At 42.8% G+C, this 72,089-nt stretch overlaps 2 protein-coding genes across 2 annotated transcripts; one reads left to right on the top strand and one right to left on the bottom strand.

Annotated features, from left to right (window-relative positions):
* Nucleotides 1-18,461: 18,461 nt before the first annotated feature.
* Nucleotides 18,462-27,098, bottom strand: NR1D1 (nuclear receptor subfamily 1 group D member 1). Its single transcript, XM_063459081.1, has 8 exons — nucleotides 26,899-27,098; nucleotides 22,591-22,878; nucleotides 22,386-22,474; nucleotides 21,739-21,883; nucleotides 21,232-21,644; nucleotides 20,814-20,999; nucleotides 19,242-19,452; nucleotides 18,462-19,067 (listed from the first exon to the last, which is right to left on the bottom strand). The coding sequence occupies exons 1-8, from the start codon at nucleotides 26,951-26,953 to the stop codon at nucleotides 18,868-18,870; spliced, it is 1,587 nt and encodes a 528-aa protein (XP_063315151.1). The 5' UTR covers nucleotides 26,954-27,098; the 3' UTR covers nucleotides 18,462-18,867.
* A 22,271-nt stretch (nucleotides 27,099-49,369) lies between these two features.
* MSL1 (MSL complex subunit 1) lies at nucleotides 49,370-66,149 on the top strand. Its single transcript, XM_063459080.1, has 8 exons — nucleotides 49,370-50,105; nucleotides 53,887-54,116; nucleotides 55,604-55,986; nucleotides 60,500-60,564; nucleotides 61,677-61,744; nucleotides 61,853-61,977; nucleotides 64,279-64,351; nucleotides 64,991-66,149. Exons 1-8 carry the CDS (start codon nucleotides 49,644-49,646, stop codon nucleotides 65,079-65,081), a joined length of 1,497 nt encoding a protein of 498 aa, XP_063315150.1. The 5' UTR covers nucleotides 49,370-49,643; the 3' UTR covers nucleotides 65,082-66,149.
* The last annotated feature ends 5,940 nt before the right edge of the window (nucleotides 66,150-72,089 follow it).

The following is a 72,089-nucleotide window of genomic DNA, read 5'->3' as shown; positions in this document are numbered from 1 at the left end:
TTGGACAGCACTGCCTTATATTTTTAATAATGTTTGCCTTTTTGTTTGTTTGATTTTCTTTTTAAATTAGGGAATATCTCTGAGCCTAAGGCATCAGTAACCAAGGGTTGAGGGTAAACCTTGAGATAGGCATCTCTTAATTGTTCGTAACATGGGGTGGATGCGCTGTGGACGCCTTTTGCAAATGTATCTATGCTTTGATGTTATTAAAAAAAAAAAAGAAAAAAGTGGGGGTTAGCTGTTGTCTAGTATTGTCTGTGTCAACGTATATTTTCAGGGACTTCCCCCCAAATCCCCTCTCTTCCCCCTTTTTTCTCCGTTCTCCCCTATCCTCTAAAAAAAAACAAAAAATAATAATGCCTGTCTATTTTTTTACTGTAATCTTTATATGCAGAGAGCCTATAAATGCTGTATTAAGAATAAGAAAATGCCATGCTAACGTTTTAAGGTTTTTAATGTCTTCTTTCTGTCCCCTGCCCTCCTCTATAGTGTTGCGCTACGGAAAATCTCTTGAATTTAACTCTTTTCTGATATAAGAGAGAGTCAGCCCTTGCCCTTAGGATAAAGTAAGAGAATGTTAACTATTGCATTGCCAAAGATCTGGTTGGCCTGAACTTGTGGCACTAAAATGGTTAAATTGGGGTGCAGAGGGCGTGTAAGCTCAGGAATTTTGGTTTGCGTTAACCCCATCTGTATTGGCAGGGCTGACTTCTCCCACGCCTTTGTTTTCAGTTTTCCTTTTTTTCCTTCAGTAAAATAGGCTAAGTTATTAATATTGAACGTCATATACACACACAACTTACCTCAGAACAGTGACAGGAGGGGTAAATGTGAGTTGCGTGGGGGGGCATGTGGATCCCACCCTTCTCTACACCCTCCTGTTAGTTACCCTCCAAAACCCCCTCCCCCCGAAACCTTGAGTTGTACCCTATTTTCTAGATATTCCTCTCCTCACCTGTTTTTTATTTTATTTTTATTTTTTTGTTTTTTTTTATTATTATTGTTTTTTTATGGTCCTGTTTTTCGAGGGCCAAGTGTCCTTTCCACCAATAAATTGTAAGCTTTGTAATTACGTGTTGCAATGCATTCTGAGTCTTGTCATTCTTATTCTCTAATGTTGTTTTTTTTATTTCTACAGAGGACTGGGAGGTTTGATAATGGGGGACATATTAATGCTAAATCAGCCAAAGTGTCGGACCTCTTCTTGGTACTTTCTCTTTACTTTGTCCATTTCTGTCCTTTTCCTGTTACCATTTCTCACACACAAGCAATCAGTTCTCAATTTTAGTTTTCTAATTATCTTTATCTGTTTATTTTGCTTCCTTTAAAATTCTTACTTTGTTTTCTTTCAACCCCTTATTTAGGCTTTTTTATCTTGTTCTTTCCACTTCCAACTCTATTCATGCTGTCTCTCATTTGAACTCCACCTCAATTATATTTTCATATTTTTCCTGATTTAACCTTCATTATACCACTTCTATTACTCCATATTACCTCTCCCTATAACTCCTCCTATTACTCCATATAACATCTCTCTACAACTCCTCCTATTACTCCATATAACCTCTCTCTATAACTCCTCCTATTACTCCATATAACCTCTCTATAACTCCTCCTATTACTCCATATAACCTTTCCCTATAACTCCTCCTATTACTCCATATAACCTCTCACTATAACTCCTCCTATTACTTCATATAGCCTCTTTCTATTACTCCATATAACCTCTCCCTATAACTCCTCCTATTACTCCATATAACCTCTCTCTATAACTCCTCTTATTACTGCATATAACCTCTGCCTATAACTCCTCCTATTACTCCATATAACCTCTCTATAACTCCTCCTATTACTCCATATAACCTTTCCCTATAACTCCTCCTATTACTACATATAACCTCTCTCTATAACTCCTCTTATTACTCCATATAACCTCTCTCTATAACTCCTCTTATTACTCCATATAACCTCTCTCTATAACTCCTCTTATTACTCCATATAACCTCTCTCTATAACTCCCCCTATTACTCCATATAACCTCTCTCTATAACACCTCTTATTACTCCATATAACCTCTCTCTATAACTCCCCCTATTACTCCATATAACCTCTCTCTATAACTCCTCTTATTACTCCATATAACCTATCTCTATAACTCCTCTTATTACTCCATATAACCTCTCTCTATAACTCCTCCTATTACTCCATATAACCTCTCTCTATAACTCCTCCTATTACTCCATATATCCTATCTCTATAACTTTTCATTTGGCTCTATATAATCTCTATATATAATGTTCTATGGTGTGCAGTTTATTTGAGCACCAATGAAATGTCCCCAATAAGCATAAGTTGAGTGTATCATTAGATGCACTCCCACATTTCAGGAGAGCTCTACTCAAGGTCAGGTATCAGAAGGGTTGGCCAACCCAGCTGACTGTTAGGCTGGCATGGATGCACACCCAACTCCTTTTCCCACTTTTGAGTGAGTGTTTTAGAAAATGTTACTTTGTGTTTTTGCAAACAACAAAGAGAATGAATGATCTCCTGATGATTCCCATGTACTAGAGGAGACTCATGATTGCTCCTATATTACGGTAGGTCTTATTAGCTACTAGTCAAGCCTTAAAAGTCACTAGCCACTGCAAGTCCAGATGGTCCATGCCACATTCACCAAAGGGGAATTTCTACTCACCAAGTCTAAATTTTCACTTGCCAATGGCGAGTGGCTGGCAGTCCAATAGTGGTTATTTCAAATAAGTAAAACTAAATTGTAATTGAAAATTATAATGATTCAAATTTTAACATAATCCTGACCTTCCAGTCAATAATTGCCCCTTTAGAAAACTTAGACTCCTATAATTAGGAATTGCTTTATCATTCTTACTAACATTTATGAAAGATCCCCTCACTCCAATTTATTATGTGAGGTTGATAGACTGGTAAAGAATCAGGGTAGTATCATATCTATCCAGCATCTTGGGGATTGTTGGCCACGGTCTTGTAGATCACTTGCGACTACGGGCCATGGCACCTCTGGTCATAAATATTTAAACTCCAGGACATTGAGTAGGAAAGGGGATTTGCTGGATCTCTATTTGAGGAAATGGCAACTGGACATCCCCTAGTCCTTTTATATGGGTATCCCCTTGGCCCATTATATATGCATTGTGTTTCAGTACTCCAACAATGAGCTGTACAACTCTACAATGGTTAAATTAGTGATTATTAGATTGTTTGATTATTAGACTCTTGCCTAGCAAGAGTTTAAGACTTTCCAAACATTTTTTTTTTTTTTTTTTAACATTCGTTAATAAATCTTGCGACGGTGAGCACAGACTCATGGCTGATGACGATATCGCCATCTGTTTGGTAACCTTTTACCGTAAGCTTGACCTAACAGGACACACAGGTTTTTTCCCCTCACATTGGTTTATCCCGCATTATTGTCTTAGGCGGTATGATATATTACCAAAACCACCAACTCAATTTCTTCTTGGGAGTTTTTATTTTGTTCCAAGAGATCTAACTCTCACCAGAAATTACTCATGTTAAGTCAAAAAAGTAAACTAATTTTGTATCCACTTTCCATTGTACCCCAAAATTGATGAAAATTCTCATTGAATCCCGAAAGGCAACCATATTTTTCCTTATTTTGCCCAACATAAACTATTCCCTCAAAGCCTTATTTTATGTCTTAAAGACTTGTTTTTTTTTCTTTTCCATCCAGCATTTTATAATGCTTTATCTTGATAATCCTTAAAGCACTATTATATTTTGCTCATCTGTTTGTAATCTCACCTTGAAACACCTTTTGTTCCATCTCTTTCCTTATAACTCTTTTCATTACTCTCCCCTCACAAACTTAAATTCTTTGCTTTTTCTATCTCAAAAACCTTGCTATCTGGAAGTATTTCAATGATGTAAAGGGTATCGCAATCCATGGGTCATGTTCAATAACCTGATCATAGAAAACGCATTGGTTACCGAGAGTGGGAATTGGTCAAGAGCTTCGAGCCAAAGAGCCTAACTGCAAAAAAATTCATTATAGAACCTTTACATCATTTTTCATGATGGTGCGAAGATTTTCTCAAGGGAAGGTGGCGATATTGTCAGCGACTGCAACAGACATAGTAAGAAACCTTAGCAGTGGTACTAGGTATTTGTGAAATGAAAAACAATTTATATCTACAAAAAGAAAGAAAGGGTAAAAAATGATCATTTAGATGAGTAAAACATTGACCTTAAAATAGACGATAGTTTGATGCAGATAGTTTCAAATACTTTAAACTTTTTCAAGTGCAGCAGCTGCTGCCTCCCAAATGCAGCCTTTAAACGTGCCATTCAAACATTGCTGGTCTACATGCCCCGTTCACTTGGGATCTATAGCTATTGAAAGCCTACATACTCTGTCTTCTGAGGGATATAGCTATTGATGGCCTAACATTTCGGTCATCGGGGATCTATGACTATTGATGGTATATAATCTGGGGAATATAGTTTTTGAAACCCTATAATTAGAGGACTAGAGCAATTAATGGCCTACACTCCATTTAATTGAGGATCTATACCTATCAGCCAACATGAGACAATAGCTATTGTTGGTCCACAATCCCTAAAATCTAAGATTTATAGCAATTGATAGAAAACAGCTCTAGTCATCAGGGGAATATAATTGTTCATGGGGCATGACTCCTCTCATTAAGCTATGCTCGTTTTAGAAGTGCCTGTCCTTAACACTAGTATTACATATTAAAATCCTAAAAAAAAAAATCAGGATTGACAGAGGTTTACAGCCATACAGCAGCCACTACTTGAGATAGGCTGGAAGTGACATAGACCACACGAACTGTGACACCATAAGGTAAGAAAGATCAAACATAATTTGTGTCTGGTCAAGTCATGCAAGAGGCACTCAGTAGTATTGGACAACAGCCAAAATTACAGGGGCAGTGGAGAAGTTAAAAGATAAGACATGTTTGTGGATTTTGGATAAAGCTCTGGATCAAACTAACCAACAATGGTATGGGCTCTGAATTGCAGAGATTTAAAAAAAAAAAAAAAGCATGGTATATGATACATGATATATTGGTGTCATTATTTTACTATATGCATTCTCCATTACACCCGACACATCACGTGCATGAGTAAAGTGTCAAGTCCACAGAAAGCTCCCAAGTGTTAGCCTTCATAAAAGTAGATAGATGACTCTAGAGTCCACATCCGTATATCCGTGTGATGGGAGAGAGTAGGAATACAAAGAACATTATCCTGTAAGGAAAAACATCTGCCTCTATAGCCAGGTAAGAGAGATGACCACGTGTTTTACATTTTGTGTATCTTTTATAACATATACACGCTTTGAGGTCAATGTTAGGAGAATTTCTGGCATCGTAGCGGGCTCCTTTTTGTACAGTGATGATAAATCTTCCAAAAAAAAGAATGTGCAAATAACCATAAATATAACACAAGATCCATGATCCCTGAAATGCCCCATGGCTTATATTCGCAATCACTGGCTGTTTCTATGCTCCATGTTAACCAATGGTAAGCAGCTGATGAGAATTTTGATGTCGACCACGGAGATTAATAGGGGTCACTAAAATCTACAACACCTGGCTTCTATCCTAGACAGTAAAACTTGCCACCTGGCGCTATCTGACTAAAAATTGCACCAGTGTTATCGAGGTGTACAGAGGAAAAGACGCTAACAACTGCAAAATCTCAATATATTCTAAAACAAAAAATACATTTACTTTCTAATTAAGTACACTTAAAAAAACAACACTATAAAGTTAGGAACACAAATATGTTGTGACTGGGCCAGGGTTAAAAGGGTTATATTCTTAAAGTGAACATGTAATGAAAAAAATAATACTTACCTTAAATCACTCCCATGTACATTGAATACACCATATGTCATAAAGATACACGGCGTATTCAATGTAGAACATAACGATTGACTCGCTTTTCCTCTGTTGCAGTGCAGTTTCTTGGGTTTTACTGTTCGTGTAATACCCACCTCCTGGCCGTCCTGTGCGCCGCCTATGTTCTTCTTTGATTAGCCCAGCTTGGGACGTATCCAAATCTGGTTTTCGTCACATCACTCCATTTCCATACTCCAGTGGTTCCCAAACTTTTTAGGTTCAAGGCGCCCCTTCATACTTCAATATTTTTCCAAGGCGACCCAAGTCCAAAAAAATTCTAGGTTGTATACATGTACAGCGCTGCTGTGTATACTGGATCCCTGTTCAGCAGAAATGTTTCCCTGTCAGGGGCGGATCCAGAACCTAAGAGGGGCACTGGTATTTTATTTAAAAAAAACAATCCAGGCACAATAACCACTACAGCAAGATGTAGTGGTTATGGTGCCAGGAGTGCCATGCTGCCCTCCCAGGGTAAGTAGTCAAACTGTTTAAGAACAGTTTGACAACTTACCTGAGGTCTGCCTGGATAGGGGCAGAGGTGTGTGTAAATGTGTGGGGTTAAGTGTGTGTGTGAGGGGTGCAGTGTGTGTACACGGGTGCATTGTGTTTGTGAAGGATGGAGTGTGTGGGTGAGGGATACAGTGTGTGTGGAGGGCAGTGTGTGTATTGAGGGGTACAGAGTGTGTGGTTTAGGGGGTACCATATGTGTGTGGGGTACAGTGTGTTTGAGGGGTACAGTGCATGAATGGGGGGCAGTGTGTGTGTATGGGGGCAGTATGATCATAGCACCAGGGAAATATTTTGCATCACCCCTGTGTGCTGTCCTTTGTCAGTTATTGCCTCGCAACATTGACTGACTGCTGGGAGAAAAAACTATTTTTTTTCTCCTAATCTATACATTTGATAATTAACGAAAAAGAGAAAAAAACCCTGACGGGGATAAATTCAGTGTGTCCAGATCATATCTCAGTAGGGGATAACCCTTATACTGTATAGAAAAAAGAAAAAAAGAAGTGTAAACCTAGGACCGAACGTCCAGGAAACACTGGTGAGATATAGATCTCAGTTGTCTGTTAAAATTTAATAATCATTTAATCGGTATACAAAATCATGAACAAAAAGGAGATAATGAACGAAAATAATAATAACAAATAAATAACCCACTCTGGAAGGGAGATATAAGGAGCTCAGGGAGCTATAGGAGGAGTATGAACAGGAGTATATAGCTGTATAAATATTCACCCTGCCGAATGAAAATATAAAGGAGAGAGACACCAATACCTCTCAATCAAGGGCTGGCAGTAGTGATAGTACCCGCTGTTGTTTAAATAGACACTCAAATCCTAATAAGGGTTAATAATAGAGCATACTTGTAACTCACACTGGCTAGTATATGCAGATAAATCCTCAGTACACAATTGCCAATTGAAAATGCAGAGACAATCAAGCCTCAATGGTGGCTATACTTAAAGATACTACTTAGAACAGTGTTACATAGTAACTCATATTAACTAGTAGGTGCAATTAAACACACTCCCAATGCTTATAACTCACACTGGCTAGTATATGCAGATAAATCCTCAGTACAAAATTGCCAAAGATAATATAGAGACAAACAAGCCTCTATAGTGGCTACACTGGAGGATACTGCTTAGAACAGTGTTACATAGTAACTCATGTCAACTAGTAGGTGCAAATAAGCATACTCCCAATAATGGGCGGACAGGAATAGTAATCAAAGTTTGAGCTAAAGAGACACTCAGGCACTGACTAGTAATGCAGATAAATCCTCAGAGTCAGTATGCCAATTGAGAATTAAGAGACATACGAGCCCCAATAGTGGCTATGCTGGAGGATCCTGCTTTAATCAGTGTTGCCTAGTGACTCCTGCTGATTACTAATTGCAGATGAAAACACTCTCTTGCTACAAGAAGAAAATATGTAGCTAATGCTAGAGAAACCCTCAAACACCTGGATCTAGACCAGTATAGCTAGTAAATATATACTGGTAAGTTAGTCCAAAGGAATCCTAAATAGTGAGAGTGCAGCACGTAATAGAACCCCATCCAGCCCCAGTGCTGGCTATACTGAATGTCCAGATAAGACCAGAATGGCAGTTGGTCTCACTCTGTCTACATTAGCAGACAGTCATCAGTGAAATTTAGCCATAAATAACGGTTATACGTTCCCTATAAATCGCTCCATACAGGCTCCAACTCCTACTTCCCTAACTAAACACCCCAAACAGTGTGAACAAAAAAGTAAAGTGCTGTGGTTATAAAAACATTAACCGCCTTTCTCCAATTCTCAAAATCACACTGATTAAAGCAGGATCCTCCAGCATAGCCACTATTGGGGCTCGTATGTCTCTTAATTCTCAATTGGCATACTGACTCTGAGGATTTATCTGCATTACTAGTCAGTGCCTGAGTGTCTCTTTAGCTCAAACTTTGATTACTATTCCTGTCCGCCCATTATTGGGAGTATGCTTATTTGCACCTACTAGTTGACATGAGTTACTATGTAACACTGTTCTAAGCAGTATCCTCCAGTGTAGCCACTATAGAGGCTTGTTTGTTTCTATATTATCTTTGGCAATTTTGTACTGAGGATTTATCTGCATATACTAGCCAGTGTGAGTTATAAGCATTGGGAGTGTGTTTAATTGCACCTACTAGTTAATATGAGTTACTATGTAACACTGTTCTAAGCAGTATCTTTAAGTATAGCCACCATTGAGGCTTGATTGTCTCTGCATTTTCAATTGGCAATTGTGTACTGAGGATTTATCTGCATATACTAGCCAGTGTGAGTTACAAGTATGCTCTATTATTAACCCTTATTAGGATTTGAGTGTCTATTTAAACAACAGCAGGTACTATCACTACTGCCAGCCCTTGATTGAGAGGTATTGGTGTCTCTCTCCTTTATATTTTCATTCGGCAGGGTGAATATTTATACAGCTATATACTCCTGTTCATACTCCTCCTATAGCTCCCTGAGCTCCTTATATCTCCCTTCCAGAGTGGGTTATTTATTTGTTATTATTATTTTCGTTCATTATCTCCTTTTTGTTCATGATTTTGTATACCGATTAAATGATTATTAAATTTTAACAGACAACTGAGATCTATATCTCACCAGTGTTTCCTGGACGTTCGGTCCTAGGTTTACACTTCTTTTTTTCTTTAATCTATACATTTGCTAGCAAAACTGCCAGCACAATGTATAGATAGAATTGTATGCTCAATCTAATGAGTATAAATGTTTGGGGCATGACAGGTGCCCTTGAACTTTTTTCCCTCCAGTCTCCCCACTTAAGCTCCGCCTCTGTGGCTGAAATTATCAGTGTTGATGATCTCAGCCAATTAAATGCTTTTCCATAGGAAAGCATTTTGAGGCTGGTGCGTATGTGCGGCAAAACGCAACACTGCACCAATCAGATGGCGTCCTGAGACCATCTGACAAAAATAGCAGCTATTTCACAGAAGTGCCTCTACAGGTTGTCATATCGCCGCTGAATGGCTTTGTTTTCAACTGCAGGGTTAAAATGGGGAGCACATGGAACCCAGACAGACCAGCCAAACAGTCCGCACTCATAAGAATCTCAGAATAATCCCCAAGGTGGATCACGTAAAGTGCAAACTTCATTCGAGATAAAATGGTGGACAACATGTCATAAAAATATGTGCAGACCTCATAAGTGACAGGCAATCCAAAAATTTTCAAACACATGTCAATTAATCCAGACAATAAAACAAATATACAAAAAAGGAAATACCTGCACCTGTCAGAAGGGGGAGCACATGGCACCCAGACCACTTGATTGAGATGAAGTGGTGTGGGTGTAGATAGTGTTCCTTCAAGCACTGTAATCAATATATCAGAAGGGGGTATGTAGTTTTTCAATAAATTCATGTTGAATTTTGTAAGAGTGGTGTATGTTAACACAAATATAAACTGTATATTTATAAACTGTTTATAGTGCTCTGATGGAAATGTAAGGGCAATTAATTGGAAAACGCACCTTTGTGTTCAATTTACAAAATGGTAAACGCTAACTGGTGGTCGGTACCAGTGGAGGTGGACATTGCTTCCATGTAAATGTAGAGGCAGGAGTGGACCATGGAACTGACAGCAGTTTCCTATCAGCGAGGACTTAATGTCCTCGCTGATAGGAAAGCTCTAATGTTGTGCTGTATCAGCACGAATTGAATATGTTAACCATTCTATCAGGTAACGTTCCCATTATAATGTTGATTCTGTACAATATTCATAATTCACTGTCCAAATATCAATAGGTCATAATCTTTATAGTAAGTACATCTCTCAAAACAAATCTAAAGATTGGGTTGGAAATGCATACTATTGTACACTTTAAGGTCCCTTTGTACCATCTAAGGTGACACAGCCCACCCCCAAATATAACTAACCTTCCTTATGATGACTATTACAATTAAAGGGGCACTATAGTCACCTGAACAACTTTAGCTTAATGAAGCAGTTTTGGTGTATAGAACATGCCCCTGCACCCTAACGGCTCAATCCTCTGCCATTTAGGAGTTAAATCCCTTTGTTTATGAACCCTAGTCACACCTCCCTGCATGTGACTTGCACAGCCTTCCATAAACACTTCCTGTACAGAGAGCCCTATTTAGGCTTTCTTTATTGCAAGTTCTGTTTAATTAAGATTTTCTTATCCCCTGCTATGTTAATATATTGCTAGACCCTGCAAGAGCCTCCTGTATGTGATTAAAGTTCAATTTAGAGATTGAGATACAATTATTTAAGGTAAATTACATCTGTTTGAAAGTGAAACCAGTTTTTTTTTCCATGCAGGCTCTGTCAATCATAGCCAGGGGCGGTGTGGCTAGGGCTGCATAAACAGAAACAAAGTGATTTAACTCCTAAATGACAGTGAATTGAGCAGTGAAATTGCAGGGGTATGATCTATGCACTAAAACTGCTTTATTTAGCTAAAGTAATTTAGGTGACTATAGTGTTCCTTTAACTAGTAAGGATAAAACTGAGACCCATTTAGATGTCACTATTTGAAAAGTGGGGCAAAGTTATAACCGTGGACCATCACCATGGAAACCAGAGGAATCTAAGAAAATTCAGTTGGTTTCCATGGTAATTTTAGAACTTGGCATCACTTTTTCTGTTAGCTACTAAATATCCCTCAGTTTGGATGGTGTGAAAGTGGTAAGACTAAAATAAACAAAATATGGGAAGAAATAAGTTTTCCAGGTAATTCTTTTACACAGGATCCTTCCCATCTTTCCCCTTCTTTCTTTTATATGAACGTTAGGTTGATAAACATGGCGAAATATAATGGTGTCTGCTATTTACCTTTAGTAGGTCAGAGGATACTCCAAGTCACTAAGCAGATAGAAAGCAGTATTCAACAGAGAAAACTTCATGCACGCTCAGAAACACACTAGAACTATTGTATCACTTTGTGAATCGTCCCAGAGCATATATAGAAATATAATCATACCTCAATATTTCTAATGGACAAAGAGGGTCACTTTAATTTTAACGGGACACTATAGTCACCAAAACAACTTGAAATTAATGAAGCAGTTTTGGTGTATAGATCATGCCCCTACAGTTTCACTGCTCAATTCTCTGCCATTAAGGAGTTAAATCACTTTGTTTATGAACCCTAGTAACACATCCCTGCATGTGACTTGTACGGCCTTCCAAACACTTCCTGTAAAGAGTCATCTAAAGTTTATGTTTATCCTTCCTTTATTGCAAATTCTGTTTAATTTAGATTTTATTATCCCCTGCTATGTTAATATCTTCCTAGACCCTGCAAGCCAGGGGAGGTGTGGCTAGGGCTTCATAAACATAAACAAAGTGATTTAACTCCTAAATGGCAGAGAATTGAGCAGTGAAACCTGAGAAGCATGATCTATGCACTAAAACTGCTTAATTAACCCCTTAAGGACCAAACTTCTGGAATAAAAGGGAATTATGACATGTCACACATGTCATGTTTCCTTAAGGGGTTAAAGGGAAACTCCAGTGCCAGGGAAACAATCCATTTTTTTGGCACTGCAGGTCTCCTCTCCCCCCCACCCCCTAATCCCCGGTTGCTGAAGGGGTGAAAACCCCTTCAGTAACTTACCTAAGGCAGCGACGATGTCCCACGTCGCTGCTTCTTCCTCTGATTGCGTCGACTGGTGGGCGAGACTGATCCCGCCCACCGGCCGGGGAGATCTAATGCGCATGCGTGGCAATGCCGAGCATGCGCATTAGCGCTCCCCATAGGAAAGCATTGAAAATGCTTTTCAATGCTTTCCTATGGGGAATTGAGCGACGCTGGAGGTCCTCACACAGCGTGAGGACGTCCAGCGACGCTCTAGCACAGGTTTCCTGTGCTAGAAACCAGGAAGTGCCCTTAGTGACAGCCACTAGAGGTGGAGTTAACCCTGCAAGTAGTGGGAGTTGGCACCCAGACCACTCCAATGGGAAGAAGTGGTCTGGGTGCCTGGAGTGTCCCTTTAAGCTAAAGTTGTTTAGGTGACTATAGTGTCCCATTAAGGATGTAAGTGGGGGGTGTCCAGGGTCGGGGCGGCACTGAGAAATTTTAGGTGACTTACTAATAACAATTTATACAACGAAAATTACATTTTCAACAAGAACAATGTATCTTATTTATATAGACTAATTTCATTTATCGTAGTTTAGACAATTATACACATTACTGTGAGTATTATTGCTGTGGAGCTCTGTTATACACTCAGACACAACAACAATATGGAGCTCCTAGAAAAGAAGAACATTAGGACAGAAAAGAGGGACTGTCCCTCTTAAATAGGGACACTTGGTTTTACTCACCAGAACATATACCAATAAGCTGTAGTTGTTCTAGGGACTATAGTGTCCATTTAAGGATGAAGTAAATATTCCTGTGCTGTTTCCCACGGTTGAAGAAGTGATGCAGGTAGGCGCGCGTTGGGAATGATGCAAGGTGTCCCAGTTTTATAATATGATGCAGGTTTTGAGCAACCTGTGTCTAAAATGATGCTGGAATGACGCAGGTACAGAGGAATGTGGTTGTTGGCATCAGAATTGACACAGGTGTGGCACACGGCATCAATGTGGACACTTGGATAACGCACTGATCTTGGAGGAACCGTGGTGGTGCATTTCTTTATAAATCTTTGCTCTGACTGTTGACAGATCAGCTCTATTTTGTCTAAGATGGAAGTGAAAGTGATGAAGGAAAGGCAATTTAGAAATTGATTTAAAGGGTCGCTCTGAGCTGATATTGGACAGAGCACCCGGCACTTACTCTCAGCTCTGCAAGTGGTTCAGACCCGCAATGATTGCAGTGCCAATCATCACATGAGCAGGTCTTTTTTTGGACAGGCAAGCGCTCCTTCTAGGGAGCAGATTCAATTTTTGGGTCTTCTAATTAAAGTCCCCATTTTTGCCCTTCCCCCCCTCAATATCCTTCCCCCCTTTCTCATAATCTTCATTTTGGCTTTCACACTCCCATTAAGTTTTTAGTTTTGGCACTTCTACCATATGTCCCCCCCAACACCCTTAAAGTTTCTATGTTTGGCCCCCTCCCAAAACATCCCCATTGTAAACCCTAAGGATTAGGGCCTTTCACTGTCTCTATCCCAAAATAGTTTTTTATAAATTTACATATAATTCATACTGTATGTATTGTTTACCCACTAGTCAAGAATACATTATATGTTGCCACTATATAACCATAAACCAGCCTTGCATGTTGTTAGAATCACTATCACATGTTACCAGTAGGTGGAGCTGTAGCACTTGCTGTTGCTAATCTTTTATAGTGGTGATGTCCAGTCTGTGTTAGTTGATGTATATTATACTGTGACCATGTATCTCTGCTTTGCTATTACAAACCTCCCAAGTGTCCTGTGTTTAGCAGGGACAGTCCCTATTTTTGACCCAAATGCCTCTGTTCTTCTTTTCTATACTAATGGCCCTCTTTTCTAGGAGCTCCATATTGTTGGTGTGTCTGAGTGTACAACAACGCTCCACAGCAATAATACTCCCAGTAATGTGTCTTTAAATTACAATAAATGGATTTAGAAATCAGTCTGTGTAAATAAGATACATTGTTCTCGTTCTAAATTGCATTATTGTTGCATAAATTGTTATTAGTAAGTCACCTAAAATTCCTCCCTGGCCACACCCCAACTCACATCCTAAAAAAATCAAGTTCCCCCTTTGTCCTCTGGAAATATTGGGAGGTATCTGCTGAATGTCTGGTTTAGGTGAGTGTGCGTCTGTCTGGTTCGGTGATTTTATGCTGTACTGGATAGGTGTCCGTAGATTTTGCTGCTAAGAAAATCTGGTTCCTCTCCCACGTTGCGTTGATAATTATTAAGACCAGTAACGGAGTATGGCACATTTTCACACACAACATTCATGTCTATTTCAGCATTTTGGTGTAATATGTTGTTCTTCTCCTACGTTCTTCTTTAATTTGCCCTGCTTAGGGCTAACCTCCTTCATTACGCCGCCACAATGGCTCCAGTGAGCCAGCGTCTGAAGGGGAGTTGCCATAACAACCACAGAGCATGCGCTGTTGTTGCTATGGGTGCGGCGCAGAGAGATTCTGCTCTTCCCGTCTCTCAATTCCTCTGCACTGAGTGTCTGCCGAGGATTCGCAAATCAGAGAGAAAAAAAACTATATCTAAATGTTTTTTCTCCAAATCTATACATTTGCTAGCAAAACTTCTAGCACAATGTACGGATTGATTTTCAAGCTGTCGCAGAGCTACAACTCCCATGATGCTTTGCATGCCTTTAGAATGACAAAGCATCATGGAAGTTGTAGTTTTGAAACATCTGGGGAGCTACCTTTTGGGCCCCCCTAATCTACTATAATGCTACCACCCAGAAATTATCTATCTGAAACCATTGTATCTTCTAGCTGTGTATTGTTTGTTTATTCATATATTTACAATGGAATTATCAGAACGTATCTTGTCTGAAGTACATCGGGCACTTTGTGTTCTCTATAGATTGTGTGTTGTGGATGAGTCCTTGGAGAAATATGATTGCAACTTTGGAGTCATGAAACATAGAAACATAGATTGTGACGGCAGATAAGAACTATTCGGCCCATCTAGTCTGCCCAATTTTCTAAATACTTTTATTAGTCCCTGGCCTTATCTTATAGCTAGGTAGCCTTATGCCTACCCCACGCATGCTTAAACTCCCTCACTCTGTTAATCTCATCCACTTCAGCTGGAAGGCTATTCCATGCATCCACTACCCTCTCAGTAAAGTAATACTTCCTGATATTATTTTTAAACCTTTGTCCCTCTAATTTAAGACTATGTCCTGTTGTTGTGGTAGTTTTTCTTCTTCAAGTTACTTAGCAGCAGAATTAGAAATCACTTCAAATTAGGCTTTTGAGTGAACAGTCCCATTGTACAGCGCTGCAGAATTTGTTGGCGATATATAAGTATTAATAATAACAGCAGCAGATACTTTTAGTTATTCGCTTAATTGTGAATTCTAATGGAATTTCAAATAACCTGTATTTGTGCTACTGTATGTTGCACCAGTTTTGGAACCAGTAGTACCTTATCAAGAGGTCATCAACCTTGACTAGTACGCATGCATAGCAAAATACTGTACTGCACCAATCAGATGGGCTCTACGAAACCATCTGATTCACTCGGCTAATTCTGATGAAGCACAACAGCCACTAGAGGCATTTAAACCCTGCAATTCTGGCAGAACAGCAAAGTTCTTACCTACAGAGTTACACTACATTGAGATGAACTAGTCATTTGGGATTCTTTTCTTTCAGTTATCATAACCGAGGATTGGAGAAAGGCAGATGTTGTTCCTATATTCAAAATCTCTGCCCAGAAATTATAGACCAGTGTGCTTAACTCATGTGCCTGGGATAATATTCATAAATTACTTGGGAACAACGTCATTAGCAGAAATCAGCATGGCTTTATGAAAAATAGATCAAGTCAAACTAACTTAAAGGGATAGTTTAGGCACCATAACAACTTCTAATTGAAATTGAAATGGTGCAAGGAGGCCCCGAGAGCACTTACCTCAAGGGATTGAACTGTTCTCAAACCTCAGTTTCAGGAAGTGCAATTAATAAAACCTGGCTTGTAAAAGTTGTTTTTCTTTTCTAGATAGTTTTAACAATGGGGAGTCAGTGATTGGCTCAAAGAATCAGCCAACCGCTCTCAGCCTCTCCGGATGCCGCCTGGGGGACCTAAGGATGGGCGCTGGAGGCTCACTTTGAAGTTAAACCATTCTCAAGGTAACAGTGCGCCTGTTGCCCTTCTGACACCGTAACATCTTAATTCACATGAAGTTGTTATGGTGCCCGAAGTTCCCTTTTAATTGCATTCTAAGAAGATGTGATCTACTTGGATTTTGCTGGTATAGCTGAAAATTCCTGTTCATTGGCTTAAAGATAGAGTACAGAGATTTATCCTTAAAGAGTCACTGCACTACTTAGATTTAAATAAAATCACTGTTTAGTGAAAGCATGTATGCCTTTAATTGTGTCTTTTTTCATTGGGAGGATATCTAGAAACACATTGCTAAGGGGTAAGATTAGGGCAGATCTGTAGCTAGACTTTGTGTAGGCATAGGGTTGGGGGAGAGTTGGTATAGGGTTAGCGTTAAGTACCAAAAAATGCATTTAGCCATATGAGGTATTTAACCATCAGGACTGCTATGTGAATCTGCTTTAGGTTATTTTTAATAGCTGGATGTAAAAAATGATTATAAGCAAAAATGCAAAAAATAAATAAATTTGATTTCATTTTTTCCCCCCAGGTTTAGCATTTTATCCACACTCAATGTTGTGTTACGTATACATAAAGAATATGAAAATAAACCCCTTTCTGTCCTTTGGGGTACTTAAAAGAAACAACGGACAATGAGAACAAAAAAATCCCAGTGTCACCCAAAATTGTGGGCTACACTGGGAGGAAGCACAAAAGTATTGTAAGTGGCCAAAAAAAACGTCCACTTGAAAAGAAAATATAAACAGTATTAAAAACAGGAGTATAAGAGGTGGGTGGTGTCCACCTCTGGACGGGTAGGGAAGAAGGTGTTTACAAAGAGAGGTAGAAGGTCTGCATCCTTAAACTAGACCTATCCAAACCTCCCCTGTACACGGTGTCCCAAAACACCAGAGAGGGAACCAGGAGGTTGCAAAAGATAAAGGTGCTACAAATTCCCCATTAATAAAAATCTCTCGCTGTCCCTATATACTTCGGCACCGCACAGAGCGAATGCCTACCTGAACCAGTAGCCCTGAACGCTCAAAATAATTCAAAACGTGCATAGTGCTACCGAAGTGCAAATTGAAAGTTAAAGAGCTTGACGCGCGTTTCAGCGTGCTAAGACGCCGCCATCAGGAGCAGAGTGGCCATGGGTATCCTCTGAGTTGGTTTAAATACCCAGCCCTCAATTACCCATATGTGAATGATCCGATAATCAGACGGCCCACAAGCCAATCAGATGGCAGAGGTGTGGCAGCATGAAGGTATGCAGGAAGGTCCAATCTTCCTTTATTTGCTGAATACAATCCTCTATTTGATCGTAATCCAAGTCTATGTTTGTCAGGGTGAACGACCGATATTATAAGTGTTGCAGTGGTACAAATCAGTATTTGTTTTCATTTATTACAGAAACAAATTATGGTTGAATAAACACATAGTACAAATTCTAGGTTTGATTAAGTTCAGAACGTGGGACAATTGTCTGTGTCCTTAAGGGGTTTAACACCCACCATATTAGCCGAGATGTCCCTTAAGTTATATTAAAAAGAATAACCTCGTCATTTACCAATAGGAATATTCACAATACACCAAACTGTGTTGGAGTAAAGTCCAAATTGAAATCGTAGGTAAAAAGTGTTATTTTCTCAGTCTCAGCTTGGCCAGTTAGCCACATTTTAAATGTAACTTTACTTCAGTTCCATGTTTATTGAATAAACCTCAATAAGGTCACAGTGATAATGCAGTTATTGCAGTGAGCGGTAATTACTTTATCTGACCTGCAGGTGGTGCTGGTTCGCTTTCACCTACATATTCTAGCCATCCCATAACTTCCTATATCTTAATGTAAAAAGTGTGTTTGCTTCGTTAGTAATGAGACTGTGATGTCAAAATATTTCTTTATTTAAAGTGGAATTATTGTAGTTTAGATATAAATAGTTACAAAATATAAATACAACATATATACACAAACATTTCAGATATATACCGGTCAAGAACAATGCTTCCATTAAACATGATAAGATACACTTTTTTTCAATCTTAACGGATGCAGATAATTTTGACAAATAGTAACTTTATGATTTGTTACATGGCTGGTAAATTCCATACAGGTTTTAGGCTTTAAACCCCCCTCCATTTCAGCAAAGGGAGACAGCGTTACATCACAGTGCAAGATGTTAATAACATGCAAACAGTGTCTCTTATGACCCTCTGACGAGGGAATGGTTACGGGTAGAGAGAAAGACACAATCTTTTTCATATAATATTTATATTAGACACGACATCTGATACACACAGATATTTACAGATCCCTGTACACTATGAGACATATATACATATATACATTGCTTCGAAATGTCCCCTTGTAGAATGAATAGTGCTTTGGCCTCTACAGTCCACAAAGCGCGCATAACCAGCACAACTGAGGTCGAGCTGAACAGCCATCTTTTTTACTTTTATTAAACGCGCACCGTTTAACCACTCTTGATATTCGACCTGTAGATGTCCACCGTTGTTAACCTGTCATCATCACAGACTGCTCATGCTCTCCTTGGGTGATAAAACACAAACATGTCCTCGCTTGATTGGTGGCGTGAAGTGTCATTTCACCACCCAGTGTGCGCACATTCTTATGGTCCATCTGCTCTGTTAGTGCAGTTCAATGACAATCAGTGTGTGTCAACGCGAAACGAGAGCAGCTTTTCAGAGTGTAAGCTGTTCAGGGTTCGTAGGTCTGGAAGTCGCAATAAGAGTTTGGTAAAACGGGAAGTATCGCTTGGACTGTTCTTCAGGATAAGAGAACGCAGGGCCCGAATCAAAGTCTCTTGCAGCTGCTCAACTAGAGAAGCATTCTCCATTCCGGTGCGATCTGTAGTGCAGAGAGGAGAGAATTGTTAAGACAATTGTTAGAAATAAACGGTAACATCTACATGGTGAACAAGAAGAATTAACGATCCACCTTGAAGAGCAAAACTCTTAACAACCTATATCAAGTCATCACATTCTACTCCCTACACAGAGTTGGTCCTTTGTAAGTACACACCTGCAGAAACGAGGACTAACGCGGTGAAGATCCCCAGCTCCTCTGGGCTCAGGTTTAGAGAGGCCAATTTTTCACTGAAGTCAAACATTGAGTTTAGAAGTTCTCCCATGCCCATTGCTTGGAGCTCAGGTAAGGAGTATGTGGCTCCACTTAGAAACCGTAAAGAGCGCTCTCTCACATCAAACAAACAGGCAAAGCGTACCATTAGGACCTGGAACAAAGAAATAGAAGAACATGATTAGAGATGTTAGAATGAGGGACTGGAAAACAATAATATAAAAACCGAACAAGCAGCATGTGGGATAAGAGACTACGAAAGCATGTGCATGGAAAAAAGGAAGTATTGAAAACAATTTGGCACAGAAATGTAAGCACGTTATAAAGAAACATTCTAAGTTCAATGTTAGGGAACTATAACCTTCTGCTACAGTTGAAAATGTAACAAGGTTATGCCCCAATTTATCACGTTAGGTGCTCCTTAGCTCTGGATACCCTCAATTACAGGGGTGCCCAAAAAGTAAGATCCCCAGATGTTGCAGAACTAAAACTCCCATGATTCTTTGCATGTCTTTAGAATGACAAAGCATCATGGAAGTTGTAGTTTTAAAACATTTGGGGATCTACCGTTTGGGCACCCCTGCTCCATTATAATGCTGCCACCCAGAAATTCAAAGCATCGTTTAGACTTTTAGGTGCTGGAGGTGCCACTCTCACAGGTGGACATTTCTCCATATTTGGCGACATTGTCCTCACATAAAGAATTTTTGGATAGGTGCCTTTTCTGCTATTTAGCATACCTGCACAGAGAACCTCTCTGGTTCACCCAGTGCAATATTGTATTAGTGGCTCTCAACGGTGTCAATATACACTCCCCTTAAACCTGAATCGATCTCCATAACCTGACAACCAAATAGGAAATTAATCTAAAGCAGGCTTCCCCAAACTCCGGCCCTCCAGATGTTGCTGAACTACAACTCTCATGATTCTCAGCCTATTTCATTCATAGAATCATGGGAGTTGTAGTTCAGCAACATCTGGAGGGCCGGAGTTTGGGGAAGCCTGATCTAAAGGCTCACACCAGATGTTTGGTTGGGCATTTTTATTTTGTTTATATTTAACTGTACTAAAGATTAGAATTTTATCTGTGATCAGACTACACCCTTTCCTCCCTCCTTAATTTCTTCTCGCTCTACATTAGAGCACTTGAATTTGAGATCTACATTATTAATGTAATCTTATTTTTATTAAGTTCAAATAACTTCCTTGCACTCATTTTACAAACTTAGTCATACTATTTATATACTTCCGTTTTTGCTTGTACTTAAGTCATCATATCTCATGCTTATTTACTTTATGAATCTTTCAATAAAAAGATTTTTCATGGAAAATGAGAATTCAAAGTGAATTTAGAATTTAAGGTCAAAATACCCAAACTGGAAAAATTCTCCAAGTTAGCTAGCTATCCTCTCAGTATGGCTACTCGGTCCTTTAATCTGAAATTTACTTTGGATTCTCACTTTATTGAATTGCCCAGTTAAATAGACATTAAACAATACGAGCCTTTTTGTTTACCTCGAACGTGCCAGCCTTGAGCAGAGTGACTTGGTCTTGCTGAGTGAGGTCTCTAAACCCAGGAATGTGACGAGCAAAATCCACGACCTCTCGTACGGCTGGAGTGAAACTGAGGGAGAAGTCCTCCCACACCTCCTGTACAGAGCGGTGTGGACCACCTCGAGGGAGAGGATTCATGGGACAAGCCTGGACAGGAGACACCACAAAAACACAAGTTTAGTTATCCTGAAATTATTTCCCATCATTAATGCTCTAATAACATTAAAATCAAAATATACTTCAATCTTATATACCACCAATCATGTATGCACTGCAAAACAACATAATTATCCATCTACTGTCTTGTAGCTATACACACACACACACACACAACGATCAATCTGTAGAATACCAAAAGATAATGCGCTTGAGCTCTTACCAGCAGTACGTCCCGATTGCCTTGCGTTTCCCTGTTGTCATGTGATGATGAATGGATGCCATGATGTTGATCCCATACTGCTGTCTTGGCATGCACTTTGTCATTGGCATAGACAAAGATCTGTCTGTGCGCTTGGGTGACTTGACCTATGACATCGTCAACGTGGTCCGGGCTGGGCGATCGAGGCGGTGTCAGCTGCTGAGGATAGTGGGGAAAGGCTTCAGGAAGAGATGGGGGAGAAGGGCAGGAGACTGGCCCCATGTGAGGAGGAGAGGATGGCCGAAGTTGCTGTGGCTGTAGAGGGACTGGGCTCCGCCTCCCAAAATGGCCGCCAGCAATGTGGCTCATTGCGCTGTGCATTTCTGCTAGCATTCTCTGCTTTTCCCTCTTTGGGATGCGACCAAACCGCACAGCTGGAAGAAGACAAGAGAATGGTTTATGTTAATAATCAAATACCACCAAAAAATAACAGTTTGGCTGATGTAGTTATGTAAATAGGACACTCACCATCTCGAGACATGCCTACAGACAGACACTTCCGGAAACGGCACTGCTGACAGCGATTCCTGTTTATTCGTACAATAGAGCAAGTCTCATTTTTCAGGCATTTCTTGTACTGGATGTTCTGCTGGATACTGCGACGGAAAAAACCCTGGAAATAATGGAACAGTCATAAGTATTTACTTCTTAGACAAAGGACACCTAACAACAAACAGAATGAAATCTCTACTCCTCGATTATCATCACCTTACCTAATCACTCGCACACCATCACCACTTTACCTAATCACTCACAGACCATCACCACTTTACCTAATTACTCACAGACCATCATCACTGAATCTAATCACAGACAGAATATATCGTCACTGGACCAAACTATTCAAAGACTATCAGCAATTAACCTAACCACTCACAGAATATCATGAGTTAAAGAGACAGTCTAAACACCAAAATCACTTAATCTTGATGAAGTTATTTTGGAGCATAGATGCTGCCCTATGGCGTTTCACCTAACCACTAGCGAACAGTCACTGGACTGAGCTAATTGCTGACAGTCATCGCTCAAACAACCACTCACAGAGGCTCATTACTGAACTAGACAAATGTCATTATATGACCAAACTTCTCACCGCGACTTAATAAGGAACTCACCTTGCAGCCCTCACAGGCATGTACACCATAGTGGAAACCAGAGGCTACATCGCCACAGACTTTACATAGTAAAACCATGCCATTTAGCTCTGAGAGAGAGAGAGAGAGAAAATGTATTAACATTATTATAATACCTACAATATCAATACAATTATTACAGTTATTCTTACAATAACAAAATGGCTGTTAACCTTTAAACACTTACTGGTGATGCTGCTTGAGGTTTTACTTGGGGACACTCTGCTGCCATCATCCAATGCAACATGAAGCCCACCCGGTGAAGCGGCCAGACCGTAGGATGGGCGAGGAGAGGTCTCTCCACCTGACCCAGAAGAGCTGGCACTGTAGGAATGCGAGGGTGAGGGCGGCAGGTAAGAGGGATAGTGAGAGGCACCACTTTGAGGGCTGCCATTGGAGCAATCACTGTACAGAGATACTGGACTGGTCCGACTGGGAGAGGAACCACTGGAGCCCACATAACTTATTACGCCCCCTGGAGGGAGAGAAAAAAAAAAACAACATTAGAAATTTACTTTACTGATCAGTAGTGCATATTAAATACTAAATCAACATCTGCAACAACTATACTTCTTACATAATCCTTCTCGTTCATATAGAGTCTCACTAATATGGTCTGAATCTGTATAAGAGTTTTCATATTGCAGTATGCCTTTATAAAATCATACGGGATAGTGAATATCAATGACAGTGAACGCTGGGCATATAGTGAAGAGCGATGTCCTCTAGGGAAAATAACTAACAAAATGCTAATTAATTTAAAACAGCCACGCTAAGGAAGTAAGCTTCTTGGTAAGGAGGTAAATAATCAGTTAATGTCTGACAAGGGGCAGGGCCTGTCTGGGACTCTGCACTGCAGACACAGCTGCACAGCATTCTGGGAAATGTAAAACGCACAAGACAGCAAGGGAACCCCCGTTACCCCCCTCCCGCTTGCCACACGGTAATCAGGGCCATCGGGTGAATTATTAACTCTCCAAATGCCCAGCAAAATGTAATATTAAATGCAACGTTGTATATGGGTATAGATAGACAAGCATATGGACATAGTATAGATTTAGAACATACATGACATGCAATGAATTTTCATGTGTAGTCTATGTGAGAAGAATTAAGCATGATTTTATTCCAATATGGGTATGCATCCACTGAACAGAATTGCAGACAGAGATAGATTCATAAATTGTGAGCTCATATGAGCAGGGCACTCTTTAAATCTTGTCTCTGGCAACATTGCTTTGAATGTCAACCCTTGTTTTATATCCCCTATGCATTATTGTAAAGCTCTCCGGAATATGTTGGAGCGATATAACTGAGAATAATAATAATAATAATAATACAAAGTTGGCAGATCTGGTGCAGATTCCCAATTCAATAAGTGATCTCACTAGCTGAATCCTCCCTCCTGCTCTGCCGCAGTCTCGCCTCCCCCCCCCCCCCCCCCAACCCTCCACCCCACCCTGCCTGTCACGTCTATAGGAACTATTTTAAGCCAGAATTACAAGGAGAGAAGAATTGATATTTTTAGGGAGGCTTTCACATTCTCACATTGCTCAGCCCTTTGAGGCACTGAAAGGGATTTTTCCTATTCCTCCCTTCAAAAAAAGCACAGGACTGGACGGTCATATTTTATCCAGCACAGTTCAAAATGTGCAAAAAAAGATCCACAGTTCAACGATGCGATGGGATTGTTAGATGATACAGTTATTTCCCCCTAATGTCAGCTAATAGATTCTGTGTCTGTTAGCAAGGATTTGTTTTACACACAAACACACACACAATCCCAACACATTTACGGATTCTAGACTGTAGGCCAAAGATGACAAAAAAAAAGGTGGCACCCCAGCTGTAGAACTCAACTCCCATTATGCCTTGCTAGCATGAAAGCTGGCAAGCATCATTGGAGTTGGAGTTCTGCAACAGTCAGATTTCTAGTATTTTGTTAACCCGGTCATGACCAATTTGATTAATGCAGCCTTTCTTTCCAATGATATTTTTGATGTTCCTTTATAGTACCAGGGGTGCCCAAAAGGTAGATCCAAAATGTTGTAGAACTACAACTCTCATGATGATTTGCATGGAATGACAAAGCATCATGGGAATTGTAGTTTTAATACATCTGGAGATCTACCTTTTGAGGACCCCTGCTTTATACACTTGTCTCCATGCCCCGCTCATGTCCACTTCCGAGCCTCTTCTAGGACTTTAAATATCAGTTACCAATAGCTTTTTCTCCGATCTCTAACCCTTTAAAGTATATATTATCTTGATCCTCTTAGGTATGAAAAGTCATAACAGCTGCCCTTATCGCTTTCATTTTCTCTCCTAATCTTCTTAAACTTCTCTTATCTAATATTTCGCTATCCCCCTGCTCCTAATCTTCTGGCTACTATTTTCGCTAACATCACCTGTCCTTCGATCTTTCGTCCACATCCTAGGTTTTGCCAGTCACCCTATCTTGTCTTACTAAAGTCTTTATATAAACCTGTTCTCTGGAGCTACCATATGTACTGAGAGCTATTTGACCTCAGGTTACACTAGCCTCACGCACACACTCCACGTGTTCCCAATGCACGAGGACTGGTGGGACACGCCTGGAGCCTTGCCTGTGGCCCATCAGCCATGCCCCCTTCAAGTGTCTCGCCCGCCTCCCTTTAACCCCTTAAGGACACGTGACATGTCATGATTCCCTTTTATTCCATAAGTTTGGTCCTTAAGGGGTTAAAAGTTGTGCCAACATGCCCTTTCACGACCACGGAGGCTTGCATTACTCACACAAACTTTATAGGGAGTTACGCTGCTGCACTCACACAATCTTTATGCCCTGGATGACACGCTTATAATAAGTTATTACGAAATCTGCCCTTTAAATAATGAACGTCAAATCGCAAAGGGGAAGCAATATCTTATTGGGGTATCTTCTTTCCCCATCTCTCAGGATTGCTGAATTTCAGTAAAATGGACCCGCTTACAATGTCTGACACCCTTTCTGTGGCACCCTGGCCGAATTCCCTTCAATTATTCAACATAATTCTTTATAGGTAACAGGTCTTGGCGTACATTGCAAGTGCTTTCGGCACGAAAAAGGGTTAAAAGTGACATTGGGTTGACACCAGCAGGCAGTGGGAGTGTTCTGAATAGCAATGACATCATTAGGAGGGAAGAGACCAAATTGGAGCTGCCCAATGGCAGCGTGGGTAGCTATAGCAGGAATGAAAACACCAGGCACATGGCTAGGAAGGGACAACACGTGAGGAGGGAGGAGACATCCAGCTCACACACAGCCTTGGTGACCTACTTTACTCATTCCATGTGACTGCAAGCTCTGCAGGCCAGGATTCCCTCCCACTAACAGCTGATTGGCACTCTCTCTAGCAGAATAACAAAATATCTCTGTGTGTATATTATACACATCCCTAAATGTATACATAGAGACATTTATTATAAAACTTTTAAATATCTTGATTAGATTGTAAGCTCCAATGCACAGCACTATGCAGATCACTGACCCTACATATAGATAAAAAAGCACAAAGTCCAATTTACAAATACGCCTAAAAATCACAAATGTATAAATACATTTTTTAATAGACCAGAACATGAAGGTCTACAGATTTTATACTTGCTGAAGAAGTGAATGCCTCCCCATGACCCATGTATGGACACAGACAAACTTAGTTGACTGTAGTGTATGTGGTGACAGCAGTATTTGGCCCTGGGGTCATTGACCATCTGATTAACTACTTCCAACAGTGTCACTTTCTAAGAAGTGTTTACGAAATGATCATGCCATGTCTGCCATATCACAAAACCCTAAACAGCCTCTATACAAAGAATCTGGACTCACACACTCGAAACATTAAAGCAGGCGAAATCTACACCCATGAAAGTCAATCTGCACCCTATAAAATTAAATCTGCGCCCTATAAAATTCAATCTGCACCTTATAAAATTCAATCTGCACCTATGAAAATTTGCTGACTTCTGCTGAGCTTTGGAATGAAACTATTTTATTGCCCTACATGTCACCAGCATTCCAATTACAAGATAACTGCCCATTTCAAATATAATAAACAGAAATAAAAAATTTAAAAAAATAAAAAAAAACATTTGTAATAATACACGTGACCAAAAACTAAATCTTTTACAAGTACACACTTTCCTTGCAAAAATCTATTTCAAGATCATATGCACATAGACTTGTATCACATCATAAATTACAGTAGGCTTTCCAGAACAAAATGTATCAAAACTAAATGAAATTATATCTTTGCAGAATCCCTACATTCTTAAATAAAATCTATGACTATATATATATATATATATATATATATATATATATACACACATACACACACACACATACACATAAATATGTTCTAAAAAATAGATAGATCTAATACTTTGGTAAAATTAGAGTATTGGCTTTCTGATGTTAATAAATGCCAGAATCACACACACAATATATTTAAATCCCAATCCATGTGACTCTTACCTGTGTTACTGCTGATGTCCACCCCTGCCATGGCTGTGCTGCCTGATTCATTCATAACAAGTGATCAAGGTTAATGGGTTCTCAGTGTCCTTTACACAGCCCTGGGTGCTGAGATCTCCTGTGACAATCCTTTAAATAATCAGGAGGTGAAACTGACAGCATTGGCTGCATTGGTTGAAATTATAAAAAAAAAATTTTTTTTTAAAAATAATAAAAATAAATCAATAAAAAATAATAATAAAAATAATAATTGCCCCTGTCCTCTAATGTCCTTTTAGTTGGCTCTCACAGTGTGGGAGCTGAGGATGGGGTGCCCTGTGCACGTTCCTCCAGGATACAGAGAATAATCAGATTTTATATTAATTATTATTATTAATATTATTATTGCAGGCTGTCACTGGTCCTTATTGAGGAATATTAAATAAAATGCTTCTTTTCAGGCGGTCAGAGGGTGCAGTGCCCCTTGCAGTGCTGTGCAGTGTGTGCTAATGGGAGGGTGTGCAGAGCCCCCTGTCTGTCTGTCTGTAACCCGGGAGCTCAGTGACAACACGTCCGCACCGCGCGCCGTCCCCGCTCTGCAATGCCCTGACACCTCCTGCCTGCCAGGACACTGCTGGCTGCTGCAGCACGGCGCATGCGCACTCGGCGCGCCAACCCCCGCCCGCCCGCTTCCCGGAGCCCGCACGAGGCACTGGAGCGCGGACCACGTGACCCCCTGGGAGAGCCTCGTGCCCCAGTGACACACTTTTCTCTTCTCTCTCTCCTCGGCAGCTCTCCCTTTCTGGCTGCGCGTGCGCGGCTCCTGGGGCTGGGGGACGGGGGACGGGGAGGGGCTTCCTGTACTTGTTTTTAGATTATTCTTTTTTTAGCCCACGTAAAACTTTATTAAACACAACAACAGTGAAATATTGACATTACTATTATTATCATCACTATTATTATTATCATTATTATTATTTTTATTATCATTATTTTTTTATTATTTTTTTGTATTTTTATTATTAGCATTATTTTATTATTATTATTATTATTATTATTATTATTATTCATTTCACGGTTTAAAAGACTGTATAACTTTTTTTGTTTCTTTTGTTTATTATTTTTGTGTTTTTTTGAGTGTTGATTTCATTTTTTATTTTATTTTTTTGTATATATTTTTTTGAGGGGGGGGAAAGGGAGGGTCATCCTAAATTATTATGTTAAAATTCAGTGATGCTAACCACTGTGTGACTTAACACAATGAACGTATTGTTAATTTTCTTTTTTGTCAGGTGGAAAAGAGCCAGACTAGAAAATGTAACCAATACCACTACTGTGGCCACAAAGTTAGCAATCCCCTTGCTTATTCTGATTTTAAACAATTTTTGGTTTAGGAAATAATCTAGAAAAAAAAATGAGGATAGGTCATGGCCACTGGCCTAATAAAGGAAGATTTAAACATAGCGTATATTAAATACCATTTAATACATAATTAGCCTATCAAAATTACATGACCGATATATTTGACCCACAAAATGGTAACAACCTTAATATGCAGTCATATCAAACGCCTTCTCTAAATACATCCGCTGCTCATAAGTATCGTTGTGATTAATACATCCATTGCGTTACAGTACCTCCCAAATCTTTAATAGGCAACAGTGAATGTTTTTGTTGTAGCAGCTGTGCCTGAATTGAATTCACAGGTCACCTGGTTTGTTTTACCGTACAAATAAAATATGGAGCTAATTTATTGCTAACATTTAAAATGGGAAGAAAGACAGAAACTTTAATTTTAGCTATGTAAATGGTGGAGTGGGTGTAGGATGGTCTACACACCATCAATACAGAGCTCCTAGAAAAGAGGGGCATTATCATAGAAAATAGGGACATGGAGAATTGTGCCAAAATAGTGACTGTCGCTCCTAAATAGGGACACTTGGGAGGTATGGAATTCCTAAATTACTGAATTGAAAACAACTAATCTTGGCTACACATGTTGCCTTATGTAGTTGTAAAAATGTCTAAGCTGTCAACGTTTTGGATGAGGTCGGTATTAAACATGATTTGGTGGGAAAGCTACAAAAATACTGTAGAAAATGATATCTTTATGGAGCTCCAGGCTTTTCCATTGTATTACCACTTTTCTATCACATTTGTGTGTAACTGATTCTGACACACTCTAAGATGTAGGACAAAATTTTAACATGGAGCACAAACATTCAGGTTCAAATACTCCACCAAAGATGTTATTGTCAAATGTCGCAATTTATAGGGCAAAGTGATTGTCCTGCAGGTGACGAGACTCTTGGTCGCCATCTCCTATGACAATCCTACATTGAGAATCCATTTTAGTATTTGCCAAACCTTTGATCGGAAAGAGAAATTTAGATCTAAAATTGTGACGACAGGTCTGCATCTGATTGCTTGCATAGGTGATATGTTGTGTATATTATATCAAAATTATAGGTCTTCATGCCGGTGAGATCCAAATAATACCCATCACTGGGCATGTAGGTGATGCTAATCGAGTTAGATTTATAAATCTCACACAGTGCACTCATAACCTTACATGAATGGTCAGTGGATCCGTTACATAGCTGAGGATACCCACCACATTCCGGCCACTCTACCCGAGTGACTGGATCTGATAATCCTGGCTGAGCCATTGTGCAGTCAAACAGCATAACACAGCAAAGCTCTTAAACCCAGTGCTTATCCCCCTTTACAGCAAACGTACAGGACACAGAACAGATGCACAAAGACTGGGCAACCTAGGCTAACCCTCCTAGGGACATACAGGAATATCTCGCGGCTAAGTTAAATGGACACCACGTGAGCTCAGAGACAGTTTGGAGTAATTCCCATGATCATTCTTGAGTGTATTTGACGTAGGAAATCCAGAAGTGATTAGTAGAGTCTGAGGCCAATTTTACACTTCTAGGGGCCTTCAGACTGGCCTTATGGTGTATCAAATGGAAATGGAACAAGGAGGATACCAGACGAATATGGAAAATAATCAACTTTTCTTAAAATGGCCTGTACATTTTCAAATATTAGTTATCAGGAGGGAACTGGACTTAATTGAGCTGGGCCCTCAACCCCTCTGTTCCTGTGCGTCCAACTTGTCTGGTTACAAATACGTGTCTGTTAGTCCACCCATTGTACAGCGCTACGGAAGTTGTTGGCACTGTATAAATAATAATAATAATAATTTATTTTCTGACATGACTTGACCTGCGACATTTGTCACCGCAAGGGTTAAATGCAACTGTATGCCTTTAGTGCTGCCCATTTAAACACTTTACCTATAAAATATGCACATGGTAATATCCCCATCACAATACTGTGAATCCCAATACGTTTGGTTATGCTTAGGCATTATTTTGAACTAATTTCGCAGTTTATGATATAGGATTAGAATTTAGATATAGGCAACATTTGGCACTCCAGATGTTGTGAACTACATCTCCCCTGATGCTTTGCCAGCCCTATAGTTTTAAGAACATTATGGGCGATGTAGTCCACAACATCTGGAGTGCCGAAGGTTGCTACCCCTGGACTAGATCATTCACGTCATGTGGATGGCGCGCTTGGATCAAATTCATTTCTGGTAGCCATTTTGTGACAGTCACATGCCATCTCTAAGCAAGCTTACCTCTATTACGTTAGCAAGCACAACATATAAATAAGGTGCAGATTTAACTAAAGCTGTTTATGTCATTCTTATGTTTGTATTCGAGATGTTGTAGATGATGTGCAGAAATTACCTTGTTATAAACTATATTATATTAAAATTAAAATTGGTCTGATTTTCCAAATGGAGAGTAAGTAATGTCATGTGTGTCATTTGGATCCCTGATTTTTTTTTTTAACAAAAATAAAATAAAAAAAAGGTCAAGAACAACTGATATGTAGAAACGTAGCACTTAAATATTTCTACAAATATACAGCGTAGATCTTACTTAATGGCACAAACGTGCTATTCATTTTTAACAAAATAGTACACAGACACTTATAAATAACCACAAAACCCTCCCGCACAGGTCCTCATTTCCCCCCGTATAGTCATGTTGACTGTGTCCTATCTGTACACGTGCATTAAGCAAACACACCCCTCTAATTCCGCATCAGATCATTGGTTGGAGTGCATGTGCCTGGATTGCAGGAGGGGGGATAACCATCGCTGTATGAGCTTTGGTCTGTGTTATGGTGTTTGACTGCACAGGGGCTCAGCCAGGATTATTGGAGTCAGTCACACGTGTAGTGTTCCCAGCAGGTGGCGGGTGTCTTCGCCCATGTAACCAATGCACGTGTCCCCTGCAGTGTTTAACCCTTTCCCTCCAGCAGGGACACCCCTTACATGCCTATGTAAGCATACCAGTAGGCGAGCATGTAGAATACCAGCAATGAATGCAAGGAAGCATGAACACAACATTGTAACATAACAAACACTCATCCAATATACACACACAACTTAGCAACGCAGATCGGCGCTGGTCACACAGCTACCTCTCCTTTTCCACGTGCAGAAAATCTAGCGCATTATTTGTGCCAGGGAATGAGACCATGGCTCCAATGCTAATCTCTGGGTAAAGGGGGCAGGCAGAATGCCAACATAGGCGGATAGTAACATATCAACAGCTGGCTTTAACTCTCTACCACGCCATATGACAAAGAGCATCTCAGGCTTCTACCACTTACCCCCAGACATATTAAATTGTACCTACTAGGCTGGCATTAGGAAGGGTGTATGCATCTGTAGTTTTACACATTTATTTATTAACCCATTTTTTTTATTTTTTTACACGTGACTCTTTGTAGGCAGCAGTGTAGTGTTGAAATGATTTAGTTAGGAGTCGATAATAGTCTTGGCACACATTTTAAGCTGTGTAAGAATGTAGGTCACTAGACTGCGGGACCGTACGCCCAGCTGGCACATTAGAAAAGAGGGTCTTTATGCATTGCGCAGATGGAAACACTGCAGAGGAATTTAAAAATTATGGGGGGGGGGGAGAGGGAGGACAGTGGGGGGTGAAGCAGCTGCCAGCTCATTTATATTTCCCACGGCTGGGCAATACGTCAATTATTTAAGAATAGCATTGAATACACATCTGGGATATCCCTGAACTTCTATTTCTGCGAGCAATTAGGAGGCTTGCAGATTCGCTGATCCTGTAGGACTTATTGAAAATACCCATTAATATTTAGACATCTGGCATTGTCATTTTAATTTCACTCTGTAATATTTACAGATGGAGTAGAGGGCCACCCAATTAAATATTTATTAGAAGGGTCTTCAAATGTATTACTGGTAAGTCCCAAGTAGCACTAGAAAACTGATGAACATAATGTGCTCAGCAATAGTGTGATGCTTAGTGCATCATGGATGGATGGATAGATAGATAGATAGATAGATAGATAGTCAAATTTAGGCTAACATTGCCTGCCATTTTAGCTGACATTTTGCAATTGTTGTTTCCTATTAGGAAGAGGTTAGTGAATAAACCCTTTAATATCCCATGTTCTACAAATGTTTCTCAACCCATGGGTTAACCGTCCCAGTGATGTCTTACTTTAGTACCCCAGTTCTCTATGAACAAGGGGGGGGGGGAATTAATCCCCCCCCCCCCATTGTACAGCGCTATGGAATTTGCTGGCGCTATATAAATAATAAAATAATAATAATAATAATTAATCAAAGTGTTGTGTTCACCATCATCGGAGAAGTAGTTCACAAAGCATCTGAGGGCTACAATTGCCATTTTCAAAATACTACCTCTATGTGGGGTACCACTTTTCCCAAATTAGCAAATCTCATTAGCGGGGAACTATATAGCTCACATCTGGTGCTGGCTGAGCATCATGGGAAATGTAGTTCATAAACATCTGTGATGCAAAGTGTGGCCACCATTACTGCGGAGGAATCGTTTGTTTGAAAAGTAATGGGAGTCCCAAGATGGAGAAGGGGTTAAAATATGGCACCAGCAGACCCGCCTGTTATTCAACAGCCGTGTTTTGATTCTCACACACACATATGAGTCAAGAGAGAAGTAAAATCCTGAACGCGGCGCAGTGAGTCCAGGCGGAGTCACATGGCCCCTGCATGTGACAGCGTGAGACACTTCCCTGTCACACAGCAAGGCCTGCTGCAGAGACATGTGCAGGGGGAGGCGTCACGAGGAGGGAGATGGTGACTGCTCAAAGTCACTTTGCAGGAAATGCTACATCACGTTGGGAGGGAATTCAGGCTACAGAGACCATTAGATAGCTATATACACGTTCACGCGGCCTTTTTTTGTGTTTTCTGTTTTTGGAATGCACCCTGCAGTATAGAGAGACAGCCACGGGCATTCTCCCAAATAAAGCATTGCAAGAGAGACAGACAGACAGATGGCAGACAGACAAGAGAATAGATCTATTGATTTATTCAATTGTACATATGTAGTCTACAATAACGTTACTGGACATTTATTTCCTGCAGTGCAGACATTAAGAGTTCAGCCCTATTCACCTACACATGTGGCTAAATTACTATAAGGGTTATTCAATAAAGTGTGAATTTTCAGAAATTTAAAGGAAATACTAAATAGGACAACATTTTGATTTGAAGTGCTAGAGATGTATTGTTTTGTTGTTTTATTTTTGTTGTTTTTTTACAATAAATTTTATAAAGAGCACTAGAGTCACCCAGACCACTTCATCTGAATAAAGCGGCCTGGGTGCAGTGGTCCTGTCATTTTAAGCCTGCAATGTGAAATATTGCAGTTTTTTTAGAAACTGTAACGTGTACATTGCAGGATTAAATCCACTTCTAGTGACTGTCTTTCTGACAGATAGACAGCCATGTGATGCTATGGGAAAGCTTGGACGGCGCTCACCGCGCATGCGCATCAGGTCCCCTGTGCTCCTCTATAAGCAGCATTTGATTGGACTAACTATGGAGGAGGCCATGCTAAGAATTGTAAACACTGCCTTTTCAGAGAGCTATTAGAGCTTCCTGGGCTCGGTCCTGCAAATATTGCAAGACAGACATGCAGCGTCTCTACACGCTGCATTGAGATTTATTGACTCTGTGATCTCTATAGGGCGTGAAGATTGGCACAGTGCAGCCATTGACGCGCATGCGCACTAGGCTCCCAGTGCCTCCATATAAGGAAGCATTAGATTGGCAGGATTGAAAATCTCAGGCAGGGAAGAGTAATAGGAAAGGTAACATTATAGTGTTAGGAATGCATTTTGGTATTTCATACGCTATAGTGTTCCTTTAAAACAGGATTCTCCAAACTCTGGCCCTCCAGATGTTGCTGAACTACAACTCCCATGATTCCCTGGCCATTGATTACATTCAAATAGTCATGGGAGTTGCGGTTCAGCAACATCTAGAGGGCCAGAGTTTGGAGAACCTTGCTTTAAAGTAACACTCCAAGAACCATAATCACTATGGCCCTTTGACAACTTACCTGGGGTCCTCCAGTCATCTGTCGCTGCCCCCTTTTCAGAAGGAAGCTCCCGCACTGAGCATAGCCCAACAGTGCCTGGCTTTGCTCATTGGCTTAGATGACACTGTCAGCCAACGTGCGTGGCCCTGCGTGGCTCGGTTTTGCAGCTACGGGCACCCAGCAGGATCCAGGTAAGTTGTCACTTAGTGTGGAGATTTTAGGTTGGTTGTAAAAGCTAATGAAAACACCGTAATACAAAAATGAAAATAAGTGAGAGAAAGTTCCCCACTGAATCACCTGCTAATAAAGTCCTCCCATTGTGTTTCCACACACCTGTGGATTACCACACCCAGTGACAAACACAGAGAGTCACGTGCAGCGCTAACCAGAGCACATCGCTGCTAATATGGGTCAAAGTGTTAATGGTGGCAGTGATATAAATAATAATAAATACCTCTTACAGATAGCACCTGTTACTTCATCACTTGTGCAATCAGAAGGTCACACCCTATATACAAACTCAGCATTATCTGAACCTGTGTTTACAATTTTGCGGTCCAAAGGTTGCACTACATTAAAAACATAAACCCAGCACTGTCTGAGCCTGTCCTGATAATCTGCGGTCAGTAGGATACAATACATTATATATAAATCCAGCACTGACTGAGCCTGTCCTGATAATCTGCAGTCAGTAGGATACACTATATTAGATATAAACCCAGCACTGTCTGAGCCTGTCCTGATAATCTGCAGTCAGTAGGATACACTATATTAGATATAAACCCAGCACAGTCTGTGCCTGTCCTGATAATCTGCAGTCAGTTGAATACACTATATTTAATATAAAGCCAGTACTGTCTGAGCCTGTCCTGATCATCTGCAATTATTAGGATTCACTATATCTATTATAAACCCAGCACTGCCTAAGCCTGTCCTGATAATCTGCAGTCAGTAGGATACACTATATTTAATATAAAGCCAGCACTGTCTGAGCCTGTCCTAATAATCTACAGTCAGTAGAATACACTACATTAGATATAAACCCAGCGCTGTCTGAGCCTGTCCTGATAATCTGCAGTCAGTAGGATACACTACATATTAGATATAAACCTAGCACTGTCTGAGCCTGTCCTGATAACCTACAGTTGCTAGGATACACTACATTAGAGATAATACCTCCAAGTCAATGGCGTTACCACCCGCTCTACCTCTAAGGTTCGCTGCCTAGGTGTTCTCTTTGACTCCGACCTCTCCTTCACCCCTCATGTCCAATCAATCGCCAAATCCTGCCGCTTCCATCTCAAAAATATTATGCGCATCCGGCCCTATTTAACGCCTGATACGGCAAATGTGCTTGTCCATGCTGCTGTCCTCTCTCGCCTTGACTACTGTAATCCGCTTCTCAGTGGTCTTACGTGTTCCCAACCTGCCACGTTACAGTCTGTAATGAATGCGGCGGTGAGGCTCATCTTCCTGTCCGCCCGCACTTCCCACGTCTCCCCTCTTTGTTAGTCCCTACATTGGCTTCCCGTAAGATATAGGACTCAATTTAATATCCCGACACTTGCTTACAAATCTCTATACAATGCTTGACATGTGCACAGTCGTCCTTGTCGGCATATGCACAAAACCCCCCACCACATACTTAATTATAATAATGACACTGACACCTGGGTTTTGGCAAAATTATATCACAGCTTTTATTTATTAATTAACATAGAATTATAAAGGTCATTGTCACACAACAGGCCCACGTTGGCCTGCACAGTTTACCACATTATTTTACAATTTAACCCCTTGACAATGACCCACCCCAACGTAACATCATAACATAATACACCAACATTGTAACATATTAGCTTAATCTGAAACATGACCATTGCCACCGAAGGGCATCAACCATTGCCACCAAGGGCACCATCCATTGCCACCAAAGGGCACCACCAGTGTAGGGGCATACCGAGACACCCCTACACACCCTGGTTCGGAGCTACCTACGAGCTTGAACCTACCAAACCAGTCCAAAGGCCTACCTATTAGCCCTGAACTCCAAACTGTCCCCCCTCTCACTCTTTTCTCCCCCCAACTTTACTCTCCATCCCCCGCCACAGCTCAGAGCTCGACTCCTCGAGATCCTGAGCGACACCCCCCCCCCCCCCAGGGAAAAGATTGCCCGCTGGAGGCCCTCCTGGAAACCTAGCAGGAGAAAATCTAAGCCCACGTCTGAGAGGTGAACCCCATCCCGCCTGAAATAGCCTGGCAGCATATCCTCCAACTCTCTGTGCCTAATTACAACCCCCCCCACTCGCCTCACATATGCCGCCATGATTTTGTTGACCTTACCCTTAATTTTCGCCACCGCGGAGGGGTTCCGCGCGTGCCGCCAATAAAACCTCGGAACCATTTCCGACCACACCACTATAACCCCTGGCACTAACTCCTGCAACTTGTCTACATCCCTCTTCATACTTTCGATCAAAACCTTCTGCGGCAATGACCCCACATCATTGCCTCCTGCATGCAGTACCACAATGTCCGGGACCTGGCCCAACAAAATTTTACGAAATACCTCCCCACAAATAGCATTCCAACCCCAACCCCGGTATCCAAACCACCGGAGTTGCACCGCGGAACTTGGAAAGCCCAGCTGTAGACCCCGATGTCGAACTGCAGCTCTCCGATGTGCCCAGTAAATATATGAGTGGCCAACCACCCATGCCGTCCAACCTGTAAAACATAAAACACAATTCCAACCGTGACACAACATTAACATAACAAACCCCTCTGAACCACCCATAGGCCTCACACCAACTTGTCTGGCCTAACATACGACCTGAACCGCAGGGACTCCCACCTGCCGATCCTTTTCACCCTATCATCACCCAACCCCAGCCTCGCCGCTTCCGTAGCCGCACCAATCCTGAAGGAATGGGTCCCAAACTGCCTTGGGTCCACTCCCAACTTGTCCAAAACCTTCCGCATCACCTTGAGGAACTGGAACTTCGACAGCGAAGAACCATCCTCGTGTCGAAAATATGAACCTCCGGCCGCCGCCCGGACTCCGTGGAAGGCTGTGGCGCACTTGACTGGGCACGTGCCCCCACCTGGGAGCTCCCGCAGCGTAACCAAGGTCCCCTTACCCATCATGTCCGTTTTGGACCGCCTCAAATTGATCACCACCTTGTCACTCCACACCTCCACATCCGCTGCCTGAAGCCCCCCCGCCCCTTGGCGGTTGCTGCTGACCAGCTCGCTGATCCGAAACGCCCCGAAAAGGCGAAACTAAAAACCACAGAGAACAACAGAACTTCGTAACTCAAAAAACACACACCGGGCAAGGCCCCCACAATCCGTTGCAGCAGCGCAAACGACACCGGCCTCCTGGAGTCCACCGACACTTTCCCCCTCCTTAGCCCTTTCAGTGCCTGCCTCACCAGAAAGTGTTTAGTGGCGTCCTCCCAACCATTGAATTTAAACAAGAAAGCTAGCGCCGCCAGCTTTCGCCCTATCACCGCTGCTGAAGATCCTATGGTAACCGATCTACACACAAGCCACAACAGCGTGTCCAACCGGCCCTCCCGCGAGGGCTGGCCCCCCGACTGTTGCACCAAGTCCTCCCATTCCCCCCACACCTTACTGTAAGCCGTCCATGTAGCGGGGGCCAGGGAGTCCCGTATCAGTCCACCAAGCATGATGTCCCGAGCCGCCACATCTCTTCCGGGCAAGACATCCCCTCCTCCTGTGCGCCCGGCGCCGCCTGCCGAAACCTCTCCCACTGCGAACGAGATAACGCATCGGCAATCACATTCAACAGACCGGGCACATGCCGGGCCCTAAAAACAATATTGAAACGCATACACAACAATACAAAACGGTGGAGAAGCCGAACCACCGGGATAGAGGACGCTGACAGCCCATTCACTGAGTCCACCACTGCCATATTGTCCGAAAAGAAAACGACCTTCTTGTCCCGCAACTGCGGACCCCATAGTGACAGTGCTACGACCAGCGGGAATAACTCGAGGAATGCCAAGTTGCTGATCAGCTGGCTGACCCTCCACTCCATTGGCCAAGTCCCCGCGCACCATTGCCCGGAGAAGTAGGCCCCAAACCCAACGTTACCTGAAGCGTCCGTGAACAGCTCCAGTTCCTGAGACGAAGCCACCGGCTCCCGAAAAAACACCTTCCCATTAAACTCCCGCAAGAATTCACCCCAGACCTCCAGGTCGGCCTTCATGGCCGCCGAGACCCGGATAAGGTGGTGCGGGAACGCCACCCCCGCTGTCGCCCGGGCCAGGAACCTGTTAAATACCCTGCCGACTGGGATCACCAGTTAAGCCGGCCTAGCAGCGACTGAAGCGCCCGGAGCGTGACCTTCTTTGCTCCTCGTACCTCCGCCACTGCCTGCCGCAGCGCCACCAACTTATCCTGCGGCAGCCTACACTCCCCTTTGATCGAGTCAATCTCCAAGCCCAAGAAGCTCAAGCACGTCGTGGGACCCACCGTTTTGTCACCCGCCAGGGGGACTCCAATAACATGCGCCACCCATTCCAGAGTCCTCAATCCCCTCCTGCACTCCTCCGAACCGGGAGGCCCGACGCACAGGAAGTCATCCAGGTAATGGACCACCATCCTAGTGCCCGCTTCCAATTTCACCACCCATTCCAGGAACGTGCTAAACTTCTCAAAGTATGCGCACGATATCGAGCACCCCATGGGTAAACACAAGTCCACATAGTAAGCCCCCTCAAAATGACAACCCAGCAGGTGATGGCACTGCGGATGGATTGGTAAAAGGCGGAAAGCCGCCTCAATGTCCGCCTTAGCCAACAACGCCCCCCGTCCCGCTCGCTGCACCAGACTCACCGCCTGATCGAACGAAGCGTACGAAACCGAACAGAGGGCCTTGTCAATGTCGTCGTTGACCGACGACCCCTTGGGGTAGGACAGGTGATGTATCAAGCGGTACTTGCCGGGCTCCTTCTTAGGAACCACCCCCAACGGTGAAACCCTCAGATTAGGTAAGGGGGGCTCGCTGAACGGCCCCGCTACCCTTCCCAACTGCACCTCCTTAAGCAACTTTTCCCTAACCACCCCGGGAAATTCCCCGGCCGACTTCAGATTGCGAAGCCGTGGCACCCCGTCCCGATCCCGAAACGGTATTACAAACCCCTTAGAGAACCCCTCTTCCAACAACCCAGCATCCGCCCTGTTAGCGTATTGCTTTAGCCAGGGCAGCATCGCGCCGACTTTCACTGGCGTTGCTCCCAGTGGCAGGGGACGCGGCCGAACCTCTGCCCGCTGCGGGAGCGGACTTCCCCTTCTTAAAGCATCTGTGGAGGCCGTGAGTTCCTCCGCACCCTGAGCACTCGTGCTTAAAGCGACAGGTGGCCCCCCACTTGCACTGCCCCTCGTTGAATGACCAACAGTAGCCCCGTTTCTGGTTGGCCGACACGGCGGTAGAAGCGCCCGTGCCGGCCCCGGACTGAAAGGGGGACGCTTTTTGCGCCATCATCAATTTTATCCAGAGCGGTAGGTCCATCTGGTCCCACCGCATCCCCGGGTTAGCGGCCAGGCGCTGACGAAATTGCTCGTCGTACCGCCACCATGCTAGGCCCCCGTACGTCCTATATGCTTCCCAAACCCCGTCCAGGTAACAGAAGAGCTGCGAACAGCGCTCCGCCGCCTTCTCGCCCATCACGCTGGCCAAGATGCAAAAAGCTCTGAGCCAGTTCCCAAACGTTTTGGGAATCTTCCTGTACCTCCGTTTCTTTTCCTCCTCCTCCTTTTTTGCGTCTTTTTTATCCTCCTCCTTGAGGTCAATGTATTCCTCAAGGGGGAGAAGCGAAAAGAGCTCCACAAATTCACCTTTCCAGATCCTCTCCTTCACCTCGGGCTTGAGGTGACAGCCTAAAGGACCCGCAAACGAAACGTGGACGTTCTGTCTCGCCGCCTCCGGGACCCCCCCAAGCAGATTCTCACCCTCGGTCCCTACACTGGAAGCCTCCGCCGCGGGGGTCGCGCCCCCGCCTCCGTCTACACCGGCCCCGGAAACCCCGGCTGGACTAGACCCGAGGACCTTCCCTTGTGGAGCCCAAACCTGACTACAATCCCCTTCCTTCCTATTCCCCTCACCCCAGGAATCAATCAACTGTCTAATGCCCGCTAAAAGCTCCCCCGGCTGCTGAAATGACAGTGCCTCACCTTCCGAACCCCTTGCCGCCGAAGGCCGTGGAGTTGTCATCCGGCTCTGTGCGACCTGCCCCAAGCGTGCAGCTGCTCCGGGCCGTGGGCCTGTGGCGCTGGGTCTCACCCGGTCCACGGGTGACCTTGACGACTCCTGTCCTGCTGCCCGGTCCGCCTCGCCCGCCGGCGACCGTCTGGAAGTCCTCGCTGCGTAGGGTCGCGCCCCCTTGGCGGGTGACTGTCTGCGAGACCTGCAAGGAGAAGAAGACATCTTGGGTAGGCTGGTCGTAGGAACCCTGCCCCGTCCTCCCTGGGTCCAGTCACCCAACTCCCTTCTATTCGTCCGCCTTCGAGGGGTAAGAGCCTGCGCCGCAGTCCGCACTCCCTCCGAGGAACTCCCACTCCTGGAACTATCGTCCCGCAGCGTCCGTCCCCTACGCCTGGTGGGGGGCAACCCACGCCGCCCCCGGGTGTGGACCTCCCCGCAGGGGCCCCTGCCGTCCGACTCTGATCCCCTCCGGTGGTCGCTCCGCGACCTGTGTCTCCTAGCTGCTTGCGCTCCGGCCCTGCGGGCCTGCCCTTTAGCGGGCGCCGATCTCCAGCGCTGTCCCTCGCTGGCGCTACCGTCCGTCAAGTCTCCGCTTTCCCGACCAGCCTGACTACGCCCCCGGCCTAGTCGCACGGGAGACCCTGGTGAAGCGCTGCGCTCCTGCCCTCTGACTGGGGACCCCCCATGGCGTCTCGCAGCGCTGAATCTGTCCTGTTCCCTCCGAGCCCTAGCAGTCCCCTGCTTACCACCTGCCACCCTACCGTCACCAACCATGCCAGTACCGGGACCCACCCCCGGGGTAGCCCGTGGGCTAGTAACTGAGGGGGCAGTAGCGTTGGAGGGCGACTCACCCGGGCGATTTGCAACCGTGGCTCCTGCTCCTCCAGCAGCACTTCCAGCACTCCCGGAACCTGCTGCCAAGCCTGCCGTACCGCTCCTCTTCCGTCCGCTGGCCTGCGCCTGCAATGGCCGCTTCCTCGAACTCCTGGCAACATCAGAAACTTCTCCGTCCCTTCCTGTAAAAGAGGACACAAAAACCGAACGTTCGGCAGTTTTGCTGCCTCCACGTTCGGCAGCCGAACGGCCGGCAGTAGAGCTACCACCACGCTCAACCCCCGAACGTTCGGCAGTGGACTTGCCTCCCCGTTCGGGAAACGAATGTTCGGCAGTATTAGCACCTCCACCTTCGTCTCCCGAACGTTCGGCAGTTTCGGCCCATTCGCCAGATCTCCTACCTCCACGTTCATCTCCCGAACGTTCGGCAGTTTCCGTCCGAACAGCGATCCGCCTACCTCCACGTTCGCTCCCTGAACGTTCGGCAGTTTCCGACTCGGTTCCTGAACCCGCGGCCTGCGACTCTGGCCTCGCCTGACGGCCGTTTCGTGCTGCCACACCGCGACGACGCCCGCGGCCGGTTCCACCGGCGGCCTGCCCGCCAACCGCCTCACTGCCGCCCCGACGACCTCTGGAGGGGCTCCTCGGACGCCGGGAAGCTGGAACCACGCTGGGGCTCAGCCTCTGCGGAGGCCTTGTTCTCCTCACCGGCCTCTGACCCTGGGAGCTACCAGATCCGGACGGCAGAGCATCACCAAGATGGTCCCTCAGCCACTCGAGACCTCTCTCCTGCACAGCAGCCCTGACTCCTTCCAGCCAATCTTCCATCTTCCTGACAACCTGCAGAGGAGACAAAAGAAAACAAAGCCACACAAATCCTGCTACAACGAACAGGTAAGTGTAACTTTGGATTAAAAGTGCCGTTAGACCTAAGATGGCCGCTACTTATACCCCCCTAGTAACTCCTCCCCACTCCATGTCCTTAGACCAGCCCCCAACTACTGACAACTAGCTGCCTGCCTCCTGGCAATGTCAAGGCCCATTCCCCTTAGCTGCGCTGCTCCATGGGCTTCAGCACCGACCTACCTATCCTCACTAATACACAAATATGTCCCGTCTAGGCCCCTACACTCTGCCGGAGACCTACTTCTAACCTCTGTTCGTACGCCTACCTCTGATGCTCACCTTAAAGACTTCTCTAGGGCTGCAATGTTTCTATGGAACGCCCTTCCCCTCTCTGTTAGACTCTCACCCAGTCTCCACTTCTTCAAAAAATCTTTGAAAACTTACTTCTTTAGGAAAGCATATCAATTAAACTGTGAACAGCTTTACCTTCCCGCACCCTGATTCGGCTCCTAAAATTGTCATCAAAACAAAACACTAAGCCCTCAATGAATACTATCCTAGCAACCTACTTTTCTACCCTACCCTTACCTATTGTGTAACTTTATCCCACTCCCTCTAGCATGTAAACTCATTGAGCAGGGCCCTCATCCCTCTGTTCCTGTGTGTCCAACTCGTCTGATTACGAATACGTGTTTGTTAGTCCACCCATTGTAAAGCACTACGGAACTTGTTGGCGCTTTATAAATAATGATAATATTAATATAAACTCAGCACCGTCTGAGCCTGTCCTGATAATCTGCATTCAGCAGGATACAATACATTAGTTATGAATCCAGCACTGTCTGAGCCTGTCCTGATAATCTGCAGTCAGTAGGATACAATACATTAGATATAAACCCCGCACTGCCAGTCCTGATAATCTGCAGTCAGTAGGATGCACTATATTTAATGTAAACCCAGCACTGTCTGAGCCTGTCCTGATAATCTGCAGTCAGTAGGATATACTATAGTTAATATAAACCCAGCACTGTCTGAGCCTGTCCTGATAATCTGCAGTCAGTAGGATACACTATATTTAATATAAACCCATCACTGTCTGAGCCTGTCCTGATAATCTGCAGTAAGTAGGATACACTACATTAGATATAAACCCAGCGCTGTCTGAGACTGTCCTGATAATCTGCTGCCAGTAGGATACACTACATTAGATATAAACCCAGCATTGTCTGAGCCTGTCCCAATAATCATCAGTGAAAGTGCAGTTTTTGTGTAAAAAATGCAAAACACAAATATGAACACTAACTTTGCCCAGGATTTCTGTAGCTACTAAAAAAGACTGGACATACCCTATTCTGAATACCCTGGTGTGACAAACGTTCTTTTCCACGTATGTTTGCCACAAACTCCTGGAGGAGTGTGGAAGTTGGCCTCCTGTCCACTGACTATGGTCCAGGTCAGAGACCTAGTTCGAGAGTTACACTGGCCAGTCGCCATTAGCAGCTTTCCCTCGGTGCCCCTGGTACGGCACTTTTCCTTCTCATGAATGGAACCGAACACTAGCAACCTGGCGGACGTTCGCATGAACAAATCCACGAATGGTCCTCAGCAGTACTTAGCCGCGACCGCTATGGAACTAGTTTCGGCATGAGGACTTCGTGGTTCCCGGTCACCTCAGTGGTACTTAGCCGCGAATGTTCTGGAACTGTTTTTGGCTAGGTGACCTTGTAGTTCCCGGACAACTTGGTTACTGTATGTTTTTATTATGTTTTGGGGTACTTTTATGTTTTAATGTTTTGGCTCTCTGTTCCTGGGAGATAATTAACTTACTGGTCTTTAGCACTGAGATCTTTGGGAGGGGCTTTTATTGTATCAATTGAAGACCCCATGCTGTGGGTGGTGTATATAAGCAGGCAACTTGGCCTAAATAAACCAGTTCCTTTTCACCCTTCACTCAGTCTGGACTAGTGTTTGGGTGGATCAGCTATACTCTCTGCAGGAGAACTCAGTCACTTAAAGGGATTCTCTAGTGCCTGGAAAACAAACCTGTTTTCTGGGCACTAGAGAATCCTGGAGTGCCCCTATCCCACGTCGCTGAAGGGGTTAAAACCCCTTCAGACACTTACCTGAATCCAGCGCTGATGTCCCTTGGCGCTGCGTAAGGCTCCGCCCGTTCTCCTCCCTCACCGGGGGAGACCTAATGTGCATGTGCGCGCATTAGACCTCCCAATAGGAAAGCATTATTGAATGCTTTTCTATGGGGATTGCGGTGACACTGGAGGTCCTCATGCATAGTGTGAGGACGTCCAGCGTCGTTTAGACGACCAAAAGTCGTCTAAGAAGCCGGAAGTCCTTCTAGTGGCTGTCTGGTAGACAGCCACTAGAGGAGGACTTAACCCTGCAAGGTAGTTATTGCAATTTATAAAAACTGCAATTATTACACTTGCAGGGTTAAAGGTAATTGGAGTTGGCACCCAGACCACTTCAATGAGCTGAAGTGGTCTGGGTGCCTACAGTGTCCTTTTAATGCTGTACCCAGGACGGGAAGCGACAGAGAGACCTCAGCCAAGTTGCGGCTAGGGGCTGAAGCACTACGGGTGTCCCAGTGGCGAGCTAAGAAGCGAGCTTGATGGAGGTACCCAGCCGGGGTACAGGGAGCTCCGTCAAACCTGGGTTGTCTACTTTTGCAAATTGTATGCCATGGTGGTAATTCTCATTCCTGGGCTGCCGCACAGTCCCAAACGCAACAGCAAACCAATCTAGCAAATATCAATGTGTAATGTACTGAAATGGTCAAATGCTTTATTTGACCCTGTAACTTTCCAAAACACCATAAAATCTGTACATGGGGGCCATCGAGAACATCGTTGTATGCGTGGAATATCACAGCATACACATATATGTGTTCTATTGTAGTAAAAGCAAATATATGTGCTGTATTGCAGTATTATGACATACACTGTTAAAATGCTGTGCAGAACTTGGAAAATAACATTTATTTTAATTTCTCTCGTCTTTTTAGATGGTTTTTCATATTAAATTCTGTTTCATATATAAATATTTGATGTGAAATGAAAGCCCTTGAACAAAATGATATATAATACGAGTGGGCGCACTTAATATAAAAGGGGTAAATTGTGGTTGAACAGACACATAGCTCAAATTCTAGGATTTGTTTTGGTCAGAACTTGGACAATTGCCTCCGGCCTTAAGGGGTTAACAAGGTACGGTAATACAAAAATAAGAAATCATAATTCTCCCACCTAGATACACAGATGTTTATTTACTATACAGAGAACAATGGTAAATTGAAAAGGGAATGGCCAAAATAAAAATAAAGCAAATACTGAGGTATAGGAAGATCTCTACATATCAGATACTTAGAAGTAATAATTTCAATTAACCATGTTTTATTGAATGAATGGGATTATTTTTTTTATTTCATTTTTTGAAAGGAGCCAAAAGGATTTTTTTGTTTTGTGATTCAATATTTTTTTTTTTTTACTGATGTAATACAAATGGAAAATACAAATTGTCAGTGGGTTTGAAGAAACGTTTAGAGCAGGATATGTCATCACATATTGTTAATCATAAATAGGAGTGTGCTACCTTGTTTTGGGCAAGGCCGGATATCCCATTAACCAATACAGATATGTCACATGTTTAGACATCAGTGTACAAAAGGCATGCAGCAATGCTGTGCATTCAACGTGCAAGAAATATTTGCAAATACGCTCGATATTCTGGGAAAGCAAATCTATCGCTCTTGGATATTTAGTCACGAAGCTATTTTACAAACCTGTTTACGCCAGCATAATATAAACATTAGAGTGAAAAAGTCACCACTGAAATTTTTGCATAACTGAACAGCTGAAATCAGTCATTTATTAATTTTTTTCTCTCTGCATGTGCATTATGCTCTCTGCATGTGCATTATGTTTCTCATTGAAGTGGTTATAGTGTCTTCAGTCTCCTGAGGCAGTTATCTAACTTTAGGATTGTACGCTCGTTTGGACAGGGCCCTCTACGCCTTCTGTTTCTGCATGTTATTGTGTTTTGTTACAAATGTTGTCTTGTTTTGCCTATGGTACAGTGCGTCGGAATACGCGTCTGTACTGTCCCTTTTAGAGCTTTTAGTAGCTCGTAAGGTGTGATTGTGTTTTTGGCATATCTACTAAACATCTGCTTGTCATTGTATATTTTTATTTTGCGGGGAAAAAAAATCAAGCTTAATATTACTGTGCACACGGAGACTTCTATCACCTATATGTATGTACATACGTATGTGTAATCCGATTTAGGTGTCTGCGTTTTTTCTCGTGCGGTTTATCAATATTTTCTTTTCATAGTGCTGCGCAGTATGCTGGTGCTAAATAAATAATTATATTTGTAACTTCTGAACCAAAACTAAACCTAGAATTTAGGCCAAGTGTTTATTCCACCTATATATAATAAGGGTTACCATCTGCTTTTAGAAGTGGTCATGGTGGTACGAGTCTGTATATGCAACTTTTCTATTTGAATCATTGCACAAAAATATGGCTGACATCAGCGCGCACAGCCAGTTGAAGACCGACATACAGAGCTTTCCTGTCTGCCCCTGGTTAAATGGTCCAATCAAATGCTTCTCTGTGTAACAAGTCAGTAATTACGGCCTTATTGAGTAAAAGAAATGTTCACAAAAAAAAAGGTTGGCGTAACCCTGTAAGTGCATCCATATATATTATTTTATTAAAGGATATAAAGGATATAAAGGATGTTTGCTTTGAAAACATTACGTATGAATGAAATGTTGAAAAAAAAAATTAATAGGAAAAACAAAAAAAAACTTTTATCACAGTTTTGCCTATAATACAGTTTACGCATCAAGTGCAATTAACAAAAAGGTGCTCAAAATAGGTTTACTTATCAGTCATGGTTTTTAAATGCTTCATATTTCTCGGATTACTATTGATTTTAATAGTTATGGGATACATTTTTCAAGGAGTTAGTTTTGGTTTTAAAACTAAACCTTCTCAAAATTTGGTATGCTGAGACTACGACTTAAAGGAACACGATAACATGTATTCCTAAAACTATGGTTGTAACATCACTATTTAGGTGACCGCCCCCCTTATAGCCCATTAAAAAAGTGATTTTACTTCCCTATTTTCCGGTGCCGTACCGGTCTTGCCGCGGCTGATAATCAAATTTCACAATCTCAGCCAATCCAATGCTTTTCTTATAGAATTCAACATTCAGCGTTTAGGAAAAAGCTCTAAAGGCTGTCTGAGTGACTGCCACTGAAGATGTTCCAAGGGAGCAAGGCAGTGTTTACATTATAAAAACCTGCAGGGTTATGTGGTTGTTGTTCTGGTGACTATAGTATTCCCACACTATCCCTAACTGTACATGAACACGAACCGTACGACACCCCTAAGCCTACACTGATGCTAATTCAAAACTACATAAACCTTAAAGGACCACTCTAGTGCCAGGAAAACATACTCGTTTTCCTGGCACTAGAGTGCCCTGAGGGTGTCCCCACCCTCAGGGACCCCCTCCCGCCCGGCTCTGGAAAGGGGAAAGGGGTTAAATCTTACCTTTTTCCAGCGCTGGGCGGAGAGATCTCCTCCTGCTCTCCTCCTCCGATCCTCCTCTTCTCCTCCCCGTCGGCTGAATGCGCACGCGCGGCAAGAGCTGCGCGCGCATTCAGCCGGTCACATAGGAAAGCATTCATAATGCTTTCCTATGGATGCTGGCGTGCTCTCACTGTGAAAATCACAGTGAGAAGCACGCAAGCGCCTCTAGCGGCTGTCAATGAGACAGCCACTAGAGGACATAGGGGGAAGGCTTAACCCATTCATAAACATAGCAGTTTCTCTGAAACTGCTATGTTTATGAAAAAATGGGTTAACCCTAGAAGGACCTGGCACCCAGACCACCTCATTAAGCTGAAGTGGTCTGGGTGCCTAGAGTGGTCCTTTAACCCTACACAAAAAATAGCGTTGACAAAGACAAGAGTTGAAGAGGGCCCTAAAGTAAGCTACCGTATATATATTTAAAATGTAACAGCTAAAAAGATAGAAATGTTATTGGTTATGATGAATCACCCCTCGATTAGTTCATGAATGGTGCGCAAGTGCACTGAGTGAATACTTTGACACTCTATACACTGTACTGTAGTGGTTATGGTGCTGGGAGTCCCCTGGTGCCCCTGGGCAAGTAATCAAGCCATTTACGAAAAGTTTTACATTTACATGGTTCGGTTGGATGCCTGTGGTCATTGCGGCCTACCAGCTGAAGGTGACATGTCAGCATTAGCATACCAACTTTGGGCATTATATATTGGTTGAGTGTCAGCTGACACCCCTCAGCCAGTTGATGGGCAATGTTGGTATGCTTTAGCTACACAAATAGCCGGGTAAGTGTCAAACCATTTGCTTGGGGACTTTTAGCTCTACAACCACTACAGAACGCCTGTAGTAGTTATGGTGCTTAGAGTGTCCCTTTAAAATGTTCGTCTGAATATAGACCTAGTATATTTCATCAGGTATACTATTTATTGCCAAATACATTCCAAAGAATTATGTTAGACACACCTCTGGCATCCAAAAGGTCAAATTAATTATTATGTAATTAGATAGAAATACATCTTAATTTATTTCAAACTGGGGTAATTATTCATTATTGAATAACCCAGTTAAGTTTCGTCAATGTTATTCACTAAAGATGGAATTGTAGTAAAGTTTTTTGTTTTTTTTCACGCGAATGAAACCTTTTTAAACAATTCACTCGGAATCAGTATTACAAAACGTGGGCAAAATCGGGTAAATTCCGACTACACCGCTGTACAGCGCTGCGGAATATGTTGGCGTTTTACGAATAATAAAAATAATAAGTTACAAACCCTAATTTCCCTACATTTTACTATTTTGTATTTCTTTTTTTTTTTTTTTAAACGGTATGTATTGGGGCTGACGTCAGTGACGTGTACTATAGTCATTGCCGCCGCCCAGGAGTGGTGGGAGTTTGAGTGCATTTTGTGTGTTTGCATTTCAATTCACTACAAGTTGTTGTTTAGTGAATAAGCCCCTTACAGATTTATTATTTATTTATTGTTTATTTATTTATTTTACACACAGTTTGTCCATTTTATCCCGAGTTTCGGATCTCCCCTGTGGTCTCCCGGCCCTGACACCCCAGCAGTGCCCATTAATGCTGTGTTAGTCGGCTGTCCAGGGCCGGCCCGGCGGGGCCCATGCTCTGAGCTGGGACCTTCCCTCCTCTCTGTAGAAAGCCACACTCGGCTGCCCCGGTCGCCATCTTGTGGTGGATCCTCCTCCTCGGTTCTCCGTACTCTGAGCCCGGGGGGCCGCGGCCTCCTCCCCTCAGTCGAGGCAGCAGGAGGATGCCGGGCCCGAGGCAGCGTTATGAGCATGAGATCCAGCGCGTATCGCCCGAGGCCCGACGACCCCTCGCCGGGGGAAGAGCCTCAGGAAAGCGCGGGGCTTGCGGGTTGGACTAGGCCGCATTGCGAGCACCGGACCGGGGAGCGGGGGAAGCGGCAGGCCGGGCCCAGCGATCCGTGCGGCAAGCTCGGCAGCGAGGCGGGGGCACTGGCGGACAAAGGGGCCGGGGGAGCTGCCGGAGCGGCGGTAACCGGGGCCGGGGCGGCTACAACGGCGGCCACCGGGCAAGGGCAGGCCCCGGCCACCAACAGCTCGGCCCCCGGTCCTCCCCGCTGGAGGCCGCCGCCGCTGAGAGGGGGAGCGGGAACCGGGGCCTGCCTCAAACAGATCGTCCTCCTCCAGCTGGACCTCATCGAGCAGCAACAGCAGCGGATCCAGGACCGGGAGCGGGAAATCGGCGAGCTCAGGGCCGAGAAGGACACGGTAAGAGCCGGGGGAGAGAGTACCAGAGACCGGGGACTGGGTCTACACCGGGGACTGGGTCTACACCGGGGACTGGGTCTACACCGGGGACTGGGTCTACACCGGGGACTGGGTCTACACCGGGGACTGGGTCTACACCGGGGACTGGGTCTACACCGGGGACTGGGTCTACACCGGGGACTGGGGCTGTAACGGGCTGGGATACCGGGGACTGGGTCTGTACCGGGCTGGGTCTATACCGGGGACTGGGTCTATACCGGGGGCTGGGGTACCGGAGACTAAGTCTGTACCGGGGGCTGGGGTACCGGAGACTGGGTCTGTACCGGGGGCTGGGGTACCGGGGACTGGGTCTGTACCGGGGGCTGGGGTACCGGGGACTGGGTCTGTACCGGGCTGGGCCTACACCGGGCTAGGATACCGGGGGCTGGGGTACAGGGGGCTGGGCCTACACCGGGCTAGGATACCGGGATGTAGGTTATTCCTTGTATCTGTAAACATGGTTTCAGGGCCCCAAAGTATCCTAGTAAATGCAGTGTACATGGTGTGATTATAAAGGAAAACACAGCATTAAACTGCTTTATTACAGGTCATTGTCGTATTATTAAAGCTCTGCCTGCTACAAACCGTGTGTGTGTATATATATATATATATACACACACACACACGTCTATAAAAGGCATATAAGGTAACTTCGTATAGTACAGTTCACTATCTTCATATCATTTACTAGCTTTTAAAACAATACTTCAATACTGTGTGTGTGTGTGTGTGTGTGTTGGTAGCAAACGGACTGACAGTAAACTTTATTTTGAGTGCTGACAGATCAGACAGGGATTGATTGTTATGTTAATGTATCTTGTAGCAGATTATATCACCTTAAAGACCTCATGGAAAGACAAGTGCAAAAGTGATTACTTGCCTAAAACAGATAAGCTAGAATTTGACATTCTGAGGCACCTGCATGTAGTTATTTATAAAATCTATAACATTAGGGTCTTGTGGTGTTGATCTATTTTCTGAGAGCTAAATTTACATTGTTATACACAGAAATTATATAGGTTATTTACTTTATGTTGACTGGGTTAATAAAGTTGTTTTAATTCAGGTCTGATGAATCAATATCTTGATGTAATAACTAAGCCAGTAAAGGATGTATGACTACACATGTTATGTGGTTGTTTGTACATTATTAACTTAAGTAACAGGCTAGTTAGTCTGATTATTATTTTATCAGACTAGTTGTACACATTAACTGAGGGTTGGGGGGGGGGGGGGGGGGGGGAGATGGTTAGCATTTTATCTGTTTGACATGCAAAGTCTTTCTTAAAAATGGCCTGCCTTGTTAAAGCTACAGTATACTCTATACTAGGCCTACCCCCAGCTACTAGTGTACTCTCTGTGCCTTCCCCCAGCTCACATGTATTTCACGTTCAAGCGTGGGTTGTGTAACGCTTGTAAACTATTCTGGAACGCCAACTTACAGTAAACTATTTGATACACCCCTTAAAGCATACATTATTTAGGCAGCTTTGGGGGGAGGGGGGAAATGAATGTGTTCTTTTTAATGTGATTTACTCATTTTTAGGCCTCCTCAGGTATACACGTGATCTGCAACTGTGTTTAAAATATGTATCAACCTAATTGTGAAATTCTTACTTTAAAATAACAAACACAATCTTTTATACTTTTTTTTTTAAACATTTTTTTTAAATTTTTTTTGAAATCCCTTCCATACCAGGCTATAAGAATTTTTTCCTCTGTTAACTTAGTAAGGCCCTGCTTGCATTTAGATGTGAAGCATATTTTGATAAGAAATGAACAGCGAACTGTAAATTTGCTTATTAAATAGCATTTGATAGATTAGCTACCCACAGCATGCATCAAATAGAATTTAAATCCCCAATTTTTTACTTGCTCTGTAACTTGAATACCCCATCATTTCACAGACTTTTATATCCCCAACACACATTTGTATCTCTCCTGCTATACTGTTGGTACTGCTATTTTGTGTGTCTTGCGGCTAGGCTGGGGGGGAGGGAAACCATAGAGTGTATACTTTTTTTTGTGTGTGTGAGAGAGCTGGATTTATAGTGGAAAGTGAGTGAACTAAAACGAAGGCATTTGAGGGAGATATGGAGTGTGGCTGTGAGAGCTAGTGCTTATATGCAGTAATGCTAGATCTCCCTCCCCAGCCCTCCATAGGAAGGAACCACACAGGCTGAGGTAATGCCCCCTCCCTTCCCCATCTCTCCCCCCACACACTCGCTCCCCTCCCCCTTCTCTACATCTTTTCACCCCCCTCCCCTTTTCTCCAGCATGCACATTCATGAGAATCACACAGGACCATCATGGCATTGGAGGAAGGGAGGGAGGTTTAAATGGGCTGCCATGGCAACGGAATGGAGGGGAGATACCATGGATTTAAGGTTTGTTAAAAGTAAGGGGGTGGTGGTAGGGAATTTCTGGTTTTATATTTATTTTGGGAACCCGCAGGAGAGTGGACTCTGTCCGGTTTTGCAGGAGTGTTAAGGGTCAATGGCATCTGCTAGTTTGCTGGAGCATATGAAATTCAGAGGGTGTCTGTACTGTTAAAATGACCACAGCTCTTGAGTGGTAGTGCAGGGATTAACAGCCCCTTTAACATTCTCTGTTAACCCTTCTGTCTCCAGAAGTTTGTAGAGCACATAGATACAGGCCTTTAGCACTGAAATGGTTAAAACTCTAGTGCGACGAATGGATTCTAGGCATTTGAGCAGGTTTTATTTGTATGCTTAACCCCACATGGTTTATTTTGCATATTTTATACAATCTAAATGTTTGCTTTTATACCTCTAGATTGTAAGCCCGTTTGAGCAGTGTCTTCATCAACCTATTGTTCCTGTAACGTTCTGTTTTCTCATTTATTGTTAGATTCTCCCCATGACATTATTGTAAAGCACAGCGGAATATGTTGGCGCTATTTAAATGCCGTTAATAATAATAATAATACTACCCCCTTCTCTACCTTGTCTATGTATTCTGTTTGGCGCCCATTAGAGGTGGTGGTTGAGATCCCTCTATCCCCAGCAGGTCTCCTGGCTGGTATAGAGGTGTCTGTCTCACACACTGATTTGGTGCAATGCAGGCTAAATGTGGCTGTAAAATCTGCACTGTGTGTTTGTCTTATCCCTTCCTCTCTTCCTTTTCCATTTTTTCCCCTCTCACTTACTTTCTCTTCCCCCTCAAACTTTTCTTTCTTCCCTATATTTTTTGTTGTTTTTTTTACTTTGCTCTGCATTTACATCATGTGTGTTTGTATAGTGATCAAATATTTCCCCCAAATTTTTGAAACACATAAGTAGGCGGTCAGGCTTTACAGGCCCACTGACAAATACTACAGGAATGTCCTGTGTGAAGATTCTCCAATTTGATCTTCACCCCTTGTTTGTATTGGCACTCCTCTAAAGGCACCAATGTATGATGTGTAGTAAATGAATGTGTGCTAGGTCATACAGTTGGAGAAGCATGAATATGGGGCAAACCAGTTAGTGCATCTATTTTGCTGTTGCCTTTTAAGAACTCTTAAGTCTTGCTTAAGTGTAAGGTTGAGGTGTTGATAAGCGAAGATCTCTTAATTTGTTGGTAGTACAGATTTAATCCCACGTATTCAGTAGATGAACTTCCCTATCTTTCCTGTATGTTTCCACAACGCAGTTTTGCTCCGTACTGGTATACAGACATTACCCTGTACCCATCTCATACTGCTTTCCTCATTGTGTCCATCTTCTTTTCCAACATCCAGCTCCTGGCCCGCATTGAGCGGATGGAAAGGCGCATGCAGCTGGTGAGAAAGGATAGTGAGAAAGACAAACAGCGCACGTCTCAGAGCCGCGAACCGGACGGCGACATGCCAGAAGGTCCTCTCCCAGAGAGTGCAGGGGGTGGGGAATTTCCCCTTGAGGACACTCCTTGCTTGAGTGGCCATATTCCAAAACCTTTTTCTTATGGCCGCAATGCGAAAGGACACAAAAGGTTTGTAAAACGACATAAAAAAACAAAAAGATATAAAAAATACATCAACGTTTCAGCCCCAACTGGGCCTTTATCAAGGTAGTCCAATACAGTGCGATGTGTTTTATTTATTTATATAAATAAATATATTAGAATCCTACTTACCAATAATTGACCCGGTGTGTGATCTGAGCATATGGAGACTCCATTTGCTGGAAGACGCCATACACAGATGTGTGCGTGGCCAGCGTCTGTGATGCCATAGAAACCATATATGTGAAGATACTAATGTGGAACATTCATATCTTACTGTACATTAATCTAGTAAAACTGATGACCAAGTTAAACAACGTAAAAATCTAACGACGTGTAAATTTCACAAAAAAATTATTTATTCATAGGTTACATAAACAAAAGACGCTAGATAGTCTAGTTAGGATTCATGGTTTTAAATTCATTAAGTTTTTAATGAGTTTAAACAATTTTACAGATTAATATATAGTAAGATACGAATGTTTGTTTTACTTTAGTATCTTCACACATATGGCTTCTATGGCATCACAGACGCCGGTCACGCACACGTCACTGTATTGCGTCTCCATATGCGCAGATCACATACCGGGTTGGTTATTGGTGAGAAGGATTTCTAAATTCTCTATAGAAGACACATTGCACTGTATTGGTTTATCTTGGTAAAGGCCCAGGTGGGGTCGAAACGTTGTTTTTTTATTTTATTGATGTAAACCTGTATGTAAATTTATAAAACACATTTAGACTCAAGTCCTGAGAGTAATGAAAACTAATAAACAGTTGATGTAAAAGTGCATTCCTTTATTATATGTAGAGATTGCATTGTGGAAAGATATATGGATTTCAATATTTTTCTGTTCAATCTGTCAGTAACTGGTGACGTATTTGCTACCCATGGCACAGTAATGCAACTACAGGTAAATGGGGAAAATAGTCTTTTAGTAATCAGTGCAGCAATTTGGAAACTGAATACCATTTTTCCCCTTTACCCCTAAATAGTAAGCAATGCTGTTCTCATTTCCAATGGACATGAGATTTAAGTATCATAGACACTCAACAAAAATTCCATTCATCAAAATGTGAATGGAAAGGGCTGCATAACCTGATTACTGGTAGCTCCATTCGTAGCTTTATGAATGGTGACACTGATGTGACTACACAGCTGTGCCCCAGGAGGCTGAAAATGATGGATTCTGTTTAGGTTGGTACGTTTATAGCCTATGCTCGCCCAGTGTGCATATATAGTAGCTGGACAGATTTGTGTAAAACACAAGTTACTGTCTGAGTTTGGGATTTATGTGAAATAGATAGGTAAGGGAAGATGGGGATAAGAAGCATCTGGCACTATAATCGATACAGAGCGCATATGTTATGATGCTTAGAGTTTCTCTATGAGGGTCAAAAGAAAGCATGTGGATTTTGTTGTTGTTGTTTTTGCATTTTCTTTAATTTGATAGGCTGTCTTTGTACCCTAACAGGAAATCTGCTTTCAGTACTTCTGAGCACAGGACGTCAGTCAAAAGATTGACGTCACACTTTGCGAAAATGAAAGGCAAGACCCCAATGACTTTGACACAGGAAGAGGATGCTGAACCAGGGGGCTCCCTGTCTGAGTCTGCATGCCAACGGGAACTACGCAGCAAGGAGACCCCAGAAAAATCACATTCTCCTGTGGACACTCCCCTAAGACCCTCATGGGGTAGCCCTGTATCTCACTTGCTAAAGGACAGCAACCCACACCCTAGTGAGGCAGAGTCCCTTCCCTACCTTTGCACCACGGACATGTATCTCAGCCGTTGGCATCAGCCACCTCCATCCCCACTGAGGGAACCATCCCCCAAGAAAGAAGAGAGTGTGGCAAGTAAGAAACCACCCAAGCTTTTGTCGTTTTGATGTGGGGTTGGTTTTCCAGAATGCAAAGGGAGGGACATTTTAGAAAAAAAATTTGTAAACATTTGTTTACCAAGAAACCTGCAATATTTGTGCATTTCTGTTATCTGACGTGCATTGACTCTTAAAAAACAGGCTAAACATTTGTTTGCCTAGCTTTGTTTACCATTTTTTCTAACCGAGGGAAATGTTTTACACCCTTTGTCAGTGTAACCCAATGTTTTTCACATAGCTTGTTGCTATTTCACTGTGCTGCACAGCGATGGCACGCACGGCATTCTATCGGTGTAATGGCCATGTGATTTTACAGACCACACTATAGCAACTTGCCACTGAGACTACACTCCATGGTAAAGCTACTCTGTGCTTTCCACCGGACTCAAGGAAACACATCATATCACAGAATTTGCACTATAGTACTTTCACAGTCTGCTTAAGAATGAGTGAGTGATCCATTCATTTAAAAGATCACTAAAGTCACCCAGACCTCTTTATCTTAATGAAGTGGTTTAGGTGCAGTATCCATGTAAAACATTGCAGTGGTTGAATACACCTCTGAAAGACCGCCACTAGAGGTGCTTCTGCAGCACTGAGCAAGCAAAACTCACCTCTGCGGATCACTTTATTATTTTTATCACGCACACAGGGGGACACCTCTATAAATAGGGACAATGACACTAAAGCTATAGAAATATAGGTTTGTAACATTTAAATATTCAATGAAATAGGCTATTAGAAATTATGGGCATACATTTTTTTAAATTATTTTTATTACAATTGCAATACAGGCTCACACCAGTATTAACAAGCCACATTCATATATACATAAAAATCTGCTCACACTCCTATTTACACATACATATTCAAAAAGCAACACACACACACACACACACACACACACTCTCATGTCTTACTCTATTCCCAGTTCATCCGTGTCAGCAGTAACATGTTGGGTTTGCTGGAATATAACCTTATTTCACTATAATTCAAGAAGTTACTAAATTGTTAACCAAGCGACTGACTCTCGGTGTTGGTGCAGTGGTAACCGTTAGCTGCCTGGCTCATTTATTTATGTTTAAATATATCACTTAACTACACTAGAGGGCGGCAGAGGGGCTGGCCTCCTAGTGCTTTGCACAGAGAAGCAGCAACAAGGTGTAAACATATTATATGAATAATAAAAAGGGATCAAACGGCTCTAGACCCAGGCCCACCTGTTCTAGGCATAAATATACCTTCGGAACCAGAAATTAGCAAATCTTACATTACCTTTTAGTGCTCATATTTAATGTAAATAGACACAAATTGTACATTGCTCATGTAAGACAGAGATAGAAAAAAGGAAACTCCAACAATCAAATCAGAATCTAGCTGGAGGTGAAATGATGTAGAAACATTACGGAGCATAAATTCATGGGAGTTCCGGTTTAAAATACTCTCTTTTCAGCTATCTAAAAATTAGCTAGTATGAGTGTCTCCAAAATCATTTTTATATTTAGTTAGTCATCCCTTTAAGTTTATATTTCTCTACTTCTTAGTGCAGTTGCTCTGCCTTTGGGTTTTGGGCTGTCAAATGGTAGAACGTTCCATTACTAGGCATGCATGACTACACTGATTGGAAAAGCTTCTATTAAGGTTTTATTTATTTATTTTTTTTTTTTTACCACTCTCTGTATTTCTGAATGATTTGTGATGCGTCACAGCCCTCTGATTGTGCTGTTTATGTCTGCAGAGTGAGCACTGTCCCTAAAAGCAAATCTCACAGATGCACGCAATGTAAACTGTGCCATCTGTGTACAGTGCTACACACGGAATCATAGAAGTGGATCAATTTTTAAAAAACACTTTTTTTTTTTTTTTTTTGCTGTTCTTATTTGTGCATGCAAAATATAGGAAGGGTTTGGAAGAATTGTTTTCCATTAAAATTTCCCATTGTTAGGATGTGCTAGGGAGATTTACAATCCAGTAGAATTAAACCAGAAGAAAGAAAGAGAGAGAATAAAACCAAAATCACGGTTCCTGTTCTACTAGCTAGGTTTCAAACTACTCACCACTGCAAGCCTGGTTGGCCAATGGCACCAAGGGGCACCAAGTGTAAAAGTGTGTCAATATTATACTGATCAGCTACAACATTAAAACCTGAGATCAAGGGGTGGGATATATTCTGCACCAAGTGAACAGTCAGTTCTTGTATTTAAAGTGTTGGAAGTAGGAACAATGGGCAAGAGAGAAGATCTGAGTGACTTTCACAAAGGGCAAAATAGGGATAGCTAGATGACTGGTTGAGAGCATCTCCAAAACTACAAGTCTTTTGGGGTGTTCCTAGTATGCAGTGGTTCGTCGCTACCAAAAGTGGTGCGAGGATGGACAAACGGTGAACAGCCGTCAGGGCCATTGATGCATGTGGGGAGCGAAGGCTAGCCCTTCTGGTTCAATCACACAGTTATTCTAGCTCAAATTGCTGAAAAATATAATGCTAACCGTGATAGAAAGGTGTCAGAACACACAGTGCATTACTGATTGCTGGGTATGGGACTGCATAGCCGCAGGCAATTCAGTGTGCCCATAATGACCCCTGTCACTGAAAGCGCCTTTAATAGGGAAGTGAGTGTCAGAACTGGACCATGGAGCAATGGAAGAAGGGTCGCCTTGTCTGATGAATCCCGGTTTCTTTTAGATCAGGTAGATGGCCGGGTGTATGTGCATCGTTTATCTGGGGAAGAGATGGCAGCAGGATGCACTATGGGAAGATGGTAGGCAGGTGGAGGCAGTGTTATGCTCAGGGCAATGTTCTGCTGGGAAACCTTGGCTACTGGCATTCATGTGGATGTTACATTGACATGTACCACCTACCTAGAGATTGTTGCAGACCATGTACATCCCTTCATAGCAATGGTGTTTCCAGATGGCAGTGGCCTCTTTCAGCAGGATAATGCACCATGTCACGATGAACAATTGTTGAGGAATGTTTTGAGGGACATGACAGAGTGTTACCTTGGCTTCCAAATTCACCAGATTTTATCCGATTGATTGTGCTGGAACAACAATTCTGATCCATGGAGGCCCCACATCTCAACTTGCAGGACTTACATGATCTTCTGCTAATGTCTTTGTGCTAGATACCACAGGACATGTTCAGAGTCCATACCTCAATGCATCAGAGCTGGTTTGGCAACACGAGGGGGGATCTACACGATATTAGCCAGATGATTTTTAATGTTGTGGCTGATCAGTGTATATGAGACTGATCAACTTATACATATGTGTGTGTATAATATTCATTTAAAAAAAATTACAAAAATTTCAGCGTACTTCTCTACTTGAAGTGCCAAGTACAGGCCTAATTTCATCCTCCCCCCTTTATAAATGGCCCAAATGCTCAAAAATAGATCAGTTTTATAAAGTAACATACACAATATACATTATGACAGGTGATGAAATCCTAGAACATTTTTAACCTGTAGGTAAAGTAAGGTCACAATATACTAAGCACATTCTGGAAGACTCCAGGCTTGTTTGCATGACAGGTCTAAGTATACAGTGAATATTCTGTTGCCAGGACTTCTGCTCCAGAATCTTTGACTCTGCTTTCACTGCTGCACTCTGAGAAATCAAAGGGGACAATAGGTCAGCTGACTTGTCTGGGATGTGAATGTGTGTTAAACGATGCTTTATATGAAGCTGACATTTAATTTGGTGGCTTATTTAGTGTTGCGAGCCAGTTAGACCACAGCTGCAATCAGAGTGCATAGACAAAACCAGACCATTGTATTCCTGGAGCAATCATTTCTGCACACACAGATGACCAGATTCAATAGGGTGTGCGTGGAATCAACAGCTGCTCTTTCAAGCCTTTCTTTATTATTATAGTTCAGGTGAAATGCCTAGTGGCGTGTTTAGCAAAATACGCAGTGCCTTGGGTGCTAGGGCAATGCCCTTTCTCAGCACCTAGCAGTAGGGAGGAACTATAGGGAACCACTGCATAGAGCTATAGCATCAGTTCTAGGAAGAACTTGTGAAATTGTAAGTGACGTTTAAGGGAGAGGTTTTAAGAAAAGGCTAATGTGGGGAAAGTCGAATTTCTGGGGAGGTTTTTTTGTTATAACAATAGAAGCTGTAGTGACTGTAAGCTTGTTTTGAGCAGGGCCCTATTTAACCTATCATTCCTGTAATTGTCCTATTTATAGTTAAACCACCCCTCCCCCCCTCTTAATATTGTAAAGCGCTACAGAATCTGTTGGCGCTATATAAATGGCCATAATAATAATAGTGAGAGTTTAGATTGGCAAAAATGCCTAAAAACCAGCCACAGTGTTTCTTTGGCTTTATGACGACCTATTTCATAGACTGGTTCTACATTTAGCATTTTTTATTATTCTAACTTAAACATTAAGGGCACTTTATCCAAGCAGAGTCCTCACCGCATAGCTAATATTGGAGCTAGGCATGTGACATGAGGTTTATTTTAATTTACTCTCTTTTAGTCCCTTCGTGGAGAGAGCATCCTATTGAACCTCTGCAGGACCTGAGTGCTTCTGACGTCCCAGAGGTAAGATAAGTAGTTATGGTGCTGTGGCTGGTTCATGGTGTTTGACATCTAAGATTAGATCTTATTTGTTTTCTTGTGTGGAATCTACAGGAGTCATAGCCAGTCTCTCTCTATAAATTGTGGTGCTTCTTTAAAAGGAGTCCTCCAAACTACAAGTGATCTGGGTGCCATGTGCCCACCATTTTAACCCTGCAGCTGTAAAACAGCAATTCTTTCTGTGATGGGTTAAGCTGCCACTAATGGCTGTCATAAAGCCAAAAGCGGCGCTTCGGTAAAAATAGCAGAGTAAAACTCTATTTCAATCAGAGGATCTCAAAGAGCCCATCTGATTGGTGCAGTGTGGTGTTTTGCTGCACATGCGCACCAGCCTTTCATTGCTTTTCTATGGGAAAGTATTGAATTGACAGATCATCACTCTTGATGATTTCGGTCAAAGAGCCAAAGCTTCACCGAGGAGACTGGCGCTGAGAGGGAGAAAAGAGACATCAGCTAAATAGTTTTATTTTATTTTTTACCCTGGCACTGCTGGTTCAGTCACCCAAACATATTTGTATTCCTACCGCTATTGTGTTTCTTTAAGACAAGATCTTCGTTTAAGGGTTAGGAAGTGTGCCATGTAGGTGGGATGTAGTGAAATGTTTGTGTGTTTTGTATTTTTTTTAAAGAGGACAGAATTGGGATACCAGAAAAAATGTAGTCCGTTGAAAATAACAGCTATAAGGCTGGTTTAATAAATAGAGAATGAGGCATTGGTTTCTCTCAATGTCCATCACTATTGAGCTCCTGGTATTCTTCAAACCAATAAACCAATACAGAGTGTAAGACTGTTCTCTGTAAACAAATGTGTTGCTCTTGGCTTAGTTATGACCCATTTTATTACCATCCCTGAATTTGTGTGATTTCTGTTAAAGCACACCCATATCACTTGTTTTGAGTATTCCTGAGGTGTATCTATTGTTCCGTATAGTGTATTTTTTTTCTTTTCCGTGTAAGCCCACATAATTACTATGGTTTGTAAGATGATGAAAACCTTGAATTTATAAAAAATAAAAATAAAAAAACAAACACCAAAAAATTGCTAACTCCAACAAATGTTTCCGGTTTATTGTCAGAACCTCGATGATGCAGTATTTGCAAAAAGACATGCCAAGTTAGAGCTGGATGAAAAAAGGAGGAAGAGGTAAGAAGTCACACCTTGCAAGATGCACTGCTGTTGGGAGAGTTTTCTTTTTTTTAAATGGTTCTGTAGTCTTAATATAATGTTCTTCTTTGTTTGTGCTTGTTGCAGGTGGGACATACAGAGAATCCGAGAGCAGAGGATCTTACAGAGACTGCAGCTCAGGATGTACAAGAAGAAGGGCAGTCAAGAAAGCGAGCCGGAAGTTACCTCCTTCTTCCCAGAGCTTGAAGATGGTGAGTGTGTCAAAATCTAAAGTTTACTTTTTATTATTTATATATATCATAAATCAGCAGGCTGTTGTAATACAATGTATTCAGAAATGATGATTGCACTCCTCGGTCTTCATTAAAATCCAAAAAATGTATTGGGTATACATTAAAATAGAATCAACGTTTCAGCCCCTCTGGAGGGCTTTCTTCAGGATCAAAAAAATACATACCCGGTGTATTTTTTTGATCCTGAAGAAAGCCCTCCAGAGGGGCTGAAACGTTGATTCTATTTTAATGTATACCCAATAAATGTTTGGATTTTAATGAAGACCGAGGAGTGCAATCATCATTTCTGAATTCTCTCTCTCTCTCTCTCTCTCTCTCTCTCTCTCTCTCTCTCTCTCTCTCTCTCTCTCTCTCTCTCTCTCTCTCTCTCTCTCTCTCTCTCTCTCTCTCTCTCTCTCTCTCTCTCTCTCTCTCTCTCTCTCTCTCTCTCTCTCTCTCTCTCTCTCTCTCTCTCTCTCTCTCTCTCTCTCTCTCAGATAGATATCTTTATTAACATTTTTCTTTTATAATGTATTACAAATACAATCAAGGACAACAAAAATATCTAAAGTTTACATAATACAGCTTATTGGATTTGTTGAGTATATCTGGTGAGTATAATCGTTCCCTTCAGGCTTTTTTTGCAGTAAACACTGTTTTTTATTTTTTTTTATTTAGAGAAATTGCAGTATGTACATTACAGCCTAGGGATACCTCCACTAGCCACTCCTTAGATGGCTGCGAGAGGTGCTTCCTGGGTCAGTGCTGCAGTGTTTTTATTATCTGTGTAGTATTTCAAAGCCGTGCTAAAGGGAGTATAGTAACAGGATAGATTGGATCTAGGGCAGAGTGATGTCAGCAACGCTAGCTAAGCTGAGTACATACTTAGAATATGTCTTATAAGAAAGTTAACTTATACCAAAGTATGATTTCAATGCACATGTTGGAAGTGTCCTCAAAAATAGTGATAGAGGACGTTGTATCAGTCTTTGTTTGGATAAGGTTTCTAAAACTGATATTGTCTGGTTTTGAGAAATCCTGATCAGAGTTCAAATAAGTTAGGATAAAGGAAATCTTCCACTCAAAAACAAACAAACCACAATAAACTTTTTAACCCCGCAAGGACATTTCAGCCATGATTACTTTTTATTTATTGAAAGGGACACTAAAAACAACTGAACAACTTTAGCTTAATGAAGCAGTTTTGGTGTATAGAACATGCCCCTGCAGCCTCACTGCTCAATCCTCTGTCATTTAGAAGCTAAATCCCTTTGTTTATGAACCCTAGTCACACCTCCCTGCATGTGACTTGCACAGCCTTCCATAAACACTTCCTGTAAAGAGAGCCCTATTTAGGCTTTCTTTATTGCAAGTTCTGTTTAATTAAGATTTTCTTATCCCCTGCTATGTTAATAGCTTGCTAGACCCTGCAAGAGCCTCCTATATGTGATTAAAGTTCAATTTAGATATTGAGATACAATTATTTAAGGTAAATTATATCTGTTTGAAAGTGAAACCAGTTTTTTTTTCATGCAGGCTCTGTCAATCATAGCCAGGGGAGGTGTGGCTAGTAGGGCTGCATAAACAGAAACAAAGTGATTTAACTCCTAAATGACAATGAATTGAGCAGTGAAATTGCAGGGGAATGATCTATACACTAAAACTGCTTTATTTAGCTAAAGTAATTTAGGTGACTATAGTGTTCCTTGAAGTTGTGTCCTTAGGGGTTAATTTCTTACGTTTCTCTTTCTCCCAACAATCCTCACTACAATAGCTTAATTATTTTAATTATGTCCCTATACTATAAACTGAGATGGGAAGATCTCAGTAATATTTGTATCTTAAGCACAGCTGTAAGAGGACAGATAAAGGGACACAGTGGGCACCCAGACCACTTCATCTCAATCTTCAGAATTTTTTTTCTTTGCATTGTTAACATACCTCTAGTGCTAGAGGTGCGTCCATAAAAGCAGAGTAAAACTCTATTAAAACCCGATATTATCAGAGCCAATCGGATTGGCGCAGCACAGCATTTTGTCACACATGTGCTATAGCCTCAATGCTTTCTTAAAGAAAAGCATTGGATTGGCAGAGATCCCCAATCTCAAGAGGCAAAGCGTCACTGAGAAGACCAGCGCTGCGATTGAGAAAAGGTTTAATTGCCAGCTATGGATGTGTACTTCCCATGACATCTCTGTCCCTTCTGTTTGTGTTGGTGTGTGGACCACAATAGTATTTCTCTGATGCGTGCCCTCTAACTATCGGTTTCTCTCTCCACAGTGGAATCCATAATGCTTACCCCCTACCTCCCTGTTGTTGTATTTGGACGTCCTCTGCCAAAAATAACCCCACAGTAAGTACAAAAAGTGTGATAAAGCTCTCTGACTCAAATGATCTATGGTAGATAAATATTTTGGTAAAAACATTCAGCACTTAGAGACAAAGTAAATGCAGGAAATGTAAACTAAAACCAGTACAACAAAAGAATGCATTCATTTCTTATCTCCGAGAAGCCAGTTATGGTGTCTGGAGATCCTGGGCGCCGTCTCGCTTTGTGGGGTTAAACCGTTTTCGAACAGTTTAAACACAAAGTCCTCTGGACCCAAATTTATTGCGTAAACCTTTCACTTGAACGCCGGTTACAGGCTGAGAGCAACAGCTGGCATTCTCAGCCTATCACTGGTTTCCCATTAAGAAAATGCTGTAAAAGGGTGTAGATCTATGTTTGTCTATAACATAATCCAGGTGCACTCACTTAAATCTCTGCTGCACACAAACCGCCATGTATCACACATTTACTGAGGCAAGACATACATAAAGTGCAAAGAAACTTCATCCATCCTGTAGAGATATCTGATGCCTAATTTATTCACCAAATACCGGTAGTTGTAATACGGTTCGATTCCATCACCTGAAATAAGATTTAGGGTCAGGGAGACAATCGCCTTGCGCAATCTTTGTAATTTATTACCTCCACTTTTTTCCAAAATAGGAACTTCGAGCTCCCGTGGCTGGATGAGCGCAGCCGTTGCCGGATAGAAATGCAGAAGAAGCAGACGCCGCATCGGACATCTCGCAAATAAGCCGGAGAACCCCCATCTTGTGAATCCTTTGTATATATATATTTTTTTTTTATACAGATGTTAATGCACTGCAAATTAAAATGTATGAAACCCGTTAATGCTGCCTCTGTTTCTAACCTCTACTAAGTATACTGTATTGCAGACCCCACTGTCACTGTGTTATGGGCAAATGACTTTGTCTTTCCCATATTTCTATGCAGTTGAGATGCTTTCTGCTGTGACAGATCTCTCTGAGTGAGCCAAATTGGGGAAATAAGGGAGTTCCATGCCGTACAAATATTTTTGTACGAATAGTTTCCTTTTCTGGGACGTGATTTTAACGTTTGAATGGCTACCCACTGTCTCCATAGAATTTCCGAGTGTTTGGTTCTTCGAGAATTTTAAGCTATTGCTAGAAGCACCTGTGCTTGACCACCAGTTTTATTGTTCTTAACCAAAACGCCAATCTTTAGCTCTTCACTTGTTGCGTTGTTTAGAGTTGTATTGTTTTCCTTCTGCTGCCCACCTTCGGTTCCCGTGTTGCTTCATACTGTTATGCCCTGAAAATGGCTGTTAGTTATTTTATTCTTGCAAGCTTTCTGTTTAACACTGAACACTTTAAGTAGATGTAAAACTCCCTGTTTCCAAGCCCGACATCAAGCACATACATGCCCTTATACATGTCTGTATCAATAAACAGGAAGTGTGTTGGTTTTTTTTTTTGGGTGGGGGGGGGGGTTGCATTAAATTGTGACAAGGTTAATTGAGAGCAGCACTTCTAGTTGATATTTACAAGTTTGAAGAATTTTGGAGAGGGCCTTCCTAATACCCATTCAGTGACACAGGGGTCTGCAGTGCTTTGTCCTGCCGTGGGTGGAGGTCATTGTAAAACATAAAGTTTGAATGTGTCTTCACCCAGAGTGCAGCTACAGTTTACATTTTCACAAAATTACCCGTATCCACCTCTCCTCTCACAATTCACCTATTTTCAAATGTGTAAAATAATGTTTCCATGTAATTATTTTAAAATCGTTAATGTCTTCGGGGAGTTTGTTGTGAAATATCTTTTATTTTTTTTAATTTTTTGTTTTGTTTTCTTTTGCTCTATGTAAATAAAAGCTTGGGGACAATTTAATTTCTTTTTTTGTTTGTAGTGGTTCTTTTACAGCAGAAATTAAGATGAAATACCTATTTTTTTTTTTTTCTTTTAAAAGTGCATTTTTTATTATTTTTTTTTATTATTCTCTTTATTTTTGAGGCATAGGAGTTAAAGGACCACTCTAGTGCCAGGAAAACACTTGTTTTCCTGGCACTAGAGTGCCCTGAGGGTGCCCCCACCCTCAGGCCCCCTCTCCCGCCCGGCTCTGGAAAGGGGAAAAGGGTTAAAACGTACCTTTTTCCAGCGCTGGGCGGGGAGCTCTCCGCCTCCGTTCCGCCCTCGTTCCGCCCTGTCCGCTGAATGCGCACGCGCGTCAAGAGCTGCGTGCGCATTCAGCCGGTCGCATAGGAAAGCATTTACAATGCTTTCCTATGGACGCTTGCGTGCTCTCACTGTGATTTTCACAGTGAGAATCACGCAAGCGCCTCTAGCGGCTGTCAATGAGACAGCCACTAGAGGATTAGGGGGAAGGCTTAACCCATTTATAAACATAGCAGTTTCTCTGAAACTGCTATGTTTAAAAAAAAAAAAAAAAAAGGGTTTAACCCTAGCTGGACCTGGCACCCAGACCACTTCATTAAGCTGAAGTGGTCTGGGTGCCTAGAGTGGTCCTTTAACATAATGAAGGTATAGAGAGGGGGTTGCCTAAGTATTTATCTGCGATGTACTTATTTATTTATGTGTTCAGCTGCTTGGTGTGTTTGCAAGGTTTGCCCGGGATGATCAGTAATGTTACCTCTGAGGGCCTGGGTTCTATCATGGCCTCCCTTAATGTGAGCATGTGGTAACGAGTGATTGAAAGAAAATAAAATAAAAACACATAACATGAACTTGTATAAACTGCACAACAGTTCTCGTTGCAGCCATAGGTTTGGTCGACTTTGAGTCCAGTCATGTGGCTGGGCCTAGAGATGCTGTTGCCCGTGGGATGAAGGGCAATGAGGTGTCTGGGTTTCAGGAGGTGGTGCTGCGGTGCCTTTGTGGATGTGGGTGTAAGTCCCAGTTTGGTCAGCAGAGCTGGTACTTCTGTCCCATCAGAGATCTTGTGGGTTACTGTGAGGAGTCTTCAATCCCCAGAGGTATGGTATCCCTATGTCGCGTAGCTGGTTGGTAGGGTGGCTGAGAGACTTGCGCCACTGGAGCGTGGCTTGAGTTAAGTCCTGGAAGAAGAGTAAGTGTGAGAGGTGTTTTACCTTGGAGCGCTGACATGATTTGGGTCTTGTCGTGAGAGGTGGTGCAGCTGAGGATTACGTCTCTGGCATTTTTGACGGGTGTGTTAGGTGGAGTTGGGAGACGATATATCCCATCCAGGGTGATTTTTCAGGGCCGCAGCCGGGGGCACTATAGTAGCCAGGAGTCTCCTTATATAGTGTGGCAGTTTGTCCGCTTTTATGTCACCTGGGATGCTACGGATTTTAATGTGGTTGCGCCGTGCACGATCTTCCTGGGTAGTCATCTGCAGCGTGAGTACTTGTTGCGCTTTGTGTAAGTGTTGCATGTGGTCCTTCATAATGGACATACTGTTGTGGATGTCTATTCTATCCTCTTCTGTCGTCCTGACGCGGTCTGTTATATTTTGCACATCAGCCTTGAGGATCCGCATGTCAGCCAAGATCATTTTCTGAATGTCTTGTACCCAGTTTTGTAAGTCCCTTTTGGTTGCCAGTGAGTTGTCATCAGGGGTCACTAGTGATGGCAATTGGACCTGCAGTGTGTCTGGTCTGGGCCGAGTGGGAGGTTGGGCCCCTGGATGGGGTAGTGGCTGTGTGGCTGGGGCCTCTGCGGCGGCCATCTTTGGCTGTGCTTGCCGCTGGAGCACGGCTCCAATATCTGGGTGCTCAGCTGAGGGGCCTGGTTGCGATTTTTGCGTATGCCGCCCCATATTTACCGGAGTTTTGTCAACGGGAGCGGTAGGTCTCCTCGTTCCGTCTAGGCAGCACTGCTCAGGATTCCCACCGGTGAGGAAATCCAGGTCGCGGTAAGCCGATGGTAAGTGGGCCCGGGTCTTGCGCTTTGGTCTCCCAATCTTTGGGCTTTGGAAGAACGGCATCTAACGATGCAGGCGAGAATCCCGGTTCCGGTAGTTATAGGGCCTGATGGTTCGTTAGTGTGGAGATAATTGTAGATTATAAGCAGCCGTTTCAGGAGTGAATGGATCTGGAGTCCATTCAGCTCTGGTTCCAAGCTCCGCCCCCAAGTGCATTTGTTTAATGGGGAAATAAAAGCAATATTAAAATAATTGGCATTAAAATCCTAGATTGGCCCATGATTTAATTTACCACTTTTCTGCTCAGAAGATATGCAAGGTATCTACTGCATTTTCTGTACAGTAGGAGTCTCTAACCCTCACTTTTCTTTTAAATTTAATTTATTTTTTCTTTCTTTTTGAAAATCGGAGACTTTATAAACCAAGAAACCACAATATTCACTCCACTTAAATAATTGTTCAAGGTTCTGAGATCCCGTAGGGAATTGTTAGTCGAATGCAGGGTTGTCAGAGTGGCCTACAGCTCCCAAAATTCTATGACTGGTGTAGGTTGACAGAAAATCAGGGGACTTCAATATCTTGGGCGTTGGCATTTAAGCTGCCTGGTCTAATGCTTCCTTGTAAAAACAGTAACTTTTCAGTAGATAACTGCTTTATCCTCCAAACAATGGCATACAGTGAGCAAATTAATCTAGAGAGTGAATAGAATATTTAAAACTTTTAATAGTGGGGTATCGTGAATGCCTCCTGCAAAAGGTAAATCTAGAGCAGGGGTGCCTAAAAGGCAGATCCCCAGTTATTGTAGGACTACATCTCCCATGATGCTTTGCATGTCTTTAGAATAAAAGATGTAGTTTTAAAAACATCTGGGGATCTTTTGCGCACCCTACTGTAGAGGAAGTAGAATCTAGTTAGGTATGTGTGCCCTTGCTTAGCCAGAGTAAACTGCTAAATTGAGGTAGAGTAGAAATGTAATTAGACTAACGAATGTAAACATGACAGAAATAAAAGCACATTACCTCAAGGCAATTGCTAGATTGTGTATGTTACTTTAAATACTTTTATAATTACTCATAAGAAAACAATGGCCCAGGGCGCTGTCAGATGAGTACTGTGAAAGGCAAAGTTCAGCGTTCCAGTTAAGGGGCCTGGAAATATATTAAAGCATATAAGAAATGGTGAGTGTTTTTTTTTCTGGTTCAATTTCTAAATCAATAACCTACACACAGGTTTTAGGTTATTCATTAAAATCCAGACCGTAATAAGAAACAACTGAGAAACAAGTAGGTGATCAGGGGAAAACTGTTCAATTTCATTAAACTTGTCTAAACTTTGTAATTTGGATTTTAATTTGGTACAATTTAGAATTTAGTAAATACCTTTGCTAGAATTACCCATGATGCAGCTGTTCGAATAGGGTGAATTGACCGTAATTCAAAGTGGACTGAAATTTATAAACCAAAATTGCCTAAAAGTATACAAGCATTGGTAAGGGTTGTCTATGGCAGGTAAGATATTTAACAACCCATGGTAAGATATTTAAAGGACATCTGACAATGAAAGATCTAAAACAATTCAAGTTCATGAGCAAAGGAAGTGAAGGTATAGAGAGGAGAGTTAAAGTGAAATCAACGAGTGTGATAGACCGCGCATAAGAAATAAAAAGAAAATGATGGGTTATAGATTATTGTGGTAGAACACAGGAAATAATCTTCAGGTACTCACAGAGCTTAAGACACAAGCAGATTTATTGGATCAAAATGGACAAAGCAGTGTTTAAACCTACTGAGAGGACCTAATTGTTTGAAACGTTGCTTTGCCATTGTTGATCCAATAAATCTGCCTGTGGCTTTTTTAGTTCCATGAGTGCCTGAAGATTTTTTTTTTTTGTCAATCATATTTTATTGAGATTTTCACAGTTATCAACAGTATCACATAGCTTATTTGTCAAACAGAGCTTTGTGCATAACATTTGCTAACATGATGACGTCTAGTGTGTATTTGTAACATTGTGAAGATACATTTCTCTGGGGACCAAAGCTAGCTAGGTCTTCTTTTACTTAGTCACATGTCGGTTTCAGTCTTAGTCTACCTGGTCTCAATTGCATGCCTCTTCAATTAGTGGTAAGATTGTCAGCTTAGTTCCTGTTTCGTTTCAGCTAGGGTGCCTCTTTAGTACTCTGATGCCTTTGTCACACTTAGTCAGTTAAGCTCAGCCTCTATAGCTCGCGGAGCGTATTTGGTCTTAGGCTCCTTAACGGGGGGGTGGGTGATATTTGTCGCCCCTTGTGAATCCCGTCTTCGTGGGGGTACCATGGCAGGGCTGCTAGCTGTGTTAATGGGTCTGGGTTTGTCCGTGGACCCTTGTCTGGGTGACTTTTATCTCCTATGTCTACGTGTGTGCATTTATCGTCAACAGCCTTGTGGGTCTGCCTGTTTGGTCGTTACCGGGCTAGTTCCGTTTGGCTGGGTTTTGGCTCTAGTCGATATCTGCTCCTAGCGTCGTTTGTCTGTCTGGGAAGCATCTTGTCAGTGCAGGGCTATTCACGCCCTGCGCTCTGTGATGTGGGGAGGGGCGGAGTTGACATGTAGGGGGTTACTAAGGAGGAAGGTGGGGGGGGGGGGGGTAGGGTAGGAACAGGTAGGGTCGGGGATCCGGAGCCCGGGTGAGGTCCCTCCAAGTTTTGCAGTTCCCCTATCCCGTCAATGCGGGGCATGTGACGGCGTGTCTATGCGTCTCGAATCGGCCTCTCTGGGCCCTGCGCCTGTCCTATATATTGTTAAGCGATCCCCGTAGAGACGTATAGCCTCCAGGGGTACCAATGTAGTGCACATTTGTCCGAACGCTGTCAGTATCTCCATATCATATATGCTCTCCACTTTGTCTACCCATTGTCTGAAGGTGGGTGTCGATGTGTGTTTCCAATGCAGGGGTATCAACGCCTTTGCGGCGTTCAACAGATGGATGGTGAGGGAGTGTTTGTATTTCTGCGTGGGTATGGGTGTGTGGTGTAAGAGCATCGTCATAGGTTGTAGGGGGAGGTCGTCACCTGTAATTTCTTTGATTTTTGTGTTTATCAACTGCCAGTATGTCGTTATGCGTGGACAAGACCACCAGATATGTAGGCTCGTTCCCAGGGCCGTGCCGCACCGCCAGCAATCACCCGCATTGGCGTCAGGCGTTCGATACCAATGTGACAGCAATTTGTAACTGGTCTCTTGAATCTTTGAACTGATAGAGCATTTGTGGGTTAGGAGGGTTATCTTGTCCCATTCCTGGTCCGAGAGTTGTGTGCCGGTTTCCCGTTCCCATTTGCTTGTGTATCCTAGTGGGTTGGTGTCCAGGACCCTTCTCAGAGTTCCATACAGGAGTGACACCCCATGTTCAATGTGTCTTCTATTCGTGCATAGCTGTTCAAACTCCGTGAGTTGTCTATGAAGGTGGTCTTTGCCGGCTAGTTTGGCGACATAAGTTTGCACCTGGTGGTAACGAAATTTATCTAACTGGGTGGGTTGCGTATCTCCCATCAGGTCGGGTATAGGTCGGAGCTTTCCCCTTGAGCACCACTGACCCAGATATAGCCAGTCTGTCTGTTGGAAGTTCCCCAATGCCGCTGGGTGGAGGCCCCCAGCCAGGTTCGGGTTGTGTGTAATCGGGGTCAACGGGTTCGGCGATGTTGTTAACTGATGGGTGCACCAGATGTTGAGCGTCGCATCGATCATGGGGTTATCGGTACGTAGCTCCGTGAGCGTGGTGCCCCCTAGCCAAAGTCTCAAGGGGATCTTTCCCAGTGTTTGCTGTAGTTCCATGGCCACCCAGCGTTTTGGGCTTGCGCTTACATGCCAGTCCGTGATCCTGTGCAGATGCGTGGCTCTGTAGTAC

Source organism: Pelobates fuscus, chromosome 6 (genome assembly GCF_036172605.1).
Source record: "Pelobates fuscus isolate aPelFus1 chromosome 6, aPelFus1.pri, whole genome shotgun sequence".
NCBI classification, from domain to species: Eukaryota; Metazoa; Chordata; class Amphibia; order Anura; family Pelobatidae; genus Pelobates; species Pelobates fuscus.
The sequence above is the reverse complement of the archived record's forward strand: the minus strand, read 5'-3'. Positions and strand labels throughout refer to the sequence as shown.

Coding starts and splice junctions, on each gene's coding strand:
- NR1D1 (XM_063459081.1), bottom strand. CDS start 26,953: ATGAATGAATCAGGCAGCACAGCCATGGCAGGGGTGGACATCAGCAGT. Junction 22,879..26,898: donor GGACATCAGCAGTAACACAG/GTAAGAGTCACA, acceptor CTCTCCCTCCAG/GGGGCGTAATAAGTTATGTG. Junction 21,645..21,738: donor TGTAGGCATGTCTCGAGATG/GTGAGTGTCCTA, acceptor GTCTTCTTCCAG/CTGTGCGGTTTGGTCGCATC.
- MSL1 (XM_063459080.1), top strand. CDS start 49,644: ATGAGCATGAGATCCAGCGCGTATCGCCCGAGGCCCGACGACCCCTCG. Junction 55,987..60,499: donor GAAAGAAGAGAGTGTGGCAA/GTAAGAAACCAC, acceptor ACTCTCTTTTAG/TCCCTTCGTGGAGAGAGCAT. Junction 61,745..61,852: donor GATGAAAAAAGGAGGAAGAG/GTAAGAAGTCAC, acceptor TGCTTGTTGCAG/GTGGGACATACAGAGAATCC.